This window comes from Chanos chanos, chromosome 10 (genome assembly GCF_902362185.1).
Source record: "Chanos chanos chromosome 10, fChaCha1.1, whole genome shotgun sequence".
NCBI lineage: Eukaryota > Metazoa > Chordata > Actinopteri > Gonorynchiformes > Chanidae > Chanos > Chanos chanos.
The window spans coordinates 16,872,744-16,944,832 of NC_044504.1; the positions used below are offsets into that span (position 1 = coordinate 16,872,744).

The 72,089-nt window shown below is 42.4% G+C and overlaps 2 protein-coding genes across 3 annotated transcripts; one reads left to right on the forward strand and one right to left on the reverse strand.

Annotated features, from left to right (window-relative positions):
• Nucleotides 1–2,587: 2,587 nt before the first annotated feature.
• kidins220a (kinase D-interacting substrate 220a) lies at nt 2,588–40,718 on the forward strand. 2 transcript variants are annotated; one of them, XM_030787252.1, is made up of 30 exons: nt 2,588–2,661; nt 4,311–4,478; nt 4,597–4,695; nt 5,965–6,063; nt 6,964–7,062; nt 7,312–7,410; nt 7,771–7,869; nt 8,125–8,322; nt 8,602–8,700; nt 9,023–9,121; nt 9,395–9,493; nt 9,783–9,960; nt 11,047–11,211; nt 11,497–11,676; nt 12,334–12,499; nt 12,817–12,968; nt 13,159–13,445; nt 13,581–13,721; nt 15,264–15,501; nt 16,083–16,171; nt 17,891–18,035; nt 18,362–18,524; nt 28,304–28,482; nt 29,542–29,771; nt 30,205–30,321; nt 32,743–32,772; nt 36,020–36,157; nt 36,795–36,893; nt 37,729–37,962; nt 38,931–40,718. In XM_030787252.1, exons 2-30 carry the CDS (start codon nt 4,347–4,349, stop codon nt 40,083–40,085), a joined length of 5,208 nt encoding a protein of 1,735 aa, XP_030643112.1. In that variant the 5' UTR covers nt 2,588–2,661; nt 4,311–4,346; the 3' UTR covers nt 40,086–40,718. The 2 variants fall into 2 exon arrangements, with proteins under 2 accessions (XP_030643112.1, XP_030643113.1); XM_030787253.1 differs by lacking the exon at nt 32,743–32,772.
• Nucleotides 40,719–42,764: 2,046 nt separating this feature from the next.
• id2a (inhibitor of DNA binding 2a) lies at nt 42,765–44,082 on the reverse strand. Its single transcript, XM_030786069.1, has 3 exons — nt 43,616–44,082; nt 43,276–43,336; nt 42,765–42,800 (listed from the first exon to the last, which is right to left on the reverse strand). Exons 1-2 carry the CDS (start codon nt 43,964–43,966, stop codon nt 43,280–43,282), a joined length of 408 nt encoding a protein of 135 aa, XP_030641929.1. The 5' UTR covers nt 43,967–44,082; the 3' UTR covers nt 42,765–42,800; nt 43,276–43,279.
• Nucleotides 44,083–72,089: the final 28,007 nt, after the last annotated feature.

Consider the following 72,089-nt stretch of genomic DNA (forward strand, 5'->3'; position numbering starts at 1 on the left):
GTTTCTATATGCAAATCAGATGAAAGGTTCAAATTATTCCAGTCACTTGACACAACAGTGAAAAAAGCAGTGGCAGAGAACTTTTCCCATGGAGAAAGATTAAAAAAAAAAATGAACTAGCATTTCATTTGTTTCTTTTCTCTGTTTCTGCTGTATGTTCATGTTGATTCAGATTGTTCAAAGTGTAAAATCGTATTGTGTTGGTGGAGGGATGACTGGTAATAGAACATGTTTAGATATGCAGATATGAAAATGTAGTAATACACATTTGACTGGTAGGATAAACGCAGGTCCAAGTGCTTTGTTCTACCACAGTATTGCTCTTAAATTGGTTGTCACAACAGTGATAATAAGGCTTAACTTTACTTTGAAAAGAAACCAAATTTGCCTTCCCTGGATTCACCTGACTGTTTTTTTCTTTTTCTCTTTTTTTTGGATTATGTTGTTTTTTAATAACTATTTTTGTTTTAATGACACAGTACATTGTGGTGATGGTGTGTGTTCTCAGAGTAGTTTCTCTTTTGTCAACACTGTGATACCTTAATCACTATTTTATAAAATGCTTTACTCGTAACATTCTAGCGGCTGTCTAGGGACATTTGAATCTTTTTGTCTAAATACTTCATTTGTATTCTGAAATGTGTTTCTTGTGTGTGTTTCTTGGCAGTACCGATTAAACCAGCTGATTCATTTATGTCCTTTCTGTTTTCTGGCTTGATGAAAATTCCCCATGAAATTAGCCGCATTCTTTATTCATGTTGCTTAAGTTTACTTGGGACAGCTTCTTTATTCATGTTGCTTAAGTTTACTTGGGACAGTTATCATTCTCATAAAAAAAGGGAGGGGGCACATTAGAAAGCACTGATTTTCATCACTGATTATCACACTGTTATTATTATTATTGTTGTTGTTGTTATTTTTTTTAAAGAAACCAAATCTCCTGTGTGCTGTTGACAAGTAAAAGTTAACTGATATCATTATTATTATTATTATTATTGTTGTTGTTGTTGTTGTTAGTAGTAGTAGTAGTAGAAGCAGTAGTAGCATAAGTCTCGCATACTTATTAGCTGCCCCCTCTGTAGCCTAAATTTTAACTGAAGTCAAAATCAGCTTAAAAAAAAAAAGTAAACACGTATATTCTAATAGTAATTATACTAATTCCTTCGGAGACATTTAAATTTAACAACTAATTTCAGACTGATTTTAAAAATTGCAATATTATCATAATCCTGAATTTATCCTAAAGCCTGCCTTAACGTATTTAAGAGGACAATGCTGCACTGTAGTCAAATCCCCCCGAAATATGATCTACGTCACGCGTCGTTCAGTAGGCGTGGAGCGTGTCAGTCAAATTTACACCCCTCTCCCGTGCAAAATGGCTGTCTTGCTGGTATAGAAACAGTCACAACATTGAGGGTTAAACAAGAAACTCAGCTTGGGTACATTATTGCCAGTATCCTGTGCAAGGTAATGTAAACACTACTCAGTGATTTCAGATATCTTAAAGGCGCTGGTATGCATGTCATTCTATCTACCTTAACTTAGAGTGTGTAAAGTTATAAACTTCTCTAACTTCGTCTACGTGCTGTCGAAAGTATTGGTACAATTAATTTTCTTTTGGTTTCTGGTAAACACGTATATTAATCGAAATACAGTGTCTTTACTATAAGTCTGCATCTAAATCATCATATGTATGATTAATGGTATTCGTCGTCAGACATTGCCGTTACTAGTTAACTAGCTGCACTTCTTAACTGTCATTTAACCAGCAGTGTGTTTGTCTGATTCAGACAGATATTCACATCCCAAAGCTTCTCTCAGACAGAGAAGCTGCCATCACTGTGTGGTTGTTTGTAGATCACTGAATGTTTACTAACTTTTTAATCTGTAAATAAGTTGTCGTACGGGGGTGCTTCTAATCTAAAACAGTTTAACTGACTAAGCAAAACTTGAAAATAAGTTGGCCATATTATGTAATGAAACTGCATGAAAATGACACGATATTGGATATTTCTTGAAAACGTCACGGAAAATAAACCCTTAGCGTTGACCAGTTGATACAAGGACCTGCTAACATTTCTGCTTCTTCGGGGGAATCTTGAGAGTAGCAGAATGGAGAAGTGTCTTCGTTCGCTTCTGCGCCCTCATGACTATTCGCTGTGCGCTGACAATTTGTATTTAAGGATCATGGTGGTTTTAAACTGCGTCCGTCTGGCTCAGTTTCCCATGAGCCAATTTCCGCATGAGGAAACTATTTAATCTAAGACAAGCTTTGAATAATCAAAAATTCATATTTGATAATTAGTCAACAATGCAGAATAGCCAAGTTTTGTCGTGCTTTTGATTTTAAATGTAAAATTAACAATTGTTTTGCCACCTTGTACAACAACGCGTACGATTTCTTGCCATAACTACAAACAGTGCCTTAAACACTGTCGCTCCATTGATAGGGTCGTGGAGCTCGTGATGTGTGTTAATCCCGGCTCGTGTGCTCATTGGGTCATCTCCGTATGAGAACAGAATGGGCGTGACTCAGCTTTATACATCATTCATTGAAGCCAGGGTTGACACACGGAGTGTTGCTTGTTGATACTCTATCACAGGGATAGCGGCTGAAGACCATCTCGTCAGATAAGCTCTCAAAAACGTAATCAAACCAAGGTGAGTGGAACCGGTCCAGAACAGTACAGTTGGCAGCCCAAACTAAAGTTGGAACTGAGAAGTTTTCTTGACATCCTTGTTGGATATGTATTGACACATGATGTCTCAGACCACTGTCTGTGTTTCTTTGTGTTTTGCAATTGTGTGTGAGGGAGGTGGGGGTGTAGAGGGTAAACCTGCCTGTCAATACTGAACAGTGGGGCTCATATGTTTCCCCTGATTGGCCTGCTACGGGCATTGTCTGGGCTCTCCAGGGAGCAGCTGGGTTGCGTTGGAGACCAAAAAGGGTGTGTCAGCTTATCAGAGCTCTGAACAAAGGCCTGAAGAAAAACCTGTTTAACATTAGGATATGTCTGAGTTTATTTACTTTTGTACTTTTAAGCGTTTTAGTTTTTCTGGCCACCGGTCACGTTATTAGGGCTTAACTGAGCATGAAGTGGGCTCGTCTACTGTGGCTTGTTGTTGAACACATTGTAACATTGCTCTAGAGGGAGATGTCTGTTTTCTGGAGGGATCCTGTGTAAGTAAATCATCAGCACTCAGATTGTTTACAACTGCATAGTCTGTGATGTACTCTGAACAGTTTTGTCTTGCTTACACAAAAGTGGAAGTTGGTCTGCATGCAACAAAGTTGCAACAAAGTGGCTAAGAATTTTGAAAAAAATAACTTCTGGTTACATTTCACTCCTGAAACGTGTGTTATGACATAAACTATAAAAAAAAAGAATGGAGAATTCTTCGTTTGTGTTTCTGTTGTGGTTGTTTTAAAGCAGCTTCTATAAAAAAAGTTTTGCAGGTCCTTTTTTTCTGTTTTTGAACTGCTGTTGAAAAAGCATTTGAGGTTTTATCTGGCTGGAATGTAAAGTCAATAATCTAGTGAAAACTGTTTGTACACTCACAACCCTTGCTCCTTTGGTTTATTTTGCTCCTGTTGTTTTTGATCATTTGCTCCTTTTAGAACTGAGGACGACTGAAATGGGTGTTTCTTTGCCTTGGCATCAGAATGATGTATTTTTCTATGGTCACGCATGGCATTAGAAGAGTGTTTTATGAGTTAAAAAAATTCTTTCAGCACACTAAAAAATTAGAATACATTTCCATATAAACTTCATCATTGTAGATTATAAGACTGTAAACTGTTGCTCATGTAAATTTTGTGATTCTTTTTTTTTTTAACTGGTCAAAAACACTAGGAGAATTTTTGCTCTGCAGTTTCAAAATAATAAACACAGCTGGAACTGCTACTGAGGACTGAGGGGGAAAAAAAAACCCTTCCACAGACATCCAAGGGCTTTGTTAGTCTAGACCATTTCACCATTGAGGCCTACAGTAACTGAAAGTGAACATGAAATAAATGAGTGTATCTCAAGTTAGGTCTAATTGGTTGCACAGACAGCAATGATGGCTCCTAACTTAAATTGCTAGAGATGTTTATCGGCAGAAAGAGTCTTGACATCAATTTGTGTTTTGTAACAGCGCGGAGCCTGCGACCGTGTTGTGCTCGTTATTTCATAGCCAGGGTATTTTTTTGACGTTGTCCTCCTATTGATCGAAGTTTGTAAACTTTCTTTGTGGGTTAACTGGATCATTAAAGAGAACAGGGTGAGTAAGGTCGTTCCACTAATAGCTTTACCTTCTTATTTATCCAGTGCCTCCTGTAAGGGAGCCTGTCCTTTGCTGCAGCCATGGACACCACTACCTCTCTGAAGATGACGACTGTTGCCGTCCAAAACCTCTTCAGCTACGTCGAGGAGGAGAACCTGTCGGCTATCAAAGCTCACCTGGACAAATTTAAGGACGTGGACAGCAGGAGTGATGTGAGTGAGCACGGGTTGCCTCAATTCCAAAGATGGATGAAAACAAACGTGTGTGTGTGTGTGGGCATTGAATGTTTAGCACTGAGGTTTAATGATGTATTCTGTCTTTGTTGTTCAGAGCGGACAGACCCCGCTAATGGTAGCCGCTGAGCAGGGCAGTTTGGAGATAGTACAGGAGCTCATCAGAAGAGGAGCCAATGTCAACCTGGATGACATTGTATGTATTGTTTCAAATCACAGCCTGATCTTAACTCACTATTTAATCCTTTTCCGTTAAAAGTTCATTTGTATCAAGATGCACACCGTCTTTGATTAGACTATGCTTCCCAGTTCTGCCCCTGCAGACCCACGGTTCTCCTCAATTGAAGTGTCTCCCTGCTTTAGCACTACTCCTTTAACTAATCAAGGACATTGCATCAAGTGCAGGGAATGATGAAAAAGTCCAAAAACATGGGCCTTTGGCTTTGGGAAATTCTTGGAGTACACCATACACCTTAAACCTTAAAGGACATCCTTTAGGTTAGGTGTCCTGTGATGTGTGGTAACAATGTATGTTTAAAAGTAGGAATAGTTCAAAGTACAAACCCAGTAGTCTCAAAACAAGCAAATCTTTCATCACTTCATTGTGACATTTTTGTGGTGTCAACCTAATAATTCTCCATGTCACAAAGCAAGGATTATGAACAAGGATTATGTTAGACTAGAGCATTTCTGTGGTAGATGCAGAGTTCTGACCTCAGTTTATTAATCTGTATCTTTTAAATACAGCGATATAAAATAAAACAAAGTTGTGATCACTGTTTTGACTTCTAATATCACTAATGGTGTATGAAAGAGTAAAGTCTGTTAAACACCTGCTTTCCACCAGAGATGGGTCTTCCATGACACAGCGAAACAGTCACTGAAGCTAAAGGCCTTAAACGTATCCACTTAAGTCCCAGAAGTTTCTGTTGGATATGTAATCATGTTCTAAAAACATTTTACAGAAACAAGTTGCGTCTTTTGACTGGTCACCTTTGTAAAGTATAGTGCTTCATAACATAAGTGAAGTTGAACTTAATTTTGACTTCTAAGATGAGCAAATGAAACACCCAAGTATTTAATGCTGTTGTGAGTGAAAAGGAGTTGAGCTCCCGAGCTCATGAGTTTGCCTACAGACAGAAATCTGTAATTAACACTTTCTCAATACACCTTGTGTAAATGTTTAAGTGTGAGGCTACAGTGTGCTACACACACACACGCACACATCTCCTCAATGTCTCACAAGAACTGACAGTAGAGTAGGCCTGGATGCCCTATGTGTCTGAGCGTTGGTACCTCCGTTTGAACACTTACAAGCATCTGATATGACTAGCTGCTATATAAGACTCTGTGAAGACTTCCACCATTGCTGGGGCGATTCTGATGAAGAGTTAAAGATAGCAGTAGAATTCCAAGTAATGTTTCCTTGGTGACACATTACTGTTCTGTGTTGCCCCATGCTCAGGACTGCTGGACGGCGCTGATTTCAGCGGCTAAGGAGGGGCATGTGGAGGTAGTGAAGGAGCTTCTTGATAACAATGCCAATCTGGAGCACAGAGACATGGTAAGAGAATGCACTACAGCACTACACTACAGCTCTGATGAAAAGCAGGGACACGGTCTGCAGGGCCTGAGCTCAGATAAATCTTGAACCAAATTACATAATGAATGTAGACTCTTCCATTCAAAATGCAATTTAGTCCGGGATAAGTCTTAAAATCCAACTCCGATTTTGTCAACGTCAGAAACATGATCAGTTTTACTTCCTTGATATTATACTGTTTTACATAGTCACTGTCTTTGGACATTCAGTCAAACTGTAGATTAGTGGTTAATTTCTAACAGTCAAAGTACTCAGGGCATTAGACTGATTCCAGTATGACCCCCCCCCCCCCCCCCCCCCTGCTGCCGGCAGTGCTGTCTGGAATGGGTTAATTTGATTCTAATGTTACTGTAATACTATCTGCTTCCCATAACGCTCTGTCCCTGATTTTACAGTCACTTTGCATTAAAGCATTTCCTGACTGAGTGCAACCAGGGACTGTAACCTATAACCTTTTAATGCACACAAACTGAATTTGAATTTTTATTCAAGTACACTGACATTGGACATGTTTGGACTTGTTTAAATGACAAGGAAGTATGAAATACCAGAGGTTTAATTTGAGTATGTGTAAAGTTAAATGCAGGGAGTGTGTGTTTTAGCCGCTGTGTGTGTGGTGCCAATGTGTTGGAATAGCTGCGCTAATAATAACAGGACTGGAGTCTGGAACTAGTCTGAAATCTGAGGAAGTGTCTGACTCAGGGAAAGTGTGTTTATCAAAACAACTTGCTCATTCTCAGACTTTATAAAGGACACATCTCAGAAGAGCATACTGACCTGTTTGTGTGTGTGTGTATCTGTGTGTTTGTGTGTGTGTGCATTTGTGTATTTGTATCTATGTGTGTGTGTGTGTGTGTGCAGGGTGGCTGGAGTGCCCTCATGTGGGCAGCCTATAAGGGTCGTGTGGAGGTGACTCATCTCCTGCTCGGAAAAGGAGCAAATCCCAACATCACTGGTCAGGTACACAGGCCAGGGGATGACTCTCCCCTCAACACTGACTCCTCAACATTAGTATTATATTACATGTCTTCATTCAACACTCAAGTCCATTCTTCAGTGATCTCTTTTTGTTTTGACCTTCATTAAACTTGTCAAATTGAGTGTATTTATCCAAATGGACTCCTTATATGAGACAGTATTAGTTCATTGTCAGTTGTCTAATGTTTACCGTGAAGTGTGTGTGTAATCTGTATGGTCCTGTCCCAGCAGTACAGTGTGTACCCCATCATCTGGGCGGCAGGAAGAGGTCATGCAGAGATAGTCCAACTTCTCCTGGAACATGGAGCCAAGGTCAACTGCTCTGATAAGGTAGATGCAGCTGTAAGGTGTAAGCTAGAGGGATGCTTAATATCGGGCAGTGTTAATATAGAAACGGCAGCAGACCAAAGCCATAAGCTTCAGATGCTGAGAGAAAATGCAAGATATCACACCACTGCACATAAAGTGCATGTGATTGGTTTGGTTTTTGCCTGGGAGTTTGATTTACAACTTAAGTAGGATTTATGTAACACATTAACAGAGCACTGTTGTGTTTAGTGGTCCATTAAAAAGGACTTGTAAAATGAAAAGCATTCTTTCTCTCTCTCTCTCTCTCTCTCTCTCTCTCTGTGTCTCCTTCTCTTTCTGTCTCTGTCTCTTTCTGCCTTTCTGTCTCTCTCGTAAACGTAGTACGGTACGACTCCATTGATCTGGGCAGCCAGAAAAGGTCACTATGACTGTGTGATGCATCTGCTGGAAAATGGGGCTGATGTGGATCAGGAAGGAGCGGTATATATATATATACACACACCACATATGCACATGAATTCCATGTCTCATCACCAGTGAATCATTTACACGAGCAGAGCTTAGCACATCTTCTCCATGACATGACCTCTACAGCACTGACACTTTTCCATTTCCATGTTCTACCAGACATGATTTTTTATTATCTGATGTATGTCAAGTACTGTTAGTGTAGTAGATATGTTGGGTTTTGTCTTTACTGTGGGGGTTCTCTCTCTCTCTCTCTCTTTCTCTCAGAACTCGATGACTGCTCTCATAGTGGCAGTGAAGGGAGGCTACACACAGGTAGTAAAGGAACTACTGAAGAGGAATCCAAATGTGAACATGAAAGATAAAGATGGTAATACTGCCCTGATGATCGCTGCCATAGAAGGCCACACTGAAATAGTGCAGGACCTGCTGGACACTGGCACTTACGTCAATATACCAGACAGGGTGGGCACTATACAAAGACTCAACTTATTCAAATATCAAATATCATTTACAATGGTGTCTTGTTGACAGATTCTATCTGTAATATGGCTTAGCAGCTTTGTGGTCTTCTATATTGATTTGTTTAGATTTACGACTTTATGCGCATTGCAGAGTCTATAGTCTGAGTTACTTTCTTGCCCAGTAAAAAAGTGTATCCAAAACCCCCACTCACTTTACTAACTTTATTAAGGACTCAGGAGTGTACTGACCTGTGTGTGTGTGTGTGTGTGTGTGTGTCAGAGTGGGGACACAGTACTCATCGGAGCAGTGCGGGGAGGCCATGTGGAGATTGTGCGGGCATTGCTTCACAAATACGCTGACATTGACGTGAGAGGCCAGGTACAGTTCAACCTGTTCCCCCCATCACATCACACAAGCCTTTCAGAGCAGCCGCTTTGTGTCCGTTTCTCCTCTCATATTACCCATATTTCATATTTATATAATAATCTCTCGCTCCAGCGCCACAGTCATCCACTCACCCATGAAATTAATCTCAAAATGTTCAGTCTGCAGATACAAACAGCCCTCTCCTGTAAGGACGTTAAATTACACACGATATAGAGCACTAGAACGAAATCCACATTTCAAGCATAAGGATTCTACATCTCAGAGGTCAATGAGGTATTGCATTTCACCTTTTTTTCTTTGTGTGTTATTGTAGGACGGTAAGACAGCTCTGTACTGGGCTGTGGAGAAAGGCAATGCCACTATGGTGAGGGATATTCTACAGTGTAACCCTGATACTGAAGCCTGCACAAAGGTAAGATTTATACTGCTCTCCATCCAGTCCAACCCATTCAAAAACCCTGTCCTTTTTTTTCTTTGACTGAGCTTCCATGTATCAAATATCTGTGTTTATTTTTTCATTTAGTTTATTTACTTCAGTTTACTGTAGTTTCACTTTAGTTTACTTAGTTTGTTTACTCCTGCTCAAGTCCTGTTTTTGACTTCCACATAAAACCGCTTTTATCATCTAGTGTAATGTAGATAATAGGCATTCATTTATTTATGTAATGTTATATTTGTTTGACAGGATGCAGAGACTCCACTTATCAAGGCCACCAAAATGAGGAACATTGAGATAGTGGAGCTTCTCCTGGACAAAGGCGCCAAAGTGTCTGCTGTTGACAAGGTAACAGAAAGGCTTCACTCTCATCAGTTCAAATTCAACTTACATGCTCTGTATTTATTAATACTGGAAGAATTGTCAGTGTATTAGTAATAAAGGACACATCCGAGTATTGTATTTCAATCTCGATCAACCTTTCAGATCACTTTTAAACACGACTTATGTAAACACTACTCACCAGCGCACTTTAGGAAGTCATGTTTGCTTCAGATTGAGAGTGATATAGTCTTTGTCATGGCGATGTGTATGTTGCGTGTTAGCGTGTTTGAGTAGCTCTTTGTCTCTCCCACAGAAAGGAGACACCGCCCTCCACATAGCTATAAAGGGGCGGAGTCGTAAGCTGGCGGAGCTCCTCCTGAGGAACCCCAAAGATGGTCGTCTGCTCTACAGGCCCAATAAAGAGGGCGAGACCCCCTACAACATCGACTGCACCCACCAGAAGAGTATCCTCACTCAGATCTTTGGAGCCAGTGAGTGATACCTTTTACCATCAAACCACAATATTAAAAAATCATTTCGGCAAGATTACTGACAGCAATGAAGCCTTATTTCATATTGGCCCTCATTTATCAGTCTAACATGGAAACCAGCACAGATCCAATCGCAGAAATCATCTTACGACAGGGTTCACGTATGATTCGTGAAATGTTGGGATCTCGCCAATCACAGCGTAAAAATGATCGAGCGTTGATAAATGTGGTGGCTGAAAACAATCGTCATTTAAATATCACGCCCCTATACATTCTCGATTTGGAGGCATCGCCCCTAGAGTTTACGACATGGAGATGCGTAATATGGTAATTCGTAATGCCTAAATAGATGACTGAATAAACATCTTACCTATCACATTGCAAATCGGTTAGCCTTCCCATTGCTTTTAATTGCTCAATTTTAATTGCTTGTAATTATGTAACCAGTAGCCTAGCCTAACAGTTAGGCTATCTGAAATCGAAAGAGAAATTAATTTTACACTAAAAACCTGTAACCCTATTAATTGCGAACAATTTGAAAATACCTATTTGTGTTTAGGGATATTTGACACATAGTCGATGTAGGCCTTTACAAAATAGAATATTTTGCCATAAGCTACATATTTTTAAGTGATGAATATGAGGCTGCATATGCCAGTCAGAATATGTGGTCTAATAACAATTCTCCGACTCAGCCAGATTTGCTTTGCTGCACTGCAAGTCCACGCTGACTCAAAAACTTGTGTACACGAGTTGAGACTTTACCTGAGATTTGATCATAGCCTCTGGTCATGTCCACATTGATAGATGCAGAGCTTTGTACGCCCAGTTTTCTGCCGTGCGTTTGTTTCGGAAATGAGGACCATTGAGTCTAGTCTAATCTAAGATCATGAGCACCAGTTGAAGTTATTTGATTTTTTTATTTATTTGTTTATTTATTTTTGTATAAGACCGATGTATTTCTGTTCCTGTTTTTTAATAAAGCTGTCTCCAGTCACTTTGAAAGAGCTGTTTGACAAGGTTAACCTCATATTTAAGCGACGTGATGTAGAGCCTTTCCTGACTGATGAATGTGTTCCTTGCCAGAGCACCTGTCTCCCACTGAGTGTGATGGGGACATGCTTGGCTATGACCTGTACAGCAGTGCTCTGGCTGACATCCTCAGTGAACCCACCATGCAGCCGCCCATCTGTGTGGGCCTGTACGCCCAGTGGGGCAGCGGCAAGTCCTTCCTGCTCAAGAAACTAGAGGGTAAGACCCCTCAAACACACGATGCCTCAAACACATGGCTCCTCAAACACGCGACACCTCAAACATTGTGCCACGGGTATTTGACAAATGCATGCAGACATTTCTCTCTCGCCCTCTTCCTCTGTGTGTGTGACGTGACTGGACATAACAGTAATGCAGTGACACAGTAATATTTATATCCAGTAGTGAGAAATGAAGAGAAACGGCAAAAGATAACATTCAAATTCTAGCATGTCCTAATTGCAGCATGTTCATATTATATTTTCTCTCCCTCCTCTCTCTCAGATGAGATGAAGACGTTTGCTGGCCAGCAGGTGGAGCCATTGTTTCAGTTCTCCTGGCTGGTGGTGGTTCTGACTCTGTTGCTGTGTGGCTCTGTGGCCGTGGTCCTGGGCTTCACTGTGGACCCAAAGCTGGCCATCGCTGTGGCCCTCAGCCTGCTTGCCCTGCTCTACATCTTCTTCGGTAGGGAAAAAAATCAGATGCACAGAACATGTAAAAAAAATCATGAATATTAATTCACCAAATATGTATGTTCACTCTAATGAACAGGTTTTCAAGAGCATTGTTCACTCTTCTGTTGCATCCAACCATAGATAGAAACCATCGTAATACATCCTTTAAGCATCAGTCTGCTTCCTGCAGGATATATTTAAAATTACTTTAACAGTTAACAATCTAACAGTTTATTCACAATCTAGCAATTTGTTTCACAACCCACAGATCTCTAATTGGCTAAAGCCTCTTCAGTGAGAGGGTCATGAACTGTATTTTATTTTAATTTATTAAAGAAATCAAAAATATATTCGCATATGGTGCATCTCTCATGTTATGTTGCTTTTTCACTGACTGTGAGAAGTGGTGTGTTTTTTTTGCCACGTGCTTTGTAATATGTAGCACACAATGTTCCTGTTTTTTTTACCTCTGCCACTGGTACGCGAAGTGCAGTTGTTTGTAGATGTCACCAGGGGGCGTCAGTGTATTTAATTTATGGCCAGTGTTTTTTCTAAGTCTCAGTAGAGAACATTGAATAGAATTGTAACATTTTTGTTCAAAGAGCTGTTTCTCTTATCTCAACCTCTACTAACGCGCCTGATGTGTTCTCTCTTGAATCTCTCGTAGTGTTGGTGTATTTTGGTGGGAGAAGAGAGGGGGAGAACTGGAACTGGGCATGGGCAATAAGTACACGGCTGGCCCGCCACATTGGCTACCTGGAGCTGCTCCTAAAACTGATGTTTGTCAACCCTCCAGAGCTGCCAGAGCAGACTACACGTGCTTTGCCCGTTAGGTACCACTTCAGCTCTAACTGCACTCACACCTGGATCTGATAAATATGGCAGTGGTTTTGTACTTCCCTCCCAAACTGTTGAATATCCTCTTTTTCTTGTCCTCTGTAATTTGTCTAAGACGGACCTGAAAGTGAAATTAAAGCCAATATAACTCCCTCTAGAAATTACATGAAGTCTCTATCATACTGTCTTAGTCAGTCACATTTAATGTACAGCTGTGTCCTTGAGGGCTGTTCTCATTATGTAGTTATTATTATTATTTTTTTAATGTTAATTTCTTTTTGACGAGAAAAATAGAGTAATTGGTTTTGTTTAGGTTCCTCTTCACAGACTATAACCGTCTGTCGAGTGTGGGTGGAGAGACATCCATGGCAGAGATGATTGCCACGTTGTCTGATGCTTGCGAAAGAGAGTTTGGTTTCATGGCCACCAGACTCTTCAGAGTCTTCAAGAACGACGAGACACAAGGTACAGGCACGAACGACCATGCCCCGAGGAGCCTCTATAGAAAAACGTACAGCCGCTCTTTGGCACGTGAACAAACTTTTATCGTTGTTCCAGTTTAAGGAGTACGACAACGTTCTTCATGAAGGGGGCGCTTTTCACGTTTTCAGTGACGAACGTCTTTTCCGTTTTTTTGTTTGTCTGTGTCTTGTAGGGAAGAAATGGAAGAAGACGTGCTGCGTGCCTTCTTTCGTGCTCTTCGCTTTGACCCTGGCCTGTCTGATCACAGGCATGGCTCTGCTGGCTATCTTTAAGGTGGACGGCGAGAACATGACGGTGAACGCGGTGCTCATTGCCATGGCCAGCGTGGTTGGGCTGGCACTGCTGCTGAACTGCAGAACCTGGTGGCAAGTGGCTGATTCTGTGTTCAACTCCCAGAGAAAGAGACTGCACAATGCCGCCAACAGAATGCACAAACTCAAGAGTGAGGGCTTCATGAAGGTACCAAAGCAGATGAATACTAATGAATGTATGTCTTGCGTAGAGTTCAGTTTTACTCTCATGGGGACTTTGTCCTTGTCTATGTACCTTTCTGTGTTATGGGGAAGAGTTAATATTTTTTCTGTTTCTTATCAGGTGTTGAAATGTGAAGTGGAGCTCATGGCTAAGATGGCGAAGACAATCGATGGTTTCACTCAGAACCAGACACGTCTTGTGGTCATTATTGACGGGTTAGACTCCTGTGAACAGGACAAAGTGCTGCAGATGCTTGACACGGTGTGTGTGTGTGTGTGTGTGTGTGTGTGTATTTGTATTTAAGTGTGTCTCTTTGTTGCTTACGCACATACAGACATTTTGATATGGAACACATTACCAAGCTTATACATCAGTTTTTTCAATAGCCATAGAAACTCCACATGTCCGCAAGTATTAGTTAAGTTTTCTGCATTTTTTTTAAAAACAGAAGAAAAAATATAAAACTGTAAAGGAAATACAGGAAAACTTTTCTCTGGGGGCACCAGTGATTTCAGGACTTGCTACTTATTTACTCAGCGGAGGAAAAAAACTTCCTAATCGGATCTTCTACACCTCTTGATGATCTTCTCTTCCGCCGCAAAAAACCCGCAGAGTGGCATGTGCAACTGAAAAGTTTAAATTCCTTTTTGGAGTTAAAGTAATATGATTTCCTTCAGTCTAATTTCATTATTTTAGAGTATAATCCTCCCAGTGCTGGCAGCATGCACAGGGGTAATGAAATCCTCCATCTAGTAAAATGCCAGAGAGCCTGTCAATGACGGTTCTGTGCAACAATTAGCCATGTCGCTCTTAAATTCTGACTTTTTTGTATCAGATTTTGATAGGAATTAGGAAATTGAATTTTTCTGAAAGCTCAATGGTTTCCCATTCACTAATGTTCGAGTTTGATGTAAGGATGGAATTTGTATCAGGGGACAGGGGGCTGTGTTGTAGGAATTTTAAGGGAGTTGGACCACGTGTGAGACACAAGCAAAGTCTAAAATGCATTACTCTTTGCTACTGCAGCATAAGCAAATATTTGGCTGCAGATAGCCCAGAACTAACTCTTGGGTAATGAGTTTTTAAATGACATCTTGTGACACTTGTTTGGCTATGAACGCCCGTGCTCTTCTCATTACCGGGGAAAGTCCACCCTTAGGTTAACTGATCAACTTATCACATCGTTTAGTCACGCTGCAATATTTATGCCATTTAAATCTTTTTTTTTCCCAGTCCGTGCAAATACGATAACATTACATTTCACATATTTTGCAAACTAATATTGAAAAGTAATTTTAAAAGTCATGGAACTTCCATTACAAGCTTCAGGACGTAAGCAAGTAAACAAAATTGACTGGAGTATAGATTCAAAGGAATGCGTTTGCGTTGCTGAGGTTTAAATGTGCGACTGAAGCTCTTTTGAGACCTGCAGTGAGCTTTAAGAGCAGTCATGTGATTGTTTTGATTAATATGTGATCCACCACCACAGCCTCTGCTACAGAAACAGCCTCTTTTGTCTCCTGAATTTTTAAATCTTTACACACTTGTTGACTGATCTAAGACTAGTCCTTATGATGTGTCGTACCTGCATTCATTTAGCACTTTCGTTCAGGGGAACGTACGGTGAAGACATCCGGTGACAGAGGTCACCAGCCTCTGGGGGTGAAGAACCTTACTCATTGACAAATGGGCCATCATACTTAGGGATTTAAACTCACCGCTGTCTGGTTACTGGCTTGTTTTCCATAACACTACACCATTACTGCGTTTTATATCATGGAACTGCATTTCTTTCTTCTTCAGGTGAGAGTTCTGTTCTCCAAAGGCCCTTTCATCTCTATATTTGCTAGCGACCCTCACATCATCATTAAAGCCGTCAACCAAAACCTGAACAGCGTGCTGCGCGATTCCAACATTAACGGCCACGACTACATGCGCAACATCGTTCACCTGCCTGTCTTTCTGAACAGCCGCGGCCTCAGCACCGCCAAGAGACTCTGCATGGCCGCGCCGTCCAACGGAGAGATGTTAAGCGCAGAGGGTACGTCTCCCTCATGCACCCTCACTCAGCAGTTTTTTAAAAAAAAAAAAAAAAACCTAAGCTCAGAACATCACATACCTGGTACCAGGAGAAAAAGTCAATGCCCAGTGCATCACAAGACCTCCAAATTTAGTGGAATAAGAATCCCAAACATTTTATGAAAAACAAAAAGAAAGTGCTTATAAAGTGCTTCTGTAAGAACAAGAGGTGTGCCACAGTTAAAATCAAAGGACCACCATTACCAGTAGAATAAAAGCTCTTTCTATTTTCTCATCATGCACCATGTAAATTCAACCATTTAAGACAGAGGACATGACCTCCCAATTACAAACTACCCCCACCAAATTAACATGCTTTGAGATATGACAGTGATTGGACAAAGTTTTCTGTTGTAAATGGTGTGATGGTAGTAAGACGTGCAGGGCCACAGCAAACAAATGCATCTAAATATATAGAACGAAAATAGTCTTGTTTAGATACCTCAATTGTTCTTAAGTAATGTTAGTTCTTTGTGTTCATTCAGTAAGTTTGAATTTCACCACACTGTCTCTCTCTTTTCCTCCATCCTTTCCTCCTTGTAGCATGTCATGAGGACAGTGACAGGAAGGTATCCCAGAACAGTCTTGGGGATCAGGCAAAACTTGGCAGCAGGACAGCATTGAACCGCAGGGTAAGGCATTGCTGTAGACTCCTGAACTTGCCTCTGACCGATGGAATTGTTGACTTTGAGTTAAGAGGTGAGAGAAGGGACATTAGACGTGAAGTGTTGGCATAGCATAAAGGACTTGAGAAAGAAAGGCGTAGCACCAATGCTATCCGTGCATAAGAATAATCGCACAAACAGATCAGTTAGCTCATTAGTTAGTTCATAACTTCATTAGTTCAACAGAGTGCTTGTATTGTAAGGACTCTCTTCAGACATGGATGTAGACATGCTCTCCAGGAGATTAAGAACACGCTGAAGAAGACATTAGACGAGTAACAGAAACAACCCCAGTGTGTATTTGTGTGCGTGTTTGTTTTTGTGCGTATGGGGGGGGGGGGGGCGGGGGGTGCTGGAGCCACTCTGTGTCGCAGAGGAGCGGCTGTAATTGATTTAATGTCTGTTTATCCTCCCTGCTGAGATGCCATTTCCTAATGACAGGGTGGAGCTGCAGTGGGTCTCTGTGACAAAACGCTGGCACCAGAGCTGTTTGCGGGAGGCTAAGTGGCTCCAGCGCTAGCCCTGCGAGGGCTGTTTGTTTGCCGTCCTGATTTATCTGCCTCTTTATTTGGCTCTTTTATTTCGGTGCACGCTCCTTCATTTTGCCTCCGCTGCTTCTTGGCGATGGATCGTCCTCGCTCTAATCTACTCGCCTTTGCTTATCTCGTGACTTTCACGACTCGTACTCCTATAAGTTAAACTACTAATTGTTTGAGTAGAAATGACAGCTCTATAGCTTAAACAGTTGTGGTATTTACCGTATAGAGACTGCTATAGACCTGAAGGGATGGCTTTTTGCACCTGGTATTTTGAGATTATTTTAAAGTGCTGGCTCTCAACAGTCTTTTACACGACCTATAAAACACGCACAGAAGCCTAATGCTCTTGTATTGCTTTCAGGTCATTACATAAGCATTTATGCAGTCATCAGTCACAAATGAACACGATGAAAGCTAAAGCTGTATGCTGTATCCGAAGTGATATTGTACCCCATGTACTGTGTCTTTGGCTGCACACATAAACAGTGTGCAGCCAATGGTACAGTATGTAGGAAAGACTACATAGTGTGCATTACAGTGTCATGTAGGCATTATGAAGATGTTGCCTAAATTTTATGTTGGACCTAATAAGATAAGTTCAAATTGAAACAATGACCTTTGTATTTGAGGAAATATACCTCCGGGTGCAGTAGTAAAAACATTCATCAGGAAAATGGTGGGAAATCTTGGAAGATGGATATTTAATGGTAAAATGGGGTTAATAACATGCACAACATATTTTTCTCTCGCTCTGTAAATACTAGGCAGAGAAGGCACAGTGTTTGTCTGTTTGTCTCTGTTTGCGATGGAACATCCCCTGGTACTGTGTCCAGATCAGCTGCCTTCTAATTGGACCGGTAAAAGGACAGCTGTGTATGGATTTCATGAGACAGGGATTGGATGAAACTGGAAGGAAAGAGAAGTGAACCGATATCAAGACAGGAGTATGTGGTCACTCACTGCTTTATCACAAGTCCCAGACCACGCCACGGTTCCAATCACTTGACCCTCCGCCAACTACATTGAAACACTTAACCTTTTTCCACAACAGCGTCAGCCCTGTATCCCTTCTACACTCATTACACTGGCATGCTAACATTTAACGTCTGAGCGGCACGGATTGGCCTCACGTCCTGTTTTTGTTTAGGACACGTACCGCAGGAGGCAGATTCAGCGTACCATCACCAGGCAGATGTCCTTCGACCTGACCAAGCTGCTGGTCACCGAGGACTGGTTCAGTGACATCAGCCCCCAGACCATGAGGAGACTGCTCAACATTGTGTCTGTCACAGGTAACCATGACTACAACCACTGATCAGTTAGTGCACTGAACTGATCAGGTTTTTGAAAGAATACCATTTACCTGGTCACAAAGTTGGTGAAAAATTACACATCTGAAGGAATACATGCAGCTCACATGAGAAGAAGAGGAAAATTGATGTATTCTGCTCTGAAAGTTACATATTGGTTTGATTAAGTCTGTACTCTGCTGAGTGTGAACTTTAAGATATTCTTTTCTACTCTGACTTCATTCTTAATAATAGCATTAACAAGCAATTACAGTTAACACAGTCCATTGGTTTTTATGCTTACTGTAACCTTGAGTTTGTAATGACAGGACGTCTTCTCAGAGCCAATCACATCATCTTTAATTGGGACCGATTGGCCTCCTGGATCAATCTGACAGAGGAATGGCCCTATAGGACGTCATGGCTCATTCTGTTCCTGGAGGAGACGGATGGCGTGTCCGACCAAGTTACACTCAAGGCCATTTACGAGAGGTCAGATCACATACTGACTAGCACCGATTAAGCAAATATATCCAGCACAATTCAGAACATAACACAAAGAAAAAGGCAAAACATATCTTTAAAAAAAAGTATCCAACCCTGTCAAGTACTCTTAGGTAAATGCAGATGTAGCCCATCGTGATGCCCTGACACAGAAGGATATCTGTGTAGAACTGGTTCATTTTCTTGTCTTTTGTTACACAGTCTGCCCTGCAGTACATCAGGATGTCTCATGGGGGGCAGTAGAGGATGTGTGTTCTCTGGCTGTCCCCCTTACAGTCCACTCTCACCATCACTTACAGTGGGCTTACTATGACATGAAACACAGCACAGACACTGCTCTCTCACGTCCAGTCGGAAGTTATGTTTTTTGTCATAATGTTAATGAATGGCGAGTAACTGTGACATTCAGGGACTAGCAGCACGGACGTGTATGGAGCAGTGTAGGTTATTTCCGCTCTGATATGCTTTGTGGGAATCTTCAATCCAGTCTGCATTGCTGCACTGTTCAGGAGAAACATACACATTTGACAAATCCCCTTTTGTTCAATACAGCTTAACATCTACATGATCCACCATGGAGAGAAATGCTTTGGGGTATATTCTCATGTGTGTTTGCTGTGAGATAAAGGGCAGGGTGACTAACGGATATTGTGTGTGCATGTGTGTGCGTGTGCGTGTGTGCGTGTGGTGTGCATGCGTGCGTGTATGCGTGTGTGTGTGCGCATGTGTGCGCGCGTGTGTGCGTGTGTGTGTGTGTGGAAAAAAAAAGTTCAGTCAAGGTCGTGAAGGGCAGAGCCGCGGAGGCTGATGGTTTGGCCTTTAAAGGTTGCACTCTGTCACACCGCGCTAGTGCACTGGGGCTCCCCAGGCTGGGCCGTGTCACAGCACCTCAGTGTCAGCGTCTGCTCTGCCTCAGCCGCTCTGCATTGTTTCTCTCTCTCTCCCCCTCTCCTTCTCTCCCTTTCTCTTTATTCACCCAGCTGTGCCCTTTAGTGCCGTGCTTGTCTGTCTCTTTTCTCCTCCTTATCACCTGAGATAGTCACACCGTTCCCGAGGGCTCTCCCTGGCCACGCTCTGTCATTTCACCGCCCGTTCAGAAAGGAGAGTTCTGCAGCTGCTCTCAAGCTTCAGAGATGCTTTTTAGAGCTGTTTTCTCTCCCTTTTTTTGTCCAAAGAAACAGAAACGAGAATGGACCCTGTTATCTATAGAGAGATCTTGCACAGATAAGGCTTTAGCGGGTTTTTTTTTTTTGTCTCGCCTAGTTCTTTTTTTCTGTTTCCTCTGTCTCTCTTTCTCTCTCTCTCTCTCTCTCAGCATCACGTGGACATAGCTTGTAGCGTGCTCTTTTTATAGAATAACGTGAGTCAGAGAACTGAGCTTGACCTCAGGCCTCAGAGCTCTGAATGGCCACTTCAGGAGAGATAGCCTGTGTGCCCGTGCCCCCCCCCCCACCCCTTTTTCTAACTGTCGCTCTGTGGTCACTGTGTACCCTGCTGAGAGACTGACCCCAAAACCCTGTCTGTGCAGCCACACACTTTAACCACACTTTCCCAGAGGCCCTGTGAAGAGGAATACTATGACTGTATCGGCACAGCGGCTCTGTGCCTCGTGATTGGGCGGCGGGAGGATGGGAGTTGATGGCGGATTGATTGATTGATTCGTTGGTAGTCAAATTGTGATCCACGCTGTGTGCCTGACACGGCTGAAGGGCATTTGTTGACTATGGTACTGCCAGAGAGGATGAGGAGTGAGTCACCGTTTCATAGGGCAACTGTCACTGAAAATTACAGTCACATGCCTGCGAGCTCTCAGCGTGTCACAGAAGGCTAACTTCACCACCATTGTGTGGTGGAGAAAGAAGGAACACTGTATGTGTGAGTGTGTGATTGTACCTGGATTAGTTTTTTATCTCCTCTTTCATAATCTATCTCTTTCCCTCTCTCTCTCTCTCTCTCTCTCTCTCTCTCTCTCCCTCCCCCAAAGAAAGGATAAAAAACCCCTTTCTCACCACCTTGCACTGCCTGAGTGGTTTTTGTTGCATGCTTTTCCATGAGCTGCTTTTCCACGCTTTTTTATGGGAGGCCTTGCTTCACTGGTTCTTGGTTGTGTCTTTTCTGGCTTTCCAAAGAGCTAGCGTGGGTTAAAATCTATTTTAAAAAAGCAGTGTAAGAGGGTTTCCTAAAGTGTCTTTTACAAGCCACCTCAAAAAAGCACACTAACAGTAGACAATGGAGAGAAAAAAACAAAAACAAAAAAAAGTTAAAAAAAAAAAAAAAAAACGGCCACATTCTGTTTATAATCATATAGATCAGGAACAAAACAACCACTAACCGACCACAGGGCCTTAGTCAAAGAGCACTGCTGAGCAGTGAGGAGCTTCGTCGTGAGAGTGTGAGAGTGTTACTTCTCTTTTATTGCGTGTTGTGCAGAGAAAAGGCTGAGTCTCAGAATGGGGTTAGTCTTTTAATCCAGTGCAGAATGTGAATAATCTGTTAATAACATCAGTCCGTTTTATGATTAACGGTGATACCGAACGGCTGAACAAAATCTGACTGTGAAGGAATGGAGGAACACAAAGACTACAGTGTCCTCAGAGGACTCTGGCCTGGTCCACAAGTCACATAGCTCTGTGTGTGTGTGTGCGTGTGTGTGCCTGTGTGTGTGTGTGTGTGTGTGTGTGTGTGTGTGTGTGTCAGTCAGTCTGTGGAGAAAACTACAAATTACAGCTGGAGGGCACAGCCAAGTCTCCAGAAGCTTTAACGAATTTAGACTAATTGAAATGAAAACATATGAGGAGCTGTTTTTTTTCCAAAGACTCTTATTTATAGCTGTAGAAATCTTAACGTGCAAATCAAACGTGGGCCACATTATTTAATTCCATCATGTTCACAAATTAAGCTGACATTCACTACATGTTATTCTCCTCCTTCAGTTCTGCTGTTTTAATTCTGCTTTATGGGGCTCTGCGCTGAGGTGCTAATAAGGCTGTTGGTATGTAGTGTATGTACAAGTGTGACTCACTGCTGGCTGTTTTTCTGCGGCCTTTGTTTAAGACTAAGAATATCTTGCTCGGTGTTAGGGAGAGAAGCAAATAGGGCGTTTCACCAAATAAGGAGCCAAACGGAAGCCCAAACTGGGACTTAAAGAAAAAAAAAAAGAGAGATTTCCGGTAGCTGGTGACTGCGATCTGAGTTTTGAGTAGAGTCGGGTCCTTGGAGAGTTTATTTATGGCTTATACTGCTCCGATTTTAGCGTGTCGAGATGGGCGGCCCACCGAGCTGGTTATGCACTGACATCTGGTGCCCTTGTGCGTGCCAGGACAGCCTGACGGAACCTGAGCGGGTCGGACAGAACACCGCGTGTGGACCCCCCCCAACACCGGACCAGCTCAGCCTGTTAACATATGTCTCCCTCCCCACCGCCGGGTCCTTCTTTAATTAATCAGAGCGGAGAGCTGGCCAACCTAGGAGCGATGGCATGTTCTCAAACACAACCTCTCTCAGGAGGAACTGTACATACACGCTCAGGATAGAAAACACACTTTCCCCCCTCTTCCCCTCTTCTCTCCACCCCTCCATCATCTTTGGGCTGGTTCTGGGGCTGTTTCGGGTTCTGTAATAACGGGCAAGCTCTGGACCCTCGGCACAGAGGAGGAGACGGCATGTTTAAGTTCCTCTGAGTTTGAAAGACAGCCTTCTCAGCGTCTTTTGTCACAATTCTTGGCTCACGCATTCATTCGACAGAACAATTGGTTCTCAGTGACATGCCCAATTCTGGGCTTTAAAGCCTAGATTTTCCCTCAAACTTCTAACTAATGGCACTTGAAATGAATGCGCACAAAGCCAATTGAAGCTAATTAGAGAGACCCTTCCTCCTAAGTACTGAAACATTAAGATGACACTCTGTTCATTCAGGATTACTTTAATTGGGACAATTATTGTAATTTAGTTGCAATTACATTCAGGAGATAAAAGCATTTTCAGTGCAACCATTTGTCTGATTTTCTTTTATGCGAAAAACCATAATAAGTTGTTAAATAATGCTAGGCAGAGGGGGGAAAAAAAAACTTTTTTTTTTTTCATACACTTTCTAACCAATGCTCCCCTCCAATGAAGAACTTCTCAGCTAGAGTGATCGGTTTGTGTATTTCTCTCACGTAGCAGGCTCGCGTGCAGCCTTCCTCTGATAAAACGCACAGAGACGTTTTTCTCCCTATTTTCTCTTTCATTTGGAGAAAAGCTATTGGGTCTGAGCCCAATCCCTCTGCAGCTCTTTGCAGGAAAGAGTAAACTTGTAATTTAATAGCACACCTTTTCTTTTTGCCAAGAAGGCCCAAAGCCCCTGTAAATGATGAAGCTGTTGAAAAACTCATCTCTTTCCCAATGCAGGAGCTGTCTGACGCTTTATTGGGTGCACAGAGCCTGGGAGTTACGCAGTGACCCCCAGATAGATGAGATGAGTCAGAGTATGTGGTGGAGAGAGGAAAGAAGGGGCAGAAAGTGGTTACTGATGCATAGTGGAGGAGAGAGCTGTACCAGTGTTGTTCAGAGCCATGTTGTGAGAGGGAGACAAATTCTCAACACAGTGGATATCAAATGAGTCATTCCTTGTTAACTAAAGCTCTCTCTCTCTTTTTTTTGTTCTGCTAAGGTTTATCTGGGATTAAAAGCTTTGCGGAGATCGGAGGCATGCTGTCCTTGAGTTTTACTGTGAAAAAAAAAACCCATTGTTAACCCAGAATCAAATGAATGGCTGTTTCTGTCTTGAGCCTATAAATGTGAGTGTGACATCATTAAGGAATTCATCTCTCCAATAAGAAACAATATGGTGAATAATTTAGGGGCATGTGTGTGTGTGTGTGTTTGGGTTTGGTACTCTCCTCCATTGTGCTGTATGGTTGCTGAGTAAAGGTTGAGACAGTATAAATAGCTTTCTGGAGCGTGGCGAGGTCAGTGGTGACCTTTTCGAGTGTCACAGAGGCTCGTTTTGCTGTCACATATGCCTGTGCACTGGGACCCACAGGGCTCTATGTTTTCAGTGTGAAGAGCTACAAATGTCTGAGGAGGTCAAAAAAGTCAAGGTGCACTCTGTGGAGAGTCAAAAGGAAATTATAAAGATTTTCTAATTGCAGGAGCAATGAGAAGAATAAGAAATTAACTTGGAGATAGCTCCACTGGGTTGGAAATGAACTTGGAGACAGGAAATAGTTTTGATTTGTTCAAATTTGTCCTGATTTTGCTTTAATATTGAAGTTCAGACAGTAGAACAGTAGCAGTGTGCATTGTCACAAGTCGTCATTCATTGTTTGACTCTGGATGGATTCATGTCTGTTTTTGGGATACATGGGATATGAGTGAAGGTGTTCATCGTAAGATGTTTTCTGAGGCTCTTTTTTGAGTCAGACAGAAAAGGGGGGGGGGGGGGGCGGTTACTATTCAGTAACCCTGCCCAGATAAATTAACCCTGTACAAAAAAAATTCTCTGTCCTGGATGAGTAATGCCCACCTAACCAGTTCTTCCTGGAGATCTGACCACACATGTCTGGTATCAGTGGGCTAATGCCAATGACCTGCCTGTTTTTATTTACCCTCTTCATGGCTTGAACAAGAACAAAACCTGATTACTGGAAGTGTCTTGACTCTTACCAAATGTAAGTTTGCTCCACAGGTTTAGTGTTTGTCAGCAGAGATGCATGTCATACGCTCTCTCCAATTGTCAGAAAGCCTTTTTGACATCAACCAATTCAATAAGCCGGTCGAATACCTCTTCTCCTAAAATATTAGTTTGCACTGAGGAACTTAAACTCTCCCTGTAGTGTTTGGAGGTCCTTCCTGCTGATTTTCTGCTAAAGTTCTGTTTGCTTGTGTTGCAACAGCCTGGTACTGTTCATTTTGTACAGCAACTGTCAAGACACTATAACTCGGTGTGTAATAGTGAACCCACCGGTCCAGCTGTACTGTAGGATGTATACCCAGGGAAGTTGGTCAGTGGAGAAGATAGATTTAGTTTGAACGAACTCCCAGATGTCTGAATTGGTCAACTGGTCAGCAAAACCAGACGCCTCTTAAATTAGACGGCTAAAAGTCCTCTCAGAACACTGTCTGTCTTTAAACAGCGGCTCTAGGTGCAGCAGACATAAACATGTTTGCTTTGCTTGCTTGATTGAGCATTTGACAGCAACCTCAGCCCCGCGGTGTTGAGTGACTCCGCGGCACGACCCGCCAGCCCCGCCTTTCTCGGCACAAACCGCCGCCGTTGCCTTTCCATCACGCTGAATGGACCCAACGCGGCTCGGGCCGGGCTTGCCTGGTGATGACTACTGTTGTTCTTTTCACAGGGGAACACTGATTCTCTTTATGGAGCTCAGAAAATAAATGCATTTTGGCGTTTTTGCTTCCCTGGGCCACATGTGGAAATGCTGTGTGTGACGGCGTTTTTTGTGTGTGAAAACCTCGCTGAGGGCATCTCCAGACCAATCCACACACGCACGCACACACACACACAGACATACAGGGTGGCTGCAAGCAAAGTCAAGTGGCACATTCAAAACCAGCCTGGGGGGGGGGGGGGGGGCTGTAGTGGGAGAATGATTCCCTTTCCCGTCAGCTGCTGTGTGTAGGAGTTTGCAAAAAGAAGATGCAGAGGCAGAAGAAAAGACAGTGCAGGCAGTCTTGGGATCGATTAACATTTGGATAAACTCATCCAAAAAAACCTCCCATGCTCTCAGCACCAAAGACAGCCGTGCCGCTAGAGCCGCCACTGTAACAGGGCGGCCCAGATCAATGCGTCTATTGTGCGAAACGGCTGCTGGCTTTCCTGACGTGCTTTTATCTTCATGTCTCTGTTTAAAAACTCCCATGTTTTCGTCTCTCAAATTCGGCAAAGCACGATTCCCTCGATCCCAACGCTCCCACGGAAAAAAAAAAAAGGAAAAAAATGACTGACGCAAATGGCTTTGTTCGTTTGCATAATCTCCCTCAAAGCAAAAGAGGCAAGAAATGTCAAAGAAAATAGTTTTGAAAATAAATCACTTGATGTCTGCGCCAACTCTTTCTCCTGTGGACTCAGAAAGCTAATCTTTTTGAAGTGAAAAACTCCCATTGGCCAATGCTGATATAAGTAGCTTCAAAAACCATTTCAACCTCCCTGCTAGCTGCTTGGAGCATTTTGCTATAGGCTTTAGCTATATAATGCTACGTCACTAGCACTAGTGCTCCTGCCTGAAAGACACTACAATGACTGAGTGGAGGGAGGAGGTCCAGGCTGAGTCAGTGTCCAAAAACTAGCCTTGTGGCTGACCAGCAGACATGACTCCTTCAGGCCAGCTGGGTCTGAGTTTGTCCAGTCATAGGAAGGACCACGTCACTATGGCGTGTTCACGGAGGCCTTTTCCCTTTTGGGCCTGGCTGTTGTGTTTGGATGGTCAGAGTGTTTGCAGATTGCAGATGTCAGAGTGTTTGCTGAGCTGTACTCTTTGCCAGAATTCAGAATAAGGCTTCTCTGAGTTCTTGCTCTCATCTACACCTCACTATAAAGTATGTAATGTGTGTGTGTGTGTGTGTGTTGTGTGTGTGTGTGTGTGTGTGTTTTATTTATATATATTTATATTTATATATAGCTGTGTATATTTGTGCCTATGTCTTCCATAAACAAATTAGGGAGCCACATTGCTGTTTGGGGTGAATTAATTACAGACCCACAAACCTGCACCACTTGATTTGACTCTGAACAGAGTCCAAACAGTAGCACAGTGTAATCATTTTTTTGAAGAGGAATTGCTTTTTTTGACCAGAGGGCTGTGTGGGGTGTGGACAGAATGATCAGTCCTGTTTAAAGACTGCAGGTCGCAAAGACACTTCCTTGGAAGGAACTCATCATCTCCACAGAAGTGAACAAAGGAGCGTTTACTTTCTTTAACTGCTGCGTGACAAAGGAAGTCCGTTCTCAAGAGAGACTCTTGTCGCTCGCTTCTGTTTGTCTGTGTGAACAACACACACACACACACACACACACACACACACGCATACACGTATACTCACTCACAAATAAATAAGCCCAGCTGGACATCGGAAGAAGCAGAAGTGGCTCAGAACTGCTTAATCCAGTGTGTGGGAAACAGACCAAAGCTCATTCCTGCTCAGACAGTGCGTCCCTTCAGTGAAACACAACACCACCTTTCTGTTGTGTCCAGGTGTGTGTGTGTGTGTGTGTGTGTGTATGTTTGTGGATATATGGATGCTTGTGCGTATCTGTTTGTTTGTCTGTAGAGCACACACACACACACACGGAGATGATGGACCGTGTGTGTGTGTGACTGACGTGAGATGCTTGTCCCTCGCATGTCTGTTTCCAGCTGTGCCCTTGAGCTTCTCCATCCCTCCACACTGCTTCCTTTCAGTAGCCACGTCCACCTAATGTCCATCATGTGAAAGGTCAGCTGACTATTAACACAGCATCCTGCCCTGCCCCGCTGACACTGTGGCCTGATGGAGCACAGTGTGTTCCTTTGTCCAGTGTGTGGAACAGCTGTTCTCACACCAGCCCTCACACCCAGCCGCTCACCAACACACACACACACACACACACACTCACACTCACACTCATTCACTTTCCACCCACCCCACACACACACACACACACACACACACACACACAAATACTCACACGCACACAACTGCTGAAGCACAGGGCAAAGTCAAAAATGCACCCACACAGAGAGGAATACTTAGGGGTTTTTTCAGAGTGTTTATCATGTTGTGTACTAATCTGTGTGCCTACTGAAGCAGTGTTTTATTATGCACTGCAGTAAAGGGTAGAATTAAGAATCATAACCATGCACTACAAGGTTTTTCTTTGTTTAAACTTATTCCTTTCAGTAACGCTCTTAAAGTTGAATGAGGTTTTTCTAATAAATAACTAAATGAATGCCCTCTCCTAAATAGGAGACATTTTTTAAAACAGGAGATTTGTACAGGAGATGATAAGATATTGAAGACCTCATGGCTGTTGACCCAGGCTCTATGCCTCAGCTGTGACCCAGGGTATCTGAGGTTCATTGTGTCAAGTTTTTCCTTCTCAATTTGACCAAATTTTGCCCTCCCAAATCTGATTACAGGCAAGACAGTCTAAGATTTGGACAGGCAGTGAGCTCACTCTCTTTTTTTACGGAGTCACTGGTTTTGATCATCCCACCAAAAGGATGGACTTGTGACTCTCACAGATCTGATGAAGGGCTGGGGAAATACCCACAGTGTGAGCGTTCCCACAACTATGGAGCGAGTCAGAAAGACTGAGAGAGTCAGAGGTGGAGAGATCGGCAGGAAAAGTGTATTGCATATAGAAATGTCAGCACTCAGCAGAAAGAAAGAAAGAAAGAAATGTTCAGATTTGTCTTCAGTGGACTCCTATGCTTGCTAAGATGAAGTGAGTGAGGAGGCTGTTTATCTGATGCTTTCTGAGTGTCACAGCCATTGAATTCAGGCTCTCTCTCTCACACACTTAAGGTCTTAAGGTCAATGTGAGTGCTTTGTTGTCCATTAATCATGATCCGTGCCCTCCTGTTGCTAATTTTATCGACCTCAATCAAGGACAAACCTTTCACTGAATTGAATTAACAAAACAGGATTAAGATAATATATGTTGAGGATCTAACGTGCCGAGTGGGTATCTGATTACCACAAAACGTTTTCTTAAGAGCTGTTTTTCACAACTTTTACTTGTGTCTCTTCATTCCATCACATAAGCTTTTTTGGTCTCTGGTCTTCAGGATTTCCAAAAACATCCCCACGACTAAAGACGTGGAGCCTCTGTTGGAGATCGATGGAGACATTCGTAGCTTTGAGGTCTTCTTGTCTTCTCGAACCCCAGTCCTCACGGCCCGTGACGTGGAGATGTTCCTGCCCTGTACCGTCAACCTAGACCCCAAACTCCGCGAGATCATCGCTGGTCTGAAGACGCACACATGCACATACAAACAACACACACACACACTCACGCACACCGCTGTATCATTACTATGACCCTTAAGTTTCACAGTTTTTAAAATTTACATTGAGAGTTGATTTACGTCTTTGTTTGAAAGTGGAGAACTAACATCATTTTCCGCTGAGTTGTATTTGACCCAGATTGTCTAGACACAATCTTCACAATATCCAAAGGCAATGGAACCATTTTTGTGAAATGTTATTTTTATTTTTATTTAATTTACTATTAATATTGTAAGAGAGGGCATGGCCTTTAATGGTTTAGGTCATAGTTAAGAATGATGTGAAAATGCACACAGACCCCAGGGCTGAAGTCTATTCAGATCTGAGGGAGAAACAAACAAAGTCTTGATTGTGCTTCTTTGAGGATATGAGACACAGCACAAATGGAGCATTTTATTCCTGAGTCACTCAAACTATTTCTTACCAGGCTCTGTGTATTATATAATGCTTAAGAAGCAGGAATAAGCAGCATTTGTTCATGATTTTAGCTCAACATCAACATCAACATATCATTTCTCTCTCTCTCTCTCACACTCTCTCTCTCTCTCTCTCTCTCTCTCACTCTCTCTCTCTCTCTCTGAATTTTAGCCATTTATAGTAATAGATTTATATCAGTATTGTGTTTGAGTGATCTGTTAGGAATTTTTTGTTCACTTTTTTCTCCCCATGGAAAACAACCCACGGAGTCCTCTCTCTCTCTATCTCTCACTCTCTCTCTCTCTCTTTCATTCTCTCTCTCTCATTTAACTCACTGTATGGATAAACTCACATTTGGCCAAAGTTAACTGTGAGTGGGAGGATGTGAATTCCTTTATAGTGCAAGCCAAGATCTTAATCTAAGATCAGAGAAGAAATCCCTGTCTCTTTGTCTCTCTCTCTCTCTCTCTCACTCACTCACTCACTCACTCACTCACTCACTCACTCACTCACTCACTCTCTCTCTCTCTCTCTCTCTCTCTCTCTCTCTCTCTCTCTCTCTCTCTCTCTCTTCCTTTCTGGACCTTTCTGCCTCTCCCAGATGTCAGAGATGCCAGGGAGCAGATGCACATTGGAGGAGTGACCTATCCCACGCTGTCCGTGCACGAAGCACCGCCCCGCGGCCCGTCCATCTTTGGCCAGCACTCTGTGGCCTGTTCGCCCACAGGCTCCTTCACTGGCTCCTTCCCACCCATGGGGGCAGTGCCCTCCCAGCCCCACAGCAGCTATTTCAGTGGCATGACTGGACCTCAACACCCCTTCTATAACCGGGTGAGACTACACTCGGCCTATGACCGAGTTCCACTTAATAACACTGCCACCGCAAACCAAATACCTTTGGTCAAAACTCGTAAGATACAGACACGGCAGCTCCCACTGGTTATTTCACAGAGAAAGAGGATAGTTATTTAAAAGTGAGTTTATTGTTCCTTCCCTATGTTATGTTTGAGGAGTTTCCACAGAAAGTCTGTGTTTTAGTCAGACTCTTTATTTTGTAACTTTTGTGTGTGTGTGTGTGTGTGTGTGTGTGTGTGTGTGTGTGTGTGTGTATGTGTGTTTTGTGTGTGTTCACCCAACTGATTGAATGTACGTGTGTGTGGTTTTGAGTGTTAATAAAACTGAACACGGCTGAACACCCTCATTCCATCCTCACACGTTTTCAAACGTGTTCATAACAGTTTCCCTCTCTTCTTGGCTTCCATAGCCCTATTTCCCACAACATGTCTATCACCTGCCACGACATTACCATGGCAACCCCCAGCATGCCCCCTCACGCCCCCCCACCAAACCTGGCTTCCCCAAGGACCCCAACAATGGACTTGTAAGTACGCAGCTGTCCATGATCGACACAGTGTTTCTACCGAGAACCTTCACAATGCTTTAAACTCCTGTCTAACTCTGACATAGATTAATACAGTAGCCAGATTAGCTCTGAAAACAAAATGTGTACTTCTTATTTGGTTAAATTCACTCTAACCAGATCAGTTGCAGTAATTGGGGAGCATTTCGTAGCAAAATAGAGGCATCAGAGATGTCTCACTGTCCCTCTTGTTTAGTTCTTGGACTCTATGATTAATAGCTGCTGGGTTTGAAGCCTCAACATGCATGAAGAGATGGCGTGTCATCTCCTTTTTTCTGCAACTTTCTTTCCTGTGTGTGTATTGCTCCGCCCTTTTCTCTCTCTCTCTTTCTTGCTCTCTCTCTTTCTTGCTCTTTCTCTTTCTTTCTCTCTCTCTCTCTCATTCTTCAATCCACTACACTTCAGTTTCATCACTTTTTTTCTGTCAATACTGCCCAACTCTGTCTCCCTCCCATCAGGATGTTATCAAAGAGGATGCTAGTGAGGGTCTTCCCTCCCCCACCTCCCCCTATCTGGTAACCCTCCTCACATGTTTGGCTATGTGTGTATGTTTGTGTGTGTGTGTGTGTGTGAGTGTATACCTCATACATGCATGTGAGCATCTAAAGGAACAATGTCCCTGTCCCACAGTATCTGACTTGTTGCCAGACAAACACGCAAAAACATTGACACTGGTACATTCCTGCCAGTGCATCAGAAAGCGCTCACTGCTGCTCTGGTCCATGGCTGTCGCTTTTCTCTTCTCTTCTCTTCTCTTCTCTTCTCTTCTCTTCTCTTCTGTGTGAAGCAGTGCGTGGAAATGAATTTCCTCGGCTGGTATCAGCGCATCACGTCTGTTGCGTTGTACGTCTTTCTGCTCTGTGTGTTCCAGCAAGCAAATAATTCAAACGCCTCGGCTGACACTCTTTTTTTTGTTGAAGGCAAACTAAGCACAAACACAATGACATATTTGCCCAGAGGAAGTTTATTTTAATAGTCAGATTATAAATCAGATTACTTTTTCCTAGCGATCTTTGTGATGAAACCGGTGAGGTTAAAGCTCACTCATTTTACTGTAATTACCCTGAGAGGGAAGAACTCGGCATATGTCGCACTGAGTGCACAACAGATCCGTGCTGAAGTTCCCTCTTTGTCCTTTGAGTTATCTCAACAACACAGTTCCTCACATGTTTGTGTGCTTTGTCCATTTGTTGGTGTAACTCTGGAGTATCAACCAATGGACACAGTCGACTGCCTTTAGTTGCTGAGTGGACATGTGAAAAGATTGAGTAATGATCAGTCTTGGGTCTGGATTCTCAGTGAAGCTCACTTATTGTTCTGCTCTGACTATTGCTTAACAAAAGAGGGAAACATATCATCAGTGTCCCCTCCATCTGTTTATCGTTATCGTTTTCTCACAGCTCACCCAAACTGCTTTATGGGTCCTCAGTCTGCTTATGTTGACAATCTTTTCCTTTCATACCCTCTCTTTATCTCTCACTGTCTCCTTCTTTCTGTGTCACTTTCCCTTGCTTTCTGTGTCTGTCTAATTCTTTCTCTCTCACTTTCTCTCTCATGCCTCTGTTTCTTTGTTTTTGGGTCTCTCTTCTCTCTCTCTCTTTACTCTCTCTCTCTCTTTACTCTCTCTCTCTCTTTTCCGTCTCCGTCTCTATTTCTCTCTCTCTCTCTCTCTCTCTCTCTCTCTCTCTCTCTGTGACTCTGTCTCTCTCTGTCTCTGTCTGTCCGTGAGAGGATCTAGCATCACCAGCTCTGAATCCATGTGCACACACAATGAGTGTGCTCTCTTATCTCTTGAAAGAGACACTTTCTTCCTCATGTGGCTCTGTCCCCCACCCCCGTAATTACAGCCTTATCTCTCCCTGCGCTTTCACACCCTCCAGTCTGGGTGGGGCGATGCTTTTTGATGGAACTTCTGCTTTTCACCGTTGGAAGGCTGCGTCTTCCTCTCGCCTGCTGCCGGGGCTTCACTCTGTCTGCTTGGATTATCCCCTACGTCCCCATGTGCTCTGGCCTCTGCAGGGAAAAGTTGAACTAATTGAAGTGATTTTTGTGTAAACGTGCTGAAGTGAATGATTCTAGCTGAATAAGACTGTGTGTTTTACTTTGCAGCCGCAGTGGTGCTGATATGCTGAATGCATTAGGGGAGCTTTTACCAGCTCTGCCGCACAGGAAAAATCAGTGTTTCATGTTATGTCGAAGTCTTTCTCTCTCTCTCTCTCTTTCTCTCTCTCTCTCTCTCTCTCTCTCTCGCTCTTTTTCTCTCTCTCTCTCTCTCTCTCTCTCTCACCCTCACCTCTTTGTTTTATGAAATTCAGCATGTTGCCTAATTATTTCCACCCCTCCTCTCTCTCCCTCTGTCAATCTCTCTCCTGTCCCAAACAGTTAAAGTCACAGCCCCTCAGATCCAAAAAGGTACTGACTTATTTGAACTTGTCTGAATGTTCTCTGCCTCACCCCTTTGTCTACGACTCTCTTAGCAAAGCATGCTCTCCCAAGAGTATAGACCACGGTCAAATCAGGCATTTATATCACAGGATGCCCTTAGTGTTCACTAAATCTATACCTTTAGTGCTCACTGAATGTAACTAATATTATTACAAAACTGCCTTAATTTTTTTTATACTTAGTGTTTTTGCAAATATTGCTCAATATTGATTTTTGATCAATATTGATTAAAGGAAATATTTTTGAAAACATCTTATACCTCAGATCAATATCATGAATACCTGTTTGACCTGGGTCTAGTGTAGAACATAAAAGCAGTATAATTATGAGCTAGATGTCCTCTGCTAGATTTGTAGACTTTCCATTACTTCCAGTTTCTGCAGCAGTCACAATCCACATAGATAACCCATAGCAAACATTCTATAGAGACAGTGCTTTGAAGTTTAGTTGGGGAAAAATGTACTAAATGGAAAGGTTTGCCAGTACCAGTTAATCTCATCAGCAATGTGCTCTTACCTTAAAGATGGAGGTTTGATGTACCAGTTAATCCCATCAGCAGTGTGCTCTTACCTTAAAGATGGAAGTTTGATATACCAGTTAATCCCATCAGCAGTGTGCTCTTACTTTAAAGATGGAGGTTTGATATACTAGTTAATCTCATCAGCAGTGTGCTCTTACCTTAAAGATGGAGGTTTGATATACCAGTTAATCTCATCAGCAGTGTGCTCTTACCTTAAAGATGGAGGTTTGATATACCAGTTAATCTCATCAGCAGTGTGCTCTTACCATAAAGATGGAGGTTTGATATACCAGTTAATCCCATCAGCAGTGTGCTCTTACCTTAAAGATGGAGGTTTGATATACCAGTTAATCTCATCAGCAGTGTGCTCTTACCTTAAAGATGGAGGTTTGATATACCAGTTAATCTCATCAGCAGTGTGCTCTTACCTTAAAGATGGAGGTTTGATATACCAGTTAATCCCATCAGCAGTGTGCTCTTACCTTAAAGATGGAGGTTTGATATACCAGTTAATCCCATCAGCAGTGTGCTCTTACCTTAAAGATGGAGGTTTGATGTACCAGTTAATCCCATCAGCAGTGTGCTCTTACCTTAAAGATGGAGGTTTGATATACCAGTTAATCTCATCAGCATTGTGCTCTTACCATAAAGATGGAGGTTTGATGTATGCCACTAGCTGTAGTTACTAGTGCTCATAATGCTAGTATTGGCAGCCTTATAACTGGAAACAGTGGGAGTGAATGAAGATTTGAACAACCCTCTTAAAATTCTTATTTGACTTACGCTTGTTCTCTCCTGATGTTCTACCCTCTGCTGGTCTGATGTTCTCTCTCAGTGATTTGAAATGTTGTCCCATACACTGTTAAGCATGGGGCCACATTTCTCAAAGAATACAAAAATCATTTCAGCTCCCATTGCTTTCATAGGCAAATGAAAAGGGTGTTTAAATGTCTCATTCAGTGAAATGGATACACTTGCCTAATATAATTAAGTTGCAAATGAGTAAGACCTGAAAACTTTAGCTTGCAGGGAAGAGTTGATCCTTATTTGAATTGCTTGCTTCTTATGTATTGGTTAACAACAGAGCCATGTGTGACAGAGCCATGTGTTACAGAGCCATGTGTCACAGAGTTATGTGTTACAGAGCCATGTGTCACAGAGTTATGTGTTAGAGAGCCATGTGTTACAGAGCCATGTGTCACAGAGTTATGTGTTACAGAGCCATGTGTCACAGAGTTATGTGTCACAGAGCCATGTGTTATGGAGCCATGTGTCACAGAGCCATGTGTTATGGAGCCATGTGTCACAGAGCCATGTGTTATGGAGCCATGTGTCACAGAGTTATGTGTCACAGAGTTATGTGTTACAGAGCCATGTGTCACAGAGTTATGTGTCACAGAGCCATGTGTTATGGAGCCATGTGTCACAGAGCCATGTGTCACAGAGTTATGTGTTACAGAGCCATGTGTCACAGAGTTATGTGTTACAGAGCCATGTGTCACAGAGTTATGTGTCACAGAGCCATGTGTTACGGAGCCATGTGTCACAGAGTTATGTGTCACAGAGCCATGTGTCACAGAGTTATGTGTTACAGAGCCATGTGTTACGGAGCCATGTGTCACAGAGCCATGTGTTACAGAGCCATGTGTTACGGAGCCATGTCATACGGAGCCATGTGTTACAGAACCATGTGTTACAGAACCATGTGTTACAGAGCTATTTGTGACAGAGCTATGTGTTGGATGTCACTAGCCACAAACTCAAATCTATGAGATGAAGTTGTTTCTTTCTCCCTCGTAATTTAAACAATTATGGCTATTACTGCTGCTGTATGTACTCCCAGAGAAGCTCTCTTAGTGATAAACATACCAAACCAGTTTACCAAACCAGCTCAGCTGTTTGTATATGGTATATAAGAGTTTGTGTGCGCGCGTGCATGTGTGTGTGTAGACGGGGAGGGAGCGTGAGAGCTAAGAGAACGTTAGTGGTGGTAAGTATGTGTGTCAGTGGGTAAAGGACAGGTTGACCACAGGCTCGTAGTGACACAGTCTGTGTGGTCGGGCACCTCTGACCACACAGCAGGTGCTGAGGAGTGGATCAAGAGGCCCTAACCACAACACCACAGCAATGAACTCCATCAGCTGCACTCAACAGTCATCGAAATGACAGCATCTAAGCCACCCTAGATAGTTTTACTCCAGAACTGAGTTGTTTTCAACAACAGCAAAAAAAAATCTGCTTCTTTAGAATAGACTGTGCATTGAACTGTGGTTTGCATGGCTCCACTTAATGCGTAGACAATTCCTCACACATGTCTTATTAGCTTACACCACATGCAACCGTTCGTTCTCTCTGCTCTCTCTGAGTCTGTCAGTAGAGGCCAGCTCTGGTCTACAGTCATGCACAACACACTGTGTTAAGTTTGCCTTGTGTTGAGTTTGCTGTGGGCAGTTGCTTAATAACTTAATGATTGCGAAAGCATCTCCACTCTTCATTCCTTCCTTTTGCAGTTCTGCATGGCTCTGCAGTGTCTCTTTGCATTTTCTCTAACATTACAGAGCTTTTCCTAAGGCTTTTTGTAGTATGCTTTTGCATTGCGAGTGTGGGATGAATGCTTGGATATCTGGATGGATGGATGGATGGATATTGAAAGGCATGGATGACTAATTCAGCATTGACTGGGGTTCTGTGCAGGGCTCAGGGCCTGTGGTGCCCAGTGCGCCTGCGGTCCTCCTCAGTTCCTTCAGTACAGATGTTGTGTGTGAGCGTCTCAGACAGATCGAAGGACTGGACCCCAGCATGCTGGAGGAGTACACCAGCACCATCAAGAAGGTAAAGCTTGCCATTGTAGCACTGCTTTAGGCCCCTCTCACACATTCTCTGTTAACAAAGCCATCACATCAATTGTCAGTTTCTGCTGGAGATTTCCTGTTCAACCTTTTGACTCCTTAGTCAGCCTGACTACCTGACTTGATACCCAGCGAAAAAGTCCTCTAAAGGTTCTTTAATTTATTTTTAAAGTGAATGCATATGTACAGAAGGCATGCGTACATATTACAAATTTATCAGTTTATCATTTCTCTTGGCTGTCCTCGGTATCTGTAGTTTATGTTGGAAAAAAAAACATTATTTTCTCACACAAAAACTTTATACTGAAGTAGCGTTTCACATTTTCAAGCCCTGGGAACCTCCCTGTATTACTCACTGTGTTATAAACCAGGGATGGGTTGCTTTGCTTGAACTGAAATGAAAACAATGTTGGGAATATTATGATAGATGAGATTACAATATTGATGGTTACTTTAATCAGTGAACGTACCAGCTGTTCCATCCATTTAAGGATGACTATTGTTCTGTGTTTGTAACAGTCACAGCCAGCATAGGTTTCATATTGTTAAAGAAGTGTTGTGCAGGGTTGTTGTTAACAGACACTTTTGAAAGCTCAAATGACTCCTCCTTCATCTCGTAGGCTAACGTAAATGGCCGAGTCCTGTCTCAGTGTAACCTTGAGGAGCTCAAAAAAGAAATGAACATGAACTTTGGAGACTGGCAGCTCTTCAGGGCAATGGTGAGACACTGAATAATGACTGATTTACTGTTAACAAAACATAGTTTTATGCAGCCAGATCGCTTTACATCTCTTTTGTTTTATAGTCTGCATAGGGTTTTCTTGTTTTCTTTTTTTTTTTTTTAAACATACCCAGCATCTTTTGAATGCATCTTGGCATTCATCCTGATATCGGAGTTTGTGTAATCCTTCTTTCGAGAAGGCAGTCGGCTCGGATGGAAATCGGTAACACATGTAGCATTGTTGATCAGATATTCATTTGTGCTTATACAAATGAATGTTGTGTTGCCAGCAAGCAGGGAGCCATCTGGTCCAAGATGGCCAGTTTCTGGATGAAGGAAGGTTATTGTCAGTGGGAGCTTGCTATCCAGTTGGAGATCTGAAGAGTTTGACTTTTTTTTTCTGAAAAGGCCAAAAACAAGCCTGACTGCCTCCAAGAAACGAAGGGGAAGGATGCTAGACAGTTGTTGATGCACATGCTGTTGACTCGATCTCAGATTATTCCTCTAAATTAACACAATGAGACTTTCAGACAGGAGACAGATGGAAGACAGCAACGAGAACATTTTAAATAACTTCACCAGTGATTGCCAGAACAGCCCATACCGTTACAAATTGGTCTGGAGTTTCAAATCATCCCTTTGTGTCCACACTGGCAGAAAATAAACTTGTGATATTTAAGAACGTGATATCTGTGATATTTAACAAATGTGATATTTAAGAACGTCCTGTGTCATGCAAGCAGGCCCTTAGTTTTTCAACTAAGTTTTTTGTCAATCATGTAGTAGTTCTTGAACTCATATAGCAGAAGTCCAAACACTCTTCCTTATGTTAGGTAATGGAGCAGCGTCACATAGAGATGCAGCTGTTGAATGAGGACTCTCGAGCATGCAGTGAACAGGGCAGCAGTGTGATGACTCAGGGGGAGACAGCCAAATGCTCTGGAGCTCCCCATGAAGTGGCTGTCAACACAGAGAGCGCTCTCAGATACAGCCTTAACCTCAGCTTCGAGGAGCTCAGCAACGCCGGCCTGGAGGAACCTCAGAGACACCCCAACCACCATGGCATGGTGTGTAAGAACATACACACGTACACACACACACACACCCACACACGTTTTTTACACGCTCATATACACACAACTACAAATATGGAACTGTACAAATTTGAAATACATCCTCTATGCATTCACACGCATACTCGCACATGTATTTAGAAACACGCTCTCTCATATAGAGATGCACACGAACACACATAACCACAAACATTTTTTCTAGGGTTGGTAGTGCATTTCATTCACACTAGCCCTTACACTAACAGGCCAGCAGAGCTAACATTGTATGTTTGGACAGCCTAAGCTAAGTGAAAATAGCATGTGGTTTTTGAGTGAGAAAACGAGCCTATTTGACCTAACTGGGGAAGAGAAGTGAGAACCTGACCTGACACCCACACAAACAGCTCTCATCTGGCTGCACTGTCAAGGGATTGGGTTTGTGTTTCAGAGACCCCTTTGGCTCTGGCCCTGTCAACCTGCAGCAGAATGTTGCAGCACATAACACACGTACACACACACACACACGCAAACACACATATGCAAGCATGCAAACACACAGATACACTAGGGCTGCCGCGATTAGTTGATGTTATCGATGACGTCAATGTTGAAAATGCGTCGACATCGATATTTTAAACCGACCCATAGTTGTTTTATTTTTATGAATTTACCTTTTTGATCTCTAAAATGTTTAACTTCATTGTAACAAATGTTTTCTTCAGTATCACTACATAATTGCTGCCAGGGCTGCCACTAACCACTATTTTTCTATCAATTAATGTATCGACTAATTGAGACGAATGTTATAATAAATTGAAGCGTTTTAGAAATCAAAAAGGTAAATGTTGATAGACAGACACACACACACACACACAAACACTCCTTGTATTAGAAAGATGATAGTTTGACAGTAACATCAGATATTGCATGTTTCTGTGTTTGTGTGTTATACGTGGACACTAATTACTTTGTTACCTCTTTAGGCCACTAGTAACAGAACCTCAAGTTTGTCCAGTCTGAACTCTCAGGAGTCATCCAATGATATCTGCAAACTGACTGACAAGCAGCAGGCTGAGTACCGGAATGCCTACCAAGAGTATATTGCTCAGATGGCCCAGCTGGAGGGTTCTGGCAGTGGATTAGAGAAGCCTACACAGCCCCTCCCAGGTCAGTTCCTATCAAGCAACTCTGAGGACAAGGCCAAGGAGGGAGAGCAGGAGGGCCGCAAGTCCTTCAGCAAGAGAGGAAGCAAACCGAGCGATGGGGTGGACTTCCCTTCAGCCGCTGACAATGGGCTGTTACACCCCATCACAGAGGAGGACGAGAAGCTGGATCACACCCCCTCCTCTGTAGCGCTCCTCAGCCGCAGGACCAAGGGCCCTGGTCCATACTACCATGAAGTACCAAGTGATGAGGAATCTGGGGCTGAAGAGTCAGACAACACCCCACTCCTGTGGCAGGTGAAGAGGGAGGAGGCCAGGGCAGCAGAACAGATAGGTCTCTTGACCAAAGGCAAAGAGTACCTCTCTGACATCATCCTAGACAAGAAAGAGTCGTCAGACTCTGGTATGAGGTCCAGCGAGAGCTCCTCCACTCACTCCCTGCAGGATGACGAGAGCGTGGCAGTCCAAGTAAAGGAAAAGGAGAAGAAGAAAGAAAAGGAGGTTAAAGAGGAGACTGAGGAAGAGAAACCCGACTTGATTGAGTTGGTGCTGGAGAGTCCTGTTAAGAAAAGGAGCTTTCCAAGGAGTCTGAGCAGCCTTCAAGACTCCACCGTGGCACGCATGTCCATCTGCTCCGAGGCTGCGTCTGAGGCCAGCCTGGCTGCCAGCAGCCCTGAAGAAAGCTGGCCAGTGTCCGCTGTGACTAACCTCAATCGCACAGCTAGTAACTCCACGCTAGACAACAACAACACCAACACTAACAACTCCCAGCAAATCCCGCTTCAAACCCCCAGTGCCACCGACAGCCCTGCCCTGATAATAATCCCCAGCTCAGGTGTGGAGACCACGGCTGTGACCAACGAGAACCTCCGCGGCGTCCACCTAAAGAGGACCACATCTAGCAGCCAGGCACAAACAAGTCACACAGGGTCTGAGCAAGCCTTGCATGCAGATGAAAGAGAGAGTGTCCTATGAAAGACCCCAAGAGCTGAAGAAATCAGGAAAACACTCTTAATTAAAATGACATGTCCATTGAAGTATGACAGCGTAGTGCAATGAAGTGATCTGAGCATTTATTTGAGCAAAGTCTAAGACGGTTTAGTTAGTTTGAGGCAATGCTTTTTAAACACACAACAATAGCGTGTTTCTAAAATGAACAACATAAAAAGTGTCGAAGAAATTCATACAAAGTCTAGAAAATTCTGAATTTTGAACAAGTTGGTCAATAGAAAACAATGTTTGTGCAATTGATTAGATGTTAGTAAGTCACTTGTGATGAACTGAGGTTATGTAGTGTAGGTGTTGTCTGGGAATCATTGTCTTGTCATGATGGTGTAAATTGTGTCCTGTGCAATGCCCTTACCTATTCCCTGATCCAAAGTTGATATGATAGAGACTGCTGTCAGCTTTCAAGATTATTTCTTAAACTTGACTATAGAAAACTCACTGGTTGTAGTGTTGCTGTGAATTTGTATTGTGCTCATAAATGTTCACTAATCATCAGTGAATTTAAATTGGAATATAGGTGTTGTGTTAAGTGGACTGCCAGTATGCTTTGCATGTTCCTCTACTGTCTTGAGAAAGGTTGGAATTTCCAGAATTTCCTTGCATTGCAATTTTGACAATAAATATATATGGTTTAAACCATAAAACCACTGCTTAAGTGTGTGCATGTGTGTCTATAATATGTTACGACTCTATTTATGCCTGCCTTTCCATTTTTGCCAAGGAGACACACATTACTCAAACACATAGCGCTCTACATATAACCGTTGTTGTTCTGCAGTGGCTGCGCGACATCTCCTTTACCTTTCCATCATTGAAATCATACTTTTTATTATAGGCTATGTCGCAGGACAAGTTCGAGCCGCGAAATAGTCTGGATGTAGTTAATTTATGTATGCTCTACAGCTACCGGTAGGTGGCACCTCCACCCTCCTTTTACAAAGAGCAGTCGCATTAAGAGACGCTTTGTAGGCCCGGAAAACTTCGGAAGAGTTCATTTTAGTTAAAATAGACCGACTATCAGGGAACTGCGACAGAGTGTAGTATATGTTTCTATAAATGTCCCATATATAATGTTCAAACACAGGCAATTTTCACTATAAAACAAGCAACTCGTTGCGTAGGTTGGAAAGCGGCGTCAGCTGATTGGTGATTTGAATATTGGGGTTCGTACTGTACTGATGTCAGTTGGATTCTACGTATTTCCAGGGGTTCTTAGTCAACAAATCGGGCCTGATAGTCTTTGGGATTACTACTGATTTCAAGGTTCACGCTAATCCAGCGGGAAAATTGGATGGAACACCTGTAAATATCACGTTGGTGTGTTTCTTGGAGAAGAGAAGGCTGCCACTCATTGAGACAACACAGTAAATTTTATTTCTTAAAGATGATAGCGACAACGTTTTAATTCGATTGTGCAACATAGTTCAGGAACATAAATATACAGTAACAAAACTTTCATGATTTTTTTTTCATGTATCCTTTAAATACCAGGTAGTCCTACGCGGCTAATATAAGACTTTCAATTTCCGCATGGCGAAATGCATTTCCGCCAGTTGATCAGTTATCTTCAGTCGGCGACAGACTTAATTGTCTGTGTCCTGGCCCAGTTTTACATCAGGCAAGCGGTGTAACCGAGGCAGTTTATTTCCACTGTTTGCCATACCGTGCATGACGGCTTTTTTGAACAGATGACGATTTCCTGACTCCCTGTTGAAGGTAGGCCACTACAATGCACAATGTAGAGTACCATCAAAGGTCAGTGTTTCTCTGTTTACCTGTCAGCGCCCTGTATTTTTAAACACGCAGTTCGTAGGTTTTACAGTGAACTGTTTTAAAAGACAACTCCACGTTTGCCAATCGTGAACTCTAGAGAACATGGTACCACACATTGTAATTACAGTTAAGCCCCTTGCTTGACAATTACCAAGGCTTTGCCACTCATTGGACTGCCAAAAGAGGAGACGGGGACGCATGGTAGATGATTGCCGATTATCCAGTGATGCGCTACCCATCATATGACACGTCAGTGCAATTCATTATCTATACGTTTGTCTATAATACAACATGTGGCATGAAGTATATACATGTTTGAGATTAGTTGTGGAGAGACGTGTTCAAATAAAGCATTTGATTTATTTTTGTATAAAAAAGGTACAATTTACAATATTACTTTTATAAAAAGTTTCAGCATAATTAAGTACAGCGTAACACTGCAGAAATTTGTCACCTAATTTCTGCAACTATACAAGATAAAACTCTGATCGAGTTGACAAGATTTCACTCGCTGATGTCACATTCAACGTCCAGTCCTTCATGTGTCAAAAGAACAACGTTTCTTGACAAAACAGACTAAACTTTATACAGTAACTAATCACATCGTGTTCTATTCACACTCAGCCTCCGCAAAAAGCAAAGACTTCTCACGGAGGACAAGAGGTTTCCTCGAGACAAGATTCTTCTTTCATTTTTCCCCTTTCCATTGTCAGGAATATAGTGCTTCTTCCACTTGAAGGGATCAGACAAGTCTTAAGATAAATAATGCGTGTCCGTACTTAACACAAAACATAGATTGTCCTTTGAAGCAAAGTCTCTTGATTCAGTTGAAGAAAAAAATCCAGGCCGAGAACAGAAGAGGAAAAGTCCGTTCCCAAGTCCTGTGTGTCTTGTGTGTTAACCAAACACCTGCAAAAGATTGAGAAAGAGAGGCGCGTTTAGAAAATGCAAACAGGGCAGAGATCCGGACAGCCTGGCGCCAGAGAGGAAGCCACAGTTTTAACATTTAACCAAACACTCAAATACTCAGCAAACCCTGGGCTCCAGATGTACACACTAGCGTTGCCGAGGAGCACTCTTGCAACTTCGGCCTATAGCCGGGGGTGGGAGGTGGATTTGTGTAATCCCCGTTCTGCTGGCGCCTGCTTCATTCTTGTTGTAATTATGGCCAGACATTTAGGCTACTACATTGACTCAAATCATTTTTCCTGATATTAGAGATTAAGTTTTTCTTAAGACCTTGCTTCGGTCGTGCTAATTTCACACAGTGTTGGCTCAGTGTACGTCGTAAGAAATGTTTCTTTTCCCGCAATAAATTTGTTATTCTAACAGTTTCGGCATTAAACAGTCTCACTATAGCCATAGATTGAAAAAGAATTTTCACCTGATCAACGGCACAGGCTCTTGCCGTCGTCTGTAATCAAATCTGTCTGTAACTCCGGAGACTGGGGAAGCAAACAAACATAAATTTAATCTAGAGATTAAACACATTGCAGTAAAGTATACTGCCAACACATTATCGGCATCAAATTATATGACTGGCATAAACGTTCAAAAAGACAAGGGCAAAACATTTACAGAGCAGAAAATGAAAATACTATGCCCCAAAATCAGATTAACGAAGCACTGATCAATTCTGACCACAGCGCATAATTTTCAGCGTGAGTTTTACTCGTTTATTTAACCAGAATATACTGCTCTCCCTGCAACCCTCCATAGTTTACCTGTAGTGACAAGATGCTGATGTCTGTGTTGAGAGTTGTCAAGGGTGTTCTTGATGTACCCTGCCCTGGTCGCGGGTGATGGAGACTGGTAATTGTGGAATTGGAGTCAAGTGCGATCTGAAGGTCCAGAATGTAATCGATGACATGTTGGAGGATTTCCATTTTGCTAACGTTCTTGTTCTGGGGGATGCTAGGTACCAGTTCCTTCAGTTTAGAGTAGCAGTCGTTCATGTTGTAGAGCAGGCTTAAAGGATCATCCACAGGGGTCTTGCTCCGGGAGATTCCAAGGTTGTGTTCTGTCATACTCGCGCTGTTTTTTCTGAAAGACCTAACCGGGCTTATTGCTTTCATGTTGATACTCGTTTTAGGATGGTCACTGATTTCGTTAAGATATTTAATGATGGTGTTCGATTCGCTACCTCTCAAATCGCTATGTCGAAGCAAACGCACTGGATTAACCAGCTGTCATCGCTCTATATATACGCAGCAGGGTGGGTTTGTCACGTATTGGTTTAGGTTCTGTTGATTGGTGTGATGAGGTACGTCAATCAACACTGTAGTGCCACAGCATAGGTCAATAAACTGCGTATAAGTCCCTCCCCACTCTTCCGCGTTCTTAACCAGTGAAAGCGCGTGTTTAAGGTGGCGCCGAGTGCTTCAGCTTCTCCGGGTAATTATACAAATTAAACTCTGTACCTGTGTCTGATCAAGAGAAGTGATCTACTAAAAGAACCCCTTTACCTCCAGTATTTACTGAACGGGTAAACAGCAAACCAATCCTACCATTAAATGTACAAATGGAAGCGATTATAAGATGTTGGGCTGTGTTTATTGATCAATTTATTATTTGATCGATTCATTTATTTATTATTCAGTTAATGTTACCAGTAATTACTGTTTTTACATTAATGGAGAATCATACCCACAAAGTACTTTTGTTAGTTTTTTAAAGCACTGATTCTATTTCACTTATCTTTGATAAGTCATTGTCAGTCACTCCTTTCCTATCCTTCCTTTGGTTCGCAGTGGGATCTTTGAACAGTGCAGTTAATATACGTGTGCACACTTCTCCGCTCACAGAGCTCCTAAAACACTGTATAACGTAACGATGGTCTTTTTTGTGAAGAGATCATATGATCTCATAATGGGAAGGCTATCTAGTATCGACACTCATATTACCTCCGTATTGTGTCGTATTGGGCTAAACAGTACAGGAGACTGTAGGTGATGAGGCAACTGTGTTATTATGCACATTTGGGGACACATTTTGGAGGGCAAGGGGGAGGGTGCGCTGTCTAGGCCCGTGTGAATTGTATGGATGTAGGGGAATGTTAGTCGCACTGTTAGCCACATTCCTTACGATTTGAACTGATGTGCAATACTTTTTTCTCTCAGTACATCAAGGAAATAGTCTGCATTGTGAATATCAAGAGTGCAGATAAACCAAGGAAACAAGTCAAATAAACCTTGCTGTTGTTTACGCTTTTTACATTCCCTCAATATTCCGATTTGACGGTGCGCAGAGTAATGCGACAAAAGTGAACTGCCGTGTAGGGCAGTCGTGCTTAGCGCTGGTAGGTTTCGTTTTTACACCATGAATCAGGGTACAAAATTACAACAACAACAAAAACCCCTAGGCTTCATATAAAGCAAAGATACGATTTATGTGATAAAACAGGAGCGAAGACACATTCTTGCAAATTACCCTGTATGTTAATTTCATACGAGTTATTCCGTCGGAATACCGCGTCATACATTGTCTAATGTACGGTCCTGAATTTATCTATTGTCATTCTTATTTAAATATAATTTCGGGCCACCAGGTTGCATTGAATGCAGTTTAAACTCATATTAGTCGCCGGTCTGTCTTTGTTCTATGGTCGTATTTTCAAATTCAACCGTTCGCAAAATGGTCCCTTTTTACCGCGAGCCTAGACCGCGTTTGCTTTACGCTCTCTCTGTATTACGCATTTCTCAGACCAAAGCGAAAAATGTGTTCAAGAACGACGAGGCTCTTTCTCCTGTTTGACGACACTCATGCATTTCTAATGTGATGAGATGTGGTATTCTTGTAGTCCTGTCCACATCTGGTGCAACTGGCTTTTTCATTTTCTCTCCACTTCTTTTTGTTCTCACAGCTGTGTACATTTCGCATGACACCCTGACTGATCCCTGACAGGTGATGAATTGGCACCAAGCAAGCAGCAGTACTGAGCAGCGCCGCGAGCTCATGCTCCAGCAGACTCTCTGGCGCCAGGCTCGTGACGTCACCCATTCACAGCAGCCCTCTAGCTAGTCCTCACGGCGCCGCTCAGGCGGCTGCTATGGCGACCTGGGCCGTCAGTCAGCACAAGTTCTAAGCTAATCAATGGGGCCGAACCCTGAGAGATCGGAGCCGAGTTCCACACCTCGGTTCTTCAACGCTCCGGGGCCCGCACACCTGCATCGATTTGCATTTCTTGTATTACATTTTACTTGAAGAACTTGTCACCCTTTCATGGGTTACGCAAGACGAAACAATGAGCTAGTTATTGGAGGAAAAAATAGTGCCCAAAGCACAGTTAAACTTCGGCAAGGACTTTCCACTCTGACTGTGAATTAAGATTAAGCACTTAAATGCGTAAATAGACAAAACCAAACAATTTGCTACAGACTGGAAACACAGAACAGTGGTAAGCTAGAACTGTGTGATGTTCTCCAAGCAGTTTACAACAGAGGCCCATAACTAAACGTTAAAAGCTTTGACAACGCGTGATGTTGCGAGTGTGGACCTGGGAGAACAAAATATACAGAGCAAGTACGGTCGGAGTAGGCTATTTGAAAAGTTATGCCAAATAAACGCTCGTGTTCCATTTCACATATGGTTCTGCAGGATAGCTGCAGTTCTTAGATTAAGTGATCTGAAACGATACTCAACATCCAATGTATTTTCTTTTTCCCTTCATAAAACTGAGCTTAGTTTGGACAGATAAGGCCAAAACACAATACAAAGCTGCCAGCTCTCCGATGAGGGCTCCACGGGCCGGCGTCGAGATGTCTGTACCGCCTACTTTCCTGCTGATCCAGCTCACTGCAGCTGCACTCGCTTTACAGATCCCCTAGTCAAACAAACCCCAGCCAGAGCGGGCTTTCCTCAAACAAAATATCTGTGTTTTTCCTCAGTGGGTATCTATAAAAGAATGATACTTTCCCCGTAATAGAGCAACTGTCCACGGAAAACTGCAGGAGAACCATTTTAATTTCGCGAGTCGAATTATCAAAGTTCACATTAGAAATTATAAGGCAGCGAATGTTAGACAATGTTCAAAGTGCACACGATTCCCAGCGCAATCCCAAATGCCGCCTATAGAATTTATCGATTTCTGGGAAGCGTCCCCAATGAGTCAAACATAAAACATTCAGTCAGACACCCTAATATAGTTTTAGATATAACTTTGTCGATGTTCAGCAATCCCCGTCCAGTCCATGTTACAGCGCAGCTCTATTGTACATAATTAACTACCTTTTCATAACGTTTAAGGCAAGTTGAAATGTCTCCCGCTCACAGAAAAGAACTCCAGTCCATAAGACAAAATCGGTGACGAAGCGCAAATTTCTTTGCCTAGTATCGCAAAGCTCCCGGTTTAACACCCTAACGTTAGAGGTTTCCACGCGTCTGTCGCGTGCTTTAGCATACACATAAAATAGTGGCGCGCGACTCTTGTAGCAACGTCGACCTCAGAGGCGTGGCTTTCATATTTGGCTATTGTTTGTAACACAACAGAAGGAGTTCTATTTATGGTAAAAAGTTGCTTTAAAACCATAGGATTTTTGTATTGTCAAACAAAAAGCGAGACATAATGCTTGACTTGAAGTAATGCACTTATGTGGAGGGGGACAGTCCTCTCAAGGTACATCAAATGCATTGATTATTATTATTATTACTGTTGTTGTTAACAATTTAACATAGTACCTTGTTGTTTATTTAGATACAGACAACCAGAAGCTGCTGCTCGGTGCTCTGATTAATCTCTAATAACAAATAAATGCCATGTCCTTTCCAATCCTAAGTATTAACACCAAAACAATAATACTGACCTCAGATAAGTGATAGTGTAAGACTTTGTCATTGATTCATCTCTAATAAAAAAAATAAATGCTGTGTTCTTTCCAATCCTAAATATTAACTCCAAAACAACAATACTGACCTCAGATAAGTAATAGTGTAAGACTTGGGTTGTGTATTTATATGGCAGTAAAGTTCTCAGTGTGAATGAAGTAACAGTAATGCTTTCACATCCCATGTGTGTTTCTGGACATTTGGCACAGTCACCCTGAATTGGGTTGGGAGGTGAGGCAACATCGTGAGTGACACGGCCCAAGGAGATGAAGAGAGAGAAGAAAGAGAGAGGCCCGTGAAACTTTTAAATAATCAGCGACACAAGGCTTTTGTGATATTTAACATGTCTTTGAATGAGTGTCTGAGGAATACTGACATCAACATGGGTATAATTTATTCAAGAGGCCATATTTGAGAAAGAAATTCTGTATTTTGTTCAGATGATGTCAATCTAACCCTTTGACAATCTAACCCTTAGATCAAATTTGAATCATGAAGGGTGAATAAATATGGATATAACAAATATGGAGTAATAAAAAATAGCACAAGATAAGTGTTAAAAGGGTTTGATCTTAGTGTCAAATCTAAATTGTTTTATAATAAGCAACAGTTATTTTTATGAGTGGTTACGGCATCTTGAAAATTTACTGAACGACTTTGCTGTATGGATTTTTCTTAGGTGTGGAAGATGGTCAGTGCATCTCACAGACATGCATATCAATCTAGAGAACCCTCACAAAGAGAAAGGGAGATACACAGTGGGAAACGGCTAAAAAAAAAAAAAAGTTAAGAAATATTTCAAATCTTTAAAAACTCATATTTTACCCTAAATGCTTCAGACTCAATCCAAAATGGTCACAAGGGAATTGAGAGTGAGTTTGAGATCTGAAACTGCCTGAGACTATCTGACTGCAACTTCTTGGCTTTTGCGGTACAGTTTGCCACTCAAACTTCCTTGAGTGTCCAGTGACTGGTCCCTGTTTGTTTGTAAAGACAGTAGTTTTCTTCTGTCTTACTTCCCCACACAGCTCTGCTCTCAGTCACTTAAGTCTTACTCAATCGCTATCTCTTTATATAGCTCAGAAGGAAGAGAGAGTCAATGTAGGACCTTTCTCTCTGTTTGAGACAGGCAGAACAAGGAACTGTGCCTTGTAAGTGAGAAATAAAACCTTACCTGATCCCTGTTGCTCAATGTAGGCTATGTATTACATAAGAAGATATAAATGGTCACATGCTCTTCAGTGTAAAAAAACAAAAAGACAGGGAATGAGTCAGAGAGGCAAAACTGTACATTTACAGAATAGGAGCATGGGACAAAATGATATGAAACGGTGTGTCTTTGACCGGTTAACATTGTGTCAGATGAGAACATAAATAAAGGCGTATGTTTGCTAACATTTCTGCAGGAGTGTTACAGTTTGGATACAAAAAGATATCACATTACGCACAGTACATCTTAGAATCTAAGCCACCATGTCTAACTCCTTCTCACAACAGCACACCAGTCAATTATATATGCCTGTGGTAAGCTGCTCTCAGGAAAATAATTAACTGGTGCTTTTAAGTGATCTCAGATCACAAAGGATTGCTCTACCTAATCCCTCTCTATTATATTAGGTTTAATGCCACCATTGTATGGAGATGTGGCCTTGCAATTAACAATGTAGATTTATTGGGTGAAAATGATTTATCCTCTGAAATTACTTCCCTAACTTCCATTCCTTCCGCCATTATTGGCTAGGTGAGACCATACATTCAAGTCGAGAAATGACTGATGTGAAAGCGGCTCGTGTGAGAGAGATGATCGAGCAGGAGAATAATCTGCCTTCTTTTTATGTTTGAGGCAGGGAGAGCACTAGGTCCAGTTAGATGTAGATTATTGTGGCTGATTGGAATAACTAGCTAATAGAATTAAGGTGCTGGGTTTCACTGAGCCTTGCCAAGGCCTGGCATTAACTGGAATAAATAGTGCTTTAAGTGAATTAGATTCTGATAAAGGAAAGATTCCGCTGACACTTAACCATTGTGCACTATACCACAAGGGCTATCAGGTTTTTCAGGTAAACTGTCCATGAAGGCTTTTCTGATAGTGTTGTGTGGAAAGGAAAGGATTAACCTTAATATTTGAGTGTGTTTAGTGTAAACCTGCAACACTTTATCCTTGGTACTGCTCTCATGTCTCCTTTTCTAAGCCAAAAATCCCTAATGAGTAATGAAGATGTCTTAAAAACCCAGGTCAGTGGAGCTGCTGTTATTTTTCTACTCTTCAGTCTTTTAATATATGTTTGCAAGTCCTCAAAGTATTTGTCAAAGGTAGGCATTTACAGTTCCTACGTCTCCAAACCTACAGCAAAGTCTGCTGCCTCTGCACCAGTGGAACTGGAAGACATTAAATCACAAATGTAGCCATGTGTTGCAAAATGCTCTTATTTATACTTTAAATGGCTTCAGCTGTCGATGGTAACAGGAACAGATATTGATCTTTTGATTTTTTTTTTTTCACTCGAGTGAATGGAATCAACTTTCTATGGTCGACTTTAGGTCAGAGAGATGATATAGTTGGTTTAAATTACCCTGATATGCAACCATAGGCATATTGTAGTAACTACATGATCCATACACAAATATTAATCAGTTCATTTGATGCCATTGTATTAAGCTGAAGAGTGTGTCTGTATATATTCTCTAGTTGTGACGGGGCAACCTAGTGTTTGAAGAGGGACAGGATTCTCTTAGCAGTCATGGTCCTTAGTTGATAGTTTAATTTTTAGAGGTTTGCTTTCCCTCTCCTATTTTTAACATCTGCGTTGGTCTAGACAGCAGGAATTCACTTTCTCTTTTCTCCGATATACTGAGGTCTGGACTGATTTTGAGCCCGTTTGGTTCAGTGATGTGAGATGTGATTTGAGAGAACAAAGTGATCACAGGGACACAGGTTGTGTTCCTCACTACTCATGAGTTTGAACACATCTGAAATACATGCACACATTTCTGGCCTCCAGTCCACTACCATTCACACGAACAAGCCTCACCAATAATCCTTCCAAGGCTCTCTATGACACTGGTTCACTCCAACAGCGAAAGAAGCTTCACCTTAAAATAAAGGTTCCACTGATAACGACAGTCTGCACCACAATGGGGCTCCTTCCAGAATTTTTCTCGCTTCCCTGAGGGCCTCTTGGGCTGGTCTGTGAGAATACTCTGCCATACGGACTAACGTGTTAGTGAAAGGGGATCTGAGAGCTAAAAGGGGATGTAGCCACATGCAAGTCCCATGGTACCACAGAGCTGACTCTCACAGACAGAGAGAGAGAGAGACCCAGGACCAGAATGAGACTCTCAGATCCCTACACTAACATTACAGACCATTTAAGCATCATATATGTTTGCTGAATTGCGTAAGTTTGAATGATCGATCATTGAAAGCTCTGTATTTGTGAGATGGCCGAGCTGGACATGAAGAATGATTATCATAGCTAAGAGAACAGAAGCAGAAAAAAGAAAATATCATTCAAAGCTGCTCAGTTTTCAGACTGAAACAGATCATGATGACATATTGACACAAATGCTAATGTGTTAAATGTGGTGCTTTACTCTGTGTCTTGTTGAATGAAGGCTGGTTTGTTATTAAACTATAAAGAAAAAAAATCCATTATGGCACATTCCTCTAGAACTGTGATACATGAAGAACAGTCCTCTGTGTAGGGGAATACGGCTATGAAGAGGTTATGCCATTGTGACCATGTGTGTGGGATAATATGTAATTTTGTAGGTCTGTAAGAAAAGCCATTCAGTAGGCCTTGTACAGATGCCCCTTTAGCGTTAGATCACTGGCATAAGTCAAGTGGCCACTCTGGACAATCTTTAAAGAGGAACTGGGCATCAGGAACTGGGCAAAGGCGGGTGGAGGAATGGGGGGGGGGTTGTGTGGAGATACTGGGCCTGATGTTTAGGCCTGGTCTCTATATAGAGCTCTAGACTAAGACTTCATTACCATGTCAATCTAGAAGAAAAAAACAGCCCAGCCCTCGGCACAGCAGTGGGCCGGATCCATATGGAGCTGCCGAATCCTGGAATGAATAGTGAATGGAACGGCTGCTGGAATCTGCCTCCAGCCTTTGTGAACAGGATGACCAAAGACAAGAGGGAGCTTTGCAGATGGCCCAGGCTATAAATAGGTAGCTAGTCTATCTCGGTGCTGTCAGTCTGTCTATCTTGCTGCTCCCTGGCTGGCCTGCCCTGCGCCAGTCTCAATAAATACAATTCTCATGGTCGCCCATCACATGCTATGATATGGCTCCAGGGCTGTGAGTGTGACATGTCTCCTTGCTCAAATATTTATTATTTAAATTAATCACACACAAGACCAGGCAAACAGGTTTTAAGCAGCAACATATCTCTCCCTCTCCCCCTCTCTGTCTTTCTCTGTCTCTCTCTCTCGTTTTCTCATTCTCTGTCTCTCTGTATTTCTTACTCTCTATTACTAGATCTGTATAAACAAGAAAGGTTTGCAAGGTTGTGCTGTGGTGTTTTCGAATCCAAACGTTTCACAGATGGACATTTAAAATGATAGATAAATCCGTTCCTGTGGCCCAGATTGAGGTCCTTTGTCATTAAACTAAGCCTTAGTATCGGAGCCCATCTGGCTGTGTGTACGTGTATAGCGCGTGTGTTTGGTCTGCGTGTGTGTTTGTAAATGTGGGAGTTAGGAGACACACACCAGTCGTGAGCGTCGGACGGCAGCCCTGCCTTTTAAAGTTATGTTGGCTGAAGGAGTTGTGTGGCGCTGCTCTGTAGTCCTGGCTGGCAAGGAGATTCCTCTGGCTTTGTTCCTTTAAACACAGATAGAGCCTCATGTGTCATGCATCTGAAGAGGCGCAGAGAGAGAGAGAGAGGGAGGGAGAGGCAGAGAGAGAGAGAGAGGCAGAGAGAGAGAGGCAGAGTGAGAGAGGGAGGCAGAGGGAGGGAGAGAGAGAAAGACCTAAGTGCTATGTCTCCTGAAAAACACCTAAGATAATCATTAGGACTGATGGGCTTCTCTGCAGTGCAGTTATAAACAGTAGACAGCAGGAGAGCGGGATGGTTAACGTCTGGACCACACAGGGGAAAAAGAATCACTCAGACGCTCATACAAAAGACCATTACTGTGGGCAGATAAGATGGCACTTGGTTTGTCACGCGCTGGTCACACAGAAAGTTTGTGACCACTCAGCAATGTCTGTTACTTTCTATTTTTTACTCAAATGATTAGAACGTTAAGAAAAAAAAAAACAGGTATGAGTTCCGTGTTTGACGACAACCACAACTACAGCGCAATTCTTTTAACAAAGCAACCAGGTGGTCACTGTAGGTGGCCTAACTTATCGGGAGACTCAATTTAGTGACATCGCCCCATGAAACTCCATTGTGTTAGTCAAAATCATGAAGGCTAATTTGTCAAAAATCTGCCCATGGTGCAGTTGTGTCACAAACACTGAAAGTGCTTTCAGATGTGTTGGTGAAAGCTCACAGAAATTATCCTCGTCTCCTCAGCTGGGGGCCTTGTTACTGGGTAGAATGATCTTGCACCACGTCCCAAGACAAATTCTCTTTCAATGTTTCAGAAATAAACCAGTGTAATAAAGGCCCATCTATTTAAGCACTCAACTCATCCTTGGAAACATTTCAGCCTCTTTCGGCATTTTTACAACATCATTCTGAATCATATGATATTTTATATGGAAAGATAGGTGAAAAACCCAGCATAGTAAAAGGCTCAGAGGAATCCTGTGGTTTCTGCCATGTGATACTAAAGCACTTATGGGAATATGCTTTGTTCTGTGAGAGGTTGGATTGTCTCAAACAGTGGAATGACCTCTTTTCCATACTGAGGGTCATATACAGAGGTAAGGGCTTTAGCTCCAGGTTGATCAGGGCATGTTGAGACTCACCTCCCGAGCTGTTTAAGGTTTACTGTCTGAGAGCAGAGGGGTTTAGCCAAGTGCTGCGTCTGTTAGACCAAGCAGGCCTCCGAGTATATGTACAGTTACCCATCCTGAACAGCAGATGGGATGGGGATCAAACACCATCTCTCTCTCTCTCTCTCTCTCTCTCTCTCTCTCTCCCTCAAATGATTACCAGTACATTACCTCCAGCGCTTCATCAGTCAATTTGTCAATTCGTAAATCCTTTCAATGTACTTTCTCATTTGGTTTCTGCAATGACTAAATTAAATCCTAGATATTGAAACAAAGTATATAGATTAATATTCTTTTATGGTAAGGAAAGTCTCAACCTGGCTTAATTAAACTTAGTTTAATTTAGCAAAACATTACTTTGTGATCAGTGACTGAGCAGTAATATATTTTTCCAGTTTGTCTCACAGCACTGTCTACTTATTCAAATGAGATTCTATAGAATACTTTTTTGGCTATATCAGCAGAGGCTGTGCATTTTTTTTTTGTTGTTGTTTTTTTTTTTTGCCCCATATAGCTCAGTCTGTGAATTGCTGTCGGAGCCTATTGAAAGACCACATCCCATTCTGAAGCACACAATGTTGTTTTTGTCAGTCATTTCTTTTTCCCTCGTGCTCAGCAGAGAGTTGGTCAGCGCTGTCATTACTGTAAATCAAAAGCCTCTTTGGCATTATCCAGTTCCCCTTCTGGCTCCAAAGGTTCGAACAGATGTTGGGAGAGAGGACAAAATGGATTTCCCCCCACGGAGAGAAGCTTTTCTTGCCATTGCTAATGGAGGCTCCTTGAAATGTTAATATCCACAGTTAGTGTGGCCTGGACTTGCATAGTGATGGTGGGAATGGACTCTGATCCTTGCAAACCCCCCTTTTGTCTCACAGCTCCCCAAAAAATATGCTTTGCAAGGAACATCTGAGACCCCGATGAGAAAGAGACCATCGGATTGTGGAGAGAGTCAAGAAAGACAAAGAGTGCGAAAACATTACTTATAAGCAAATCTCACCACACACAGAGAAGAGAGTGTAATGGAATCCCATTCTCGCTTGTTGGCCCCTTCCTCACTTCCCTCCTCCTCCTCCTCCTCCTCCTCATAATGCGAAAAACAAATTCAAATTACAGTAGAGAAAAGAAATAACATTAGTTATAAATTAAAATGTGTACTTTCCGAGCATCAAAATGCAATTACAGACTTAATTGGGGTTTTGATCTGGAGTGGTCTCTTTAAAATGAATTGAGATTTACTGACAGAGGAGGGGCAAGGATGAAGGAAAAAAAAGATTAATTGAGATCATTAAACTAGTACATTTCTTTCTTTCTTTCTTTCTTTCTTTCTTTCTTTCTTTCTTTCTTTCTTGAAGCATTTCAGATCATTTTGGTTGAAAATCAGAGAGATGTAGCCCAGTTTCTTGCTTTTTTTTTTTACCCTCACACCCTCTCTTGCGCTCTCTGTCTCTCTCTCTCTCTCTTTCTCTTTCTTTTCCAGAGCAGATTTATCGTTCCACACACTTGTCCTCAGCAGCAGCTGGCAGGCCGAGCTGAGCAGAGCCCCACTAAAGCCTGCAGCACAGGCCATGTGGACACTTTAAATCTCTTTTCTGTGGCCTGTGAAGTTGTTAAGGAGCTCTGCTACACTGTCAGTTGGCTCTGTGAATTCCATGCCAGCTGTAGCACGCAGCCCCTTCTGTCCTCTCTCTCTCTCTCTCTCTCTCTCTCTCTCTCTCTCTCTCTCTCTCTCAGTCTCTCTTTCTTTCTCTCTCTTTCTCCCTCTCTCTCTCACTCGGCATAGCAATAGATGTTCTTTCTCTTTTTCTCTCCCCCATTCTCGCCAGGCGTTACGTGTATCTGCATATCTCAGTGTTTCTTGTATTGTTGAGGCCGTCTGTCCCAAATGCCATCTGTGTTTCAAGAGGGATCTTTACCTGTGCAGACTGCTAAGAGGCAGCCGGATGGAAAGGGCCGGCTCGTGTTATACGTCAGTGTGTTTGCCATTTGTGCTCCCAATGAATTGCGTTTTTCCTACATCTGTTCTCCTTCAAATTAGCATTAGGCCAAAGGATGTGTGGGTCCAAAAAGGGATCCAAGTGTCTCTGAAAAGGAGGGGTGATTGTTTGGGGCATTTTGGGTGTGAGCCTCATTGACCAACCCCGCTTCACTTGCAGATGCTTCAGGAGTCAGATGATGTCAGCGTTTAGTTTCTGGGGGATAATTATCATCAACAGAAGGCATTAGCGGCTGGAAGCATCTAGTTTAGAATCATGTGTAGAAATTCAAAGTCTAGGGAAAAATCAAGTAAGCAACTGTAGATCAGCTTAACTCAAATTTATGTTTAATCCTTAAATAGATCCAGCATCCAAAAAATAATCAATGCCAGTTGGACTTCTTAAACATCTGATCTAGTTAGTTTTTCCATTCTCTTCCTCCTTTTGTGTTGCTCCTCAAGCTTCGTAATGTGAACAGACTCAGTTTAACACAACTTGTAGAACATTTTTGCAAAAGCTGCCTCAAGTCCAATGTATCCAAACATTATGCCTCACAGATGTTTGTACTCCGTGTGCCGGTCCCTGCAGATAGACATGTTCGACTATTGTGTGAAATGCACCTGGTGAAGGGTGTTAGGGTGTCACAGACTTGTTCCCACTTCAGTCCCTGTACCCCCCCCCCCCTCCCCACTCCTGTTACCATGTGTGATGTACTGGTATAGCCTCAACGTAGCGTGTGATCCGTGTACATGTGCGCACACAGTTTTACAACCTGGCATGACACAGACCCGGTAAAGGCATGTGTTAAGCACATTCTCGCCCCACCTGACAGAATTCACGCATTCGGTTTTTTTTTTTCTCTGTTTTTAATTCTTTTTGTTCCTCGAGCCATGCCATGAGAGGTTAACACTTTTTCTCCACAGGATGGGCGTCCATCTGTCCTCATGAGCGTGGCTTCCTTTCTCCTATCTCTCTTTTCTGCTACTGCAGCGAGTGACGACGTGTTCTCAGATCCATGCTGCCAAGAGTCAACCCAGTAACACTCATCTACCCTTACACCTTACCTTAGCTTCACCTCCGTATGGGAAAACACCCAAGTCTGATTTCCTTTATGTCAAACCTACTCCAGTTTGTCACACAACTCCTAAAGGTCCTCTGAGAGAAGTCCTTTTTGGCAGTTTCAGTGAAGAGAAAGTACATATTTCTTAATATACAATGGATCTTTTTTTTTTTTCATTAGTTGTCAGAAACTGAGTGAGACACTTTTGTTTTTCCTTTAGATTTTTTGGTGTGCTTTTTTTTTTTTTTAGGAGTTCCCATCTTAACTAGGTCGATCGATTCTGCTCGACAGAAGACTGATTTTTGCCACACTTGAGAAATCAGAATGATTCACAGTCTGCTGAGCCCTCAGTGGCTGGAACAAACAAGCCCAGTGTAACCAAGGAGGACATTGATTGGTTCTATTTTTGGTTTGCCACATGACGACGGCAGCATGTTGAAGATCAGGCGTCAGTGCACACCTGTTCAGGGATGGGTGGCCTGCTGGCTGTTTGCTCTGAGACCATGATGAACAGCAGGGATTGTCCTACAGAGCAGACCATATCCTACCTTCTCTCTGATGTCACTGCTGTTAACCAAGTTTGAACCTGTAAAGTTAAACATTGTCAGTGCATGTTGTGAAGCTCAGACTATAGTGTTGGGCATTTTGGTCACCATTAGCTGACGTGTCCTGATTGATTATAAAAATATTTTTTATGATTTTCAGCTGGAAAAAAACTAAGACTAGAATATGCTCGTTTGTTACTGTATGTTATACCAAAAACACGTCGTAGCTTATTGACGATACTGTATATTTGTTTTATTTAGGTCTATCTGTTTATCAATTATTTAATTTGAGAAGATGTATTTTTAATTATTTTGTGCTTTTTTTTCTTTTTTTACACCTCATTACATGCTTTACTAATAAACACATGTGCAAGCAGGTGGGTATATTTCGTGCCTCAAATTGAAGATGGGATTAATCTTGCCTGTAAAAAGTATCTTCACTCCATATTTTGTTACTGGCAGGAATAGGGGCAAAAGCCTGCGGAATAGTTAGGGTTTCATTTTGAGCAAAATGTTGGGGGGAAATAAAAGCAGATAAAAAGCGGTGTTGGATTTGTCTGACGCAGGTAGGATCATGCAAACTAATAAGTTATAAATGACCATAATGACCATCTGTTCCCTTATGGAGTGCTCATCGCTGGCTTGGACTTGGCACACGTGCCTGGAGCTCAACCGACAGTTCTCTGAACATATACCGCACTTTTGATTCACTTTTGAGTCTACACTTCTGAATGTGTGGAAATTCTCTTTTCAGAGAAAACTTTGCGATGTGCTTTCTGTGCCACCAAGAAGCAATATGTCCTTGGATTTCTGTGATCCCTGTTTTTGTTTTTTTTCTTGAGTACTTGATTAAAACAAGTGCTTTCCATCATGTACTTGCCACATTGTTTTCAAATGACCCACTCTTACAACTGTCGCCAATCTGACTGGTCTAGTTATGTGCTACTTATCGATGATCAATAGGAATGGAAAGTTTTGTTTATTCACACATTGCTGGAGGGATAAGTTTGAAGTTGACAGAATTTATCCGGGTTTCCTCTGTTCACTGTGTTTTAAATCACATTTTATACTGAATGTTTTTGGGGTGGATGGAGAGATGGGGGTCAGGGCTATCTCTGGCTGTGTAGAGGCAGCCGGACTCCTCTGCAGTGTCTGTGTGTGTTTGTGTGTGTGTGTGTGTGTGTGTGTCTTCATCCCTAAGCGGTGTGGCTTTGTGGCAGATTACTGTACAGGAGATGAGCAGATGGGAGCAGACTTCAGCAGCCACACATACACACTGGGGCTGGGGGCTGGGTTTACTGCTCCTGTAGGCTTTTTCTTAGGACATTAGAGTTTCTGCTGCCCTAATCCAAATGTTTGGGGATTGAATGAAACCTTTCTGAAATCAGCACACGGCCACTGCAGCAGCACAGACTGTCTATCACACATATGCTGTGTGGCTAAATGCCGGAGCTGACTCACACACACTCACGCAGCTCAGGCTCTTTTGCTTTATATGAGCATGCGTGTGTGTGTTGTCATGGGCGTGCTCAGGCTGATGGAAGCTTGTTCTCATATGGTGTTCAGATTTGTCCTTTGGGAGATGAATGTATGCAGTTTTTCTTACTCTGTTTCTCTCTTTCTCTCTCTGGGCTGTCTGGTTGTTTGTCTGAAACATAGCTCTTTCTTCAGCTTTGCTGGATGTGCCTTTTTAAATTCCTTTGTGAGGAACCCACTGAAGATGGGTTGAATGGAGTGACTACAACATGGCACGTTTGTCTGGATGCCTGGAGACAGCTGACTGAGTGTCTCTCTCTTCGCCCGGAGGGTCTGTCCTGTGATGTGGCGAGAGCTGTGTGGTCTTAGCAGCCCCACGAGTAACAAGCAAGTGAGGTTGTCTCACCAAAACTGATGGACAGGGGTCAGAGTCCTTTAGAGGACAGAAAGATATTGAGCGTGTGTGTGTGTGTGTGTGTGTCCAGTAGTTTGGGAACATTTCAAAGAAAAACTGAGCAAGACGTGTTGCGATGCTTAAGTACTTGTAAAAACAAACTTTCTCTCTCTTTCACTCTTTCACATGTTTGCTCCTTCTTTCACCCATTCTCTCTCTTTCTCACTCACTCACTCACTCACTCACTCACTCACTCACTCACTCACTCACTCACCCACTCACATATACGCACCCCCCTGCCCCCGTCTCTTTCGCCCCCCTCGCCAAACACACACGTTTGCACACCTCACTTTTCTTTTTCACGGGGGCCCACTCCTCTCTCTGTGTGTGGCGGGCTGCAGTTTGTCTTCATATGGATGATGTGCTGCATGGCTGCTTGGCTGACAGCAGTCTTCCTCCTGCCGAGTGTGGCCGCTCCCCGTTTACATCTGTCGCCTTGTTAAGGAGGATCAAACATAATGTTGCACTAATAGAGACTAATTAGCCTGCCTCACTGGGACCGCACCACTGAGAGGCCCAGGCAGGCCTGGGTTAGGGTAAGGAGAGGGTAAGGGCCATTTTGAAGTCTAAACACAGCAAATGAGCCGATAATTTATTTATTTGTTTGTTTGTTTGCATGTGTCTTTATTTTGTCTGGTTCTGTCTGAGGAGACAAAACGCTGTCTTCGGTCAAAGTCCTGGGGAGATCTTCAGTGACGCACATTTTTTTTTCAGAGCGCCTTTGTAAGGCAGGTGTAGTTTGTCATTCGCTGACTCTGGGAGTAAATGTGTAAATTGACAGTGTGTGTGTGTGTGTGTATGTATGTGTATGAGTGAGTTGACTTGTTAGAAATGTGGACTCTTGCCAGCTCCTTGTCAGGTCCCTTTCTTCTCAAGACTGAAGCACACACTTAAGGGAGCTGAGTGAAACCTTATGTCAAATTCTCCCAACATAGATTTATTCTGAAATTGTCGCCCTATGGACAAAGTCATGCGAGCCTCTTCTCTTCTCTTCTCTTCTCTTCTCTTCTCTTCTCTTCTCTTCTCTTCTCTTCTCTTCTCTTCTCTTCTCTTCATCAACCAGTTCCTCTCTTTTTTGCCAGATTGTTCTCCAGTCATCACTCTGTCCTCAGATAATTTCATCACAAGTTTAATTTCCACCCGACCTCTCACTCTCCTTTGCTTCTGAGTTAGTGTGATCTATATATGGTGTCAAGTATGTCTAATGAAATCTGGACACCCTTGAGAGCTCAGGTTTGGTTGAGGGCTGGACTCCCACTTGAATTTGGCCTTACTGCATGAGCAGAGACTGATAAAACAGGTGTGTGCATTCCTCAACCAATCAGAGACATGTATCTGAAGGTAGAAACAAAATCTAACAAGTTTTACAGATTCAAGCGTCTTGGCGTAACGTGGCAGATCTTGAAGTGCCCTGGTGAATAGTTGTTTACTCCTCAAGTTGTCACCTATCATGGATTTTATTCTGCATTTCAATGTACAATGACAGAAATATATATATATATATATATATATATATATATATATATATATATATATATAAACTAACATAGGATCTGAGAACATAACTTTCCAATGTAACAGAACTTAACAGCATGTAACATGCGATCTTGCATGTAGGTAGATACAAAATGACCTGTAGCTTATTAATTAAGTCTAAAATCCTCCACAACTTGGACGTGGTGTAGCCACTGTCTCATCTCTCCTGTGTAACTTTCTTCATATTCTTCAGCTTGTGTGTTTATCCAGGCTTACACACGTTCACCACCTGCATCTGTCACATAAATGACGGTCATTCCAAACCCGTGCAGAACCCACGTGACTCAAGGTATTAGAGAGGTTGAACAGGCTGCGGCTTCTCACCTGGAGAGAAAGAGAGGGAGAGAGAGAGAGAGATTCACATTAGCGTTAGCATGTGCTAGAGGGCTGAATAATGGGGATGGGAGTGAGCTTAGCCGTCGGCTCTGTCTGACCTCACTGTCCTGGGCTGGGAACAGATGCAGGGATTTATAAGCACAGACACTACAGCAGCGAGAGGAAAAAGCAGCTGTCTTGCACGTGCAGAACCGTGGATGAAGGCTCTGGTTCAGGAAGTCAAGCAACCTCCTAGAACAGAGCTAGAGGAGAGCTGAGCTTATCTTGTTATTTATGTTGGAAGACTTTGTCTGTTGTTGAACAGAGTTGCACAGTTCTGTAAAGATGAAGACTGTAAAGTATATTTTTTGACCTCCTTCTCTCTCTCCTTTTTTTCTCTTTCTCTCTCTCTCTCTCTCTCTCTCTCTCTCTACAGTCACATGCCAAGACAGGAGGCCAAGGTCCTGGGATCCCTTGCAGACTACTCTTAAACTCATTAGTGGCACCTGGGTGTGTGTCCGTGCATGGCAGAGAGCACCAGAAGGAGCAGCCGTCCAAAGCAGATTAACAGCCCCTCACATGTTGCGTAACAGATTCCTCCTCGAGTTCAGAACCTGCTGCTGTTTCTGCTTCTGCTTTTGTTGTTGCCACCCGTTTGCTAAAGCAGGATCTGCCTTGTAATAATGCCACTGACACAATGTGCATGTGCGTGTGTGCGTCTGTTAGTCTGTGTTTGTGCCTGTTTGGGTGCATTACCCATTAAGTACTTAAAGGTTCTGCATTGCATTATATATCGTAGTATGTTAGATACTTGCGTTTGTATTAAGCGTATGTCCGTATAAATGCATTTGAATGTGGATGAGGCACATGCCAGTTAGCCTTGCTCATGCAGGTTCAGTGAAAAGCCCCCGCAAATGTCATTAGCCTCCCAGGCAGAGACTGCTGAGACCATGTGGTTATAGTTCAGGCGATCAGAGCGGGCAGCTCCTGTTTAGGCCAACTGCTGGGTGTATGGCTCAGCATATGTACTTGGGCCAGGCCTGGAACTCTGAGTGGACTGCTCCCAAACCAGTCTGACCCAAAGATCTCACTGCACTGCAGGCTCAGAAACAGAGCACCAGGCTAGCTCTATCAGTCCTCCTCTATCTTCTTACTCTCTCTTGCTCCCTATTTCTCTTTCCTTCTCCCTCTCTCTCTCTCTCTCTCTCTCTCGCTCTCTCTCTCTCTCTCTCTCTCTCTCTCTGTTACCTCCGTCTGAATGCAAAGGAGAGGAGTAGGAGGAGTGACATGAGGGGTTTTAAGTTATAAACAACATCACCATGGAGACGCCAGATGCAGCTGTGGCATAAAACAGCTCCACCAGCAACGATGGCCCATTGAGACCCATAAAGACTAGCGGGCCATGACTTCCACAAATAGATCTCTCTGGAAAAAAAAAGAGAAATAGAAAAAAGCAGACCTGAAGGGCTGAGAACTGATGAAGAGGGGGTATTATCTTACAGGAGTGAAAACTGATCAGAGGAGCCTCATTTTTCATGCTTTAGATTCGATTAGAACTCAGGTAGGTGTAGTGATCACAGACTTCCTCCGAGTGAGTTTATTCAGCCTACATACTGAAATTCTCTCTCTCTCTCACACACACACACACACGCTCACACACACACACACTCACACACACACACACACACACACACAAAGAGAGAGAGAGATTTGTACATTACATATACAAAATTAAGATGCTAAATTAATTTTACAATGCAATTAGGAATGTGCTGCTTCTGAAGTTTGTCTTACTTCTTAACTGCATAAATTAATGAATGTGATGTGATATGAAATATCTATACACCTGTAACTGAGACAGACAAATTCAGTGTTTCTGAAAGCACATAGCACTCAAGAGGCATGATGTGAAGTGTCCACATCTCCAAAATACATCTAGCCAAGAGTCCCCGCACAACTCATTTTTGTTATTATTTAAGGAAGGACATGGGTTTTTGGAGCTTTTTTGGGAAGAAGAGTGGTGGACCATTTGAGCCATATGGAGCCCTATACCTTAATCTGCAGGCACTGACAGTTTGAATGTGCTCAGTAATATTAAAATAATCCAAGTGATTATAGGAGTGATTATTAAAGGAGTATAGGCAGCCGCTCAGAAACAGATGTCTGATGACCCACATCTGTGTACTCCTGCTGGGGGATGAGTGTCTGGGGTGAGGGCCAGACCCACCTCGTACTGCACAGCTGTTTGAGGAGTTCACCCCGCTGTCCATGCGCTCCGTGCTGATGGACTCTGCCCTGTAATGCCCTTCAGAGACCAGCGAGAGACATGGAACCCTACACACTGCCAGTGTGTATGCTGTACACACGCATCAGCTCAAAGATTTTTTTTCTTCACCCTCACCTATATGAAGTTATGAATTTATTCATTACATTTCTAACTTAATGAATCTGAGAAGACCCAGCTTACCTTTCGAGTGTCTGTTGCATTACAACGTCAAATGATAATGTGTAATTACACTAATTATAAACTGCGTTTACTTACAGTTACGAACCATATTCTAAGAGCATAATCCAATGTATAAAATCAAACGTGAGCGTATTGTAATGATGGAAAATAATAATTAAAAAAAAAGACAACTCATATCTGTACTTTCTGGAGCTGCTCTCATAAAACTGTTCGAGTATGATCTCAGAGTGTAAGTACGTGTGATGACTTGCTCTCTGTTTTTCCTGCTCCGAGGCCCTGAGTCCGAGCTCGTCCGTGCCTTTAAGGGGAGCCCAGCCTGTGGGGGCCAGCTTTGGCAGTGCTGTCAGGGACATGGAGACTTACTGCTGAGTTACTAAAGTCTTAGAGGAACTGCATCAGCTGGAGACGGAAGAACAGGGGAAACTGAACAGAAGGCAAGGATGTGCTTTAATTCACAAAATCTGATTAACAGAGAACAGAGAGAAAGACTAGAGAGAACTTGCTTAAATTGTTTTAGCCTTCCGGAGGTTTTTTTTTTTTTTTTTTTTAAACGTCTACAGGAAGATTGGATTTACGTGCCTCCACCACAAATGTATTTGACCTTTAGACTCGAGAAGGCTATATTCCATACGTAGAATTCCAAATCTGAACAGAGGAGGTCATACACAAGATAACTTTTGCTCCTATTACTTTTATTTCGACTTCTTTTTAGTCATTTTTTCAGTGACTCTCATGAGAACTAAGCCGATAATGTCTCTCTCTCTTCCTCTCTCTCCATTTACGATATTTATTGCACGTTAGGCAGTGGTATTTTCTGACAGACAGCCGGGGTCAGCATCTTGACATGTGACTGCGCCCCCGTCATAATGGCTGTTCATCCCACGCAGGCCTCGGAAGTGACAGATGCCTGCGGAGCCATTTACTCCCAGCGCTGTTAAAGCTCCGTAGTTACAGCAGAACGGAGGGACTTGTGTTTCCCCGGAATCTTCTTCCTCTGACTGCCATAAATCAAAGGGAATCTGCGGGAACTTAATTAGCTTAATTGCTATGTTTGCTCTAACATAACACTGATCATTCCACCGCTTGAGATACTGCCTTTGAATAGGATAAAACAGATGGCACACTTTGTGTTTTTTCCTCTCTCTCTCTCTCTCTCTCTCTCTCCTGCTTTAGCAAAATCATTTGGGGACAACAAGGAGAGAAATTGGGGGAGTAAAGGCCTTGAATGAAGGGAGTTTTGGGGGAAGGGTGGTGGTAATCATTTACATGAGGAGTTTAAGCCAGGTTGGGTTTTTTTTCCCCAAATAACATTACACACAGTAAATGTTTCAGCTGAAATGAACTCTGAGTGTGATTATGTGGTTCTGTAAAAAGCAGAGTAGAATCATATAGATTCTCTGTGACTTGATTTAAATCTGACTGCTTTTGTGGGTGAATTAACCCTGATTTACCTCATAGTTCCCTCAGACCTGGAGATCCCAGACCTTTGCAGTGGAGGGGTACATGATGTGTCATCTGTGAGTGGGTCAGGAACAGAAAGGCCCTCTGAGAGATGGCACGTTTTTTTTGAACATGTAAATATGATGAAAGGCCATCCGCCCTCGCTGGAACACAGCACCATAGACCTCTGCCTCCTACACACTCGGAAGTCTGAGACGTGCTAGATCTGCAGTAATACAGCAGGATGGAGACGCCTTGTTCTTCTCATTTCTCATAGCAACATCACCAGTGTTCTCCAGGGCAACCTCATTTTTTGTCAAATGCTGTTACAGCCCTAAAGTGCGTCATACGTCTCAGAGAATGGACTGCATTTACCCACTCCATGGAAAAGGTTTTAAAGGTGAATTGTGTTTTGTGTACATTGCGCCTAAGATGTTTCTTTTCTAACTACGGCGCTCAGCTGGTGCCTGTAGACGTGATGCTGATGGGGAGTGAGAATTGTTGCAGTACGTTTGTGTGCTGAATTGCAGTCATTTCGCAGGAAGCTTTTTGAGCGACGCCTCCGTCAAGTCTTTACACCGAGCTCACCCACTGAAAACCGTAAACAGAGGGTTTAAGGAGCTCTTCAGGGTTTTGAGTAGGTAAGCAGTAAAGTAAATATTACGGTGGAAAGATTCTGCTTTTGGCTTCACTATGCAGTTTTTCTTTTTAAACGCATCACCATCTCTGTCCATAATTCCAAACATATCACTGCCCCCCCCCCCTCATGATTTTATCTTTGTAAGTATTTTGAAAAGGAATCTGGAACCGTTCTGGCGTCTGTGTGTTTTGATGTGACAAATGAGTTCTGATATGTAGAGACTCTATTCCCTGGGCTGTTTCTCACTCATGAGCCAACCCTTGTGTAAAGCATCTATCATATAAACATGACTGCATACACCATATTCTCCACAGAGTAGAAGGAATACGTCGTCAGCTTGGAGGGGAGAAGGAAATACTTATCTTTGAGTTACAGTCTGGGAGAAACGCATAAACGTATTTGGAATCCATTAGTTTGTCTTCCCGTCAGCATTGTGAGTCATGGCGTCGCATGATGTTTTAATGTGAGAGACGTTTGATATTTGGAAGGGGTCGCACCGCTGAGTAAAAGCAGTCTTCGTCTTTCTCTCTCTCTCTCTCTCTCTCTCTTACACTCACACATACACACACATACACACACACCCCCCTTTTGGAAGGTGTCTTATACATGGTTCACTGCAATATGAGATTGCTTTTGGGTTGCAAAGGACAGCAGGAAATGACTAGAGATGACTTATTGGACATTTTGCTTGCTTTATTTACATGTATGTGTTTGCAACAAGGGCAGAAGACATTCATGTCGACGTTCATCAGCACATCCCTCCTTACAACACGGAACAGAATGAAAGCATTGACGCAATGACCCTAATTAAACATAGTTCATAACTAAACGAAAAAAGAGCGAGTAATCCAGCCAGGGCACGGAGATTCCTCTGACAGTAGACAGGTCTCATCTGTCAAAGATTAGGTGACTCACAGTACTTTAGAGTCCTCCTCATTGCAACAGTGGTACTGGCCCACCAATCTACAAAAGATATTTATCAGTCCATCAAGGTAACCTTAACCTGTTGGCTTAATAGTTTCAGAATTCAAGGATTAAAATATTTACATAATATTTATTTTGTTTTTTTTTACTAGAACTCCTGCTTTTTCTTTAGAAAGTTCCAAGTCAATGAAATACTTCAGCTCTGTGAAACACAACTCACTGTACTGGCATGTTGCCTGTTAGCATTTTTTTTTTTTTTTTTGGATCCAGTGCTTTTCAGTTCAGCGGTATCTTGCAGTATCATATTTGTCCTTATTCGACTTCACGTGGGAATAGTTTTCTGGAATTTCTTCTAGGTCACTGCAAAACATATAGAATTTCCACTCACCCACTGAGCTAACCGCCTCACTGATAGAATCAGTGCACACACAAGGCTCCAGGCCACGTATCACCTACAGGAAAAGACTAATGTATTTGTAACTGGAACTGACTAAACTGCTTGGGAAAAAAAAGAAAAAAAACAAGCGGCCACAACAGCCTTAACGGTTTTAATGAGAAAGCTGTCATCACTTTTGCCTTCCTTGCCAGGTGGCTGAAACCTCGTGGAGATTTTTTTTGGCTGCAAACCTGGGAAAATTTGTTTTGACTCAACTGTCATATTCCTCCTCTGCGAGTTATGCTAAAGTAGTGATATATATTTTCAGTCATTGATATGATTAAAGATTTAAAACTGAATATGAATCATATTTGTGTGAAGTAGAGAAACACCTTTGCTGATATTAACTTGTTTATGTGTATGTATCAACTGTCTGCTGAATGTATGTGGTCACATATGTTGTGCTGTAGCTTACTTTTAAAAAAAAAAAAAATCCTTTTTCTCTGTCTCCTGTAACACATTTTTACAGATAAACCACATGGAATTTTCTCCATACACACAACCATGGGTGATTGTAGGTGAATTCAGGTCCTCACACAGACCTTCATGAGGGAAGATCCATTAACAACACTTACGAATACTGATAAACGCCAAAGTTTCCTCTTACACAGTCTCTGCTCCCCTTGATAAAAATGCGCACAGACATTTGAACTTCTTTAAAAAAAAAAAAAAAAAGGATACTGAAGGTCTTGCAGCATTTTAGCTCTGCCGACGTGAAATAATTCCTCTTGTTTATGTTTGGTGCCAACTTCCAGCCTGTTAGATAACAGAGTCTGTCTGGCTGGTGTGTGTGTGTGTGTGTGTGTGTGTAGATGCTCTCCCACACTCCTGTGATCCATGCTGTGCATGGAGGTGTGAGGATGTGAGGGGTGATGGAGGGGCCAGAGGCTCTCCCCTGTCTCCGCTGAGGAGTTTCACCTTGTGGGGAGGGGTACTGTCAGAAGGCATGGCCTCAAGGGCTGCCCTTTTTGGCTGCTATTTGCTAGCACAGGGTGCAAAATCCTCTAATCTCTCCTCTCCTCGCTTATCGAGCTGACAGCCATGGCGCCGACTGCTCTCAGTATGTGTGTATTTGTGTGTGTGTGTGTGTGTGCGTGTGTGTGTGTATGAGAGAGAGGAAAAAGAGTCTGATTTTCCTCTCTCTCTGCATAAACCCACAGCAAAAGCATGAAAGCACACATTACTGTCTTGCAGTTAACTAGGTCTCTTGATGGTATTTAAATGGAACACACAATAACCTCTGAAACTGTTTAACCTTGATAGTAAAACAAGAATGATCTCTAGTGTTAATATGTAGTGTTAATATGCTTTTGTTATTATGTCTTTTACAGTATAAATAAGATAACAGTTTTTTTTTTTGTTTACTTCCAATGAATAGTTAATCAGTGAATAAAGGCATGCAACATTATCTACTGTGAGGTAGTATACTGGTGAAATACCCTTTCAAAGCCAAGTCATTCCTCTACACATCTCAAAGCTTCCCCCTGAGTCTGAAACCTCTGGCACTTACCTAATTAGCTTGGGGAACATCTGAATTATTAATTCCAACTAAATCATTTACAGGCTAGCCTAATGTCTGTGGTGTTCCTGAACACAGAAGGTATGGAGGGAAAACGTGATATTGTGGCTGTCTATTCTCGGCTTGTCAGTGGATGATTGTTCTTTGAAAGACCTAAGAACATACAGCTCTGGGGTGTCACCCCACTCTGTGTAGCTAAGCCATAAATTCTGTCTGATGGCACTCACCTCTGGGCGCCTAAATTCCAATTATGTACTAGACAATGAGCCTATTCTCCTCAGTAAAAACCAGTAATGGTTCAGTCTGGAAATGATAAATTTTGTCTTTCCTCTTCCAACAGCTGGAAATGGTTGTTAAGTTATGAATGTGTACTTGTAAACAGTTCTGAGAAAACAACAAGTCAACATGAAATACATTCTCTCAAGCTTCACCTATGAATGTTATGAAATTGGAGGATTAAATTGTCCTCTTTTCAATAATATTTTGGTAGACTGACATTCAGAACAATGGTAATTTCTCTGTTGATCAGTATTTGTCTACTTTTGGTGGTTTCGGAAAACTCTTAAGGGGTCCTAAGTTGTCCTAGTGACCCCTGCCTGGCAGCTGTTGATACTGGAGACAGAAAGTAAAACAAATTTTGGTTTTGTGGAACCATTAAACTAATATTTGTGGCCAGTGACTTCGCAAACTGAAGTTCTTCTGGCTTGTTGTTGTGGAACTCATTCCAGAAGGACACTGCAATGTGGGTTGCTTTTTTCTCTGTGTACTTGACTGTGGCACATGAATGGATATGTATCTAACCTCTGGCTTTATCATCCTCTGTAGGTTTTGTATTGAAAATTTGGGCTGTTCAATATTCAGTGTGCATCAGAGGGCAATGTGGCCTTAGCTTCTTCATTACAGACTTTCCAGGCTGCTTTGGAGCTTAATTATTTCTGGGTGTGTAATATAGAATATGAAATATTTCCTCTCAAACAGGCAGGGGTGAAAACAGATCTTCATGAAGATAGAGAGGAGGAAAGAAGTCAAACACACCAAATGATGTGGAACAAACAAACAAACAAACAAACAAACAAACAAAAACAAAAAACAGAAAAAATCAAGTGGGATGCGGGCTCAGAAAGGCTTTCTCTTTTAACCTCGTTAATCTGTCTTCCCCTTCCCCCCGTCTTCATTTCAATTAAGAAAATTAGTTTTTAGTTCAATTAACAATAATTCACGCTTAACTGAATAAAATTTATTAAACAATTAAAGCTGCAAGAACAAGAGCTCTGGCAATGAGATTAATGCAAGGCTTGACTGGTGCCAGTTCTGAAGAGACAGGGGGCCTTGGGCATTTGACTTCAGCTGTAGGAGATGTAGGAGGAGGGGAATATATAGGGGTGAAAGGTAAATAGTGGGGGTGGGTTTTCAGTTGTGGGGGAATGAGGAACTGTTCCATCACATCAGTAGATGTACAGGAAATGCCCTATATCCTTCTTGTTAGGCAGCAGCTTAGTCTGTGCCAATTCAAGTAAATATCTTAACAATACACATTTAAAGGCATTCTTCACTGCTGTATACACTGGCACAGAAAGGACAAATGAATCTTTTAAGCACTACTGTAAAACTACATGAGCAATGGAACCTCAGCCAGGGAGACTGACAATACTGTCCCTGTAATTTAAAATACAGCGCCATGCTTCTCTGAGTTTCTTTTGTTATGCTCTCTCTCTCTCTCTCTCTCTCTCCCTCTCCCTGCCTGAAATGATTTACATTTCCACAATTATTGGATAATCCCCACTGTCATTACTCTTAACATCTGCTCTGTCACAATGCTAAGGGCTTTTGGCTGCGGTCTCACTCTGTTATTGCATGCTCTTACAGTGACTGGATGCAGAGAGACAGTAGCTCCCATTCTGCTGTTTTAGGTGCAGTCTCTATCAGTGAGATAAAATGAGAATTATATTGGTGTAAATGGCATTCCTGGTTTGTGTTTACAGATTTTATTTTGTCCCTTCATCTGCCAGAGATGATGTTGTACAGTTTGTACAGACTGAAGCACTGAAGCTGATAGCTGGTGAGAAAATTAACAGTTATGCTGTTTTATGCTGAATTAAATTTAAATATAACCAAGCACAGCAATAATAATAATAATAATAATAATAATAATAATAATAACAATAATAATAATAATAATAATGGCCCTCTCCTTGTCTTCTCTACGTCCTGTTCAGTAAAACTCATTTGTTATTTGAATAATGGTGATCAAACAAAATTTCAAGGTTCCAAACAATTATACTGTTCAGTTTTTCATGATTACGTGGCATTTATACTCATTATTTCTGAAAGTCTTCATCGTGTGTTTAAAATGCACCACTCTAAGTTTTGTACTTTATTTGCACTTCCTCCTGCAGATATTTCTATTTCTGCATTTATAGTTTCTTAGAGTGTTCTTGCATGTAAAAAATATATTATTTTTTCACACTTATTGATGTACATTTGTTATTGCAGTATGTACCCGTGAAAGAACCGATATGTGTTTGCTACTTTGTTGGATACAGTAGGGGCTTAAGTGACACTGATCCAATACAGTGTGATTGAGATGAATGACCTGTTTTTGTCATCAATTTTGTGGCCTGATGGGGGAACACATTGTGACCCTCACTATGGGCCACTGGGGGCCATTTCTGGCAAAAGGGAAAAATGAAGATTAAAGAGAGAGGGAGCGAATGGCAAAATATAGATTAATGAAGCAAAAATGAAATTAATAACCATGATGTCCCAGCAGAAGACTCACCAAATGAAAATATGGCCAGGGAGGGGAGTCTCTCAGATTGTTTTTGGTTTCAAGGTGACAGGAATAAATAAAAAGAAGTTCCGGCCTTGTAACCTAGATTTGAGTTTAAACCCACCAAGTGTATGACAAATTGAGTTTAAGCCATGGAGCAATGAAACCTGTAAAGATTAATCTAAGTAACTGACGTAGCTACTTCTGCCAGTGAGACACCAGAGATGTAGCCTTGTTCATTAATACTCAGAGGACAGGCGGCTTGAAAAAACATACGTCACTCTCAGTAGCCTACTGGTCATTTCAAAACACTCATTGCAAGTCATACATTCTGTTACTACAGCCATACTAATATATGAACTTCAAATGGAATATTACAGTTTTGCATGTGTCACGCCATCTCTTCAAAACATCAGAAGCATCAGCAAAAGCAGTTTTGAAATCAGCAAGGTCTATCACAGTATTGCTCATTTCCTGATTTGCACAAGCTATTTGCATTGCTCCATGGTAGCTTTTCACTTTCCTTTCACGGCTGTGTGCTCTCCTGTTGTAGCTAAAATTACTCTTTAATTAGGGCGATGACCTCCTGTTAAAGTTTTAGCATGTCCTGGTAAAACATTACACTTACTGACGACCAGTTCTTGTTAATGGTCATAAGACAGGGTCAGACTCGGCTCCAAAGGACAGTGTGTGTGTTTTCTTAACTGCTCCAGGTTTTTATGTATAAGTCTGTGAATATGGATGAAATGTCGTGGCTAATTTACAAACAAACAAAATAATTTATTTATTTATTTTTGTTGTTGTTGTTGTTGTCTTGTGAGGATGTTCTGTCAGATTAATGATTTAAATCAGTTGTGCTTATG

Bases quoted from the DNA above. Each gene is read 5' to 3' on its own strand.
- kidins220a (XM_030787252.1), top strand. From the start codon at position 4,347: ATGGACACCACTACCTCTCTGAAGATGACGACTGTTGCCGTCCAAAAC. The intron at 6,064-6,963 runs GTAAGAGAATGC...GTGTGTGTGCAG, and splicing joins ATCTGGAGCACAGAGACATG to GGTGGCTGGAGTGCCCTCAT. The intron at 7,411-7,770 runs GTAGATGCAGCT...TCGTAAACGTAG, and splicing joins AGGTCAACTGCTCTGATAAG to TACGGTACGACTCCATTGAT.
- id2a (XM_030786069.1), bottom strand. From the start codon at position 43,966: ATGAAAGCAATAAGCCCGGTTAGGTCTTTCAGAAAAAACAGCGCGAGT. The intron at 43,337-43,615 runs GTAAACTATGGA...TTGCTTCCCCAG, and splicing joins TCAGCATCTTGTCACTACAG to TCTCCGGAGTTACAGACAGA.